Consider the following 56,756-nt stretch of genomic DNA (forward strand, 5'->3'; position numbering starts at 1 on the left):
CTCCCAATAAGCTCTTAATTGTCAACACATGTTTTCACTGCCAATGTGGAGAGCAGGTTGAAAGAATAGCGATGCACAAACCCTTCTCCCTGAGCTATGCAATGATTCTATTGAGGGCTGCAGTATCTAAAAACCAAGGGTACACCATTAAATTTCTCACCAAATTTATTTATTTATTCTTTGTGTCTTTCTAGTTAAAAAAAGGCATGATGGGGCTATCAAAGTGGTTATTTTACGTGTGCATGACTATAGTAGTACATATTCGCTGGTTGAAAGATGTATAGTAAGATAAAAGTTAAATAATTGTAACTATTCATAATTATAGTAGAAGTTGTATGGTCGTATAATAGTTATAAATATCAATAGTTCAATACAATGATCCCACAAGATTTATGGGGAGAAATATGCAATTCATAAGCAACAATTTTTTATTTTTTTATTTTTTATTTTTTGCCATTTATTTTACATTAACAAATACATATTTTTAATTATCCAAAAAGAAGTAAATAAATTTTTATTTTGTGACAAAATAAGTGACTAGTTAATTTATGAATAAGTACAAGAACAAATAAAAATTAGAATATCAGCACAAGAGCACATATATTCAAACAAAAAATATTCAATCATATCACATGGTACAACATCTAAAAGCCATCTAAAAGCCATGGGTTCAAATTTTAATTCCATTTATTTATCCTTCATTTAATTAAAAATATTTTACATGTTAAATCTCAACTAAAAAAATAATAATAAACTCACATGTAAAGAAAATTTTAATAAATAAATTCAACTTTTCTATATTAATCTTAAGAGAAAATTATATTTTATCCCTCCAAAGTTTAAGATGATTTGCAATTCGACCTCCAAAATTTTAAATTTTTGCAATTCGATTAATATTATCTCAAAATTTTCATATTGCCCTTAAGTTTTATTTTTTATTTTTATTTTTTATAAAAAAAAATTTAAGGGTGTAAAAATGGTCAGATGGCTAAAGGAGTACCTAGGGCCACCCTCAATATTTTTTTTAATTTTTTTATAAAATAATTAAAAAATTAAAAATTAAGGACAATATAAAAAGTTTTGAATAGGATTTGTCAAATTGTAAAAATTTGAAACTTTGAGAGAATGATTGCCAAAATTAAAACTTTAGAGATTGAATTGCAAATCGTCCCAAACTTTGAAAGGATAAAATATAATTTTCCCTAATCTTAAACTTCTAAAATAAATAATGATTCAAAAAGTTGAATTCACCGATTTGCCCTCATAAGCATAAAAGCATTAACGGATCAACTTTGACACAACGTGGAGATTGGAGTACCAAATGGTCAACCACATCATGACCAACAATTCCTCACCAACACATGCCCTACAATTATTGCGTACATTTTTTATTTGATAGCTTCCAACATTTTGGCGATATTTTTACTCTCTTTTTTATCGTAATGAATCTGTTTTTCTTAAATCGTAATGAATAGTCTCATGATCATCCAGCTAGCGGTGGTATCATATGTGCATGCTTTTGGTTCGAGAAGGTGACTCGAACAAATTTAACAACAAAAACCAAAGTTTGTCTGATTTACGTACGACGTCTTATGTTCTTAAGACATCAATCTTAATTAACGATACTTTCAACCATAAAAAAACAGAGAACTTTTATTTCATTTACGTGACCAAATGCAAGAAGAATACAAACTGCTCATAATAGTTGAGCTCATTGACTGCATAACATGTCTGAAGCCACAACAATTAAACAAGAGACAAAGATTCTGTAATGGAGTCTGGAGATCATGAATATGAAGAAGATCATCATCAACTGCCAACTTGTTTGCTGGTGACTGCTTTAATTAAATCTCATAATAGTAAATCGATTGAAATAATACAAAATTACAAACATATCTAGTAAAGCTCAGGAGGAATAGACTAAAAACAATAATATGGGAGGATTGGCCAAAACGAAAATAAAAATTACAAACAAAAAGGGAATAGAGAGCGGCCATAATAATACGATAAAAACTAAAAAGTCTTGCAAGGTCAAGAAAAAAAAAAAAAAAAAAAAAGAAGGAAAAAGCTCAGTCAGGATAGCACCATCAAAAACCTACCCTTTGTGGTGGAAGTCATGGAGGTGGAGTATCCTCCCACAGCTCTCAGAAAGAGAGAGGAATGGCTCCATGGGAGAGAGAATCTTGAGCAGCAAAGAGCAGGAGAAGAAGAAGAATGTTGAGAAAGAAAGAAATGACATTAAGGTGCATGCGGGCTTGAGGTGATGTAAATGTGCAAGAAGAGATTTTTGGTGAAGAGATGGATGCACGGTGGGGACTGGGAGGTATATATATATAAATAATATATAATATATGTGGTGAAAAAAAAAGAGAGGGAAATAAATGGGAATCAGAAAGGACTGACATTCCAAATACGTGCTAAAAGGAAGAAAACAGTCTCTCTCTCTTCTTCTTCTTCAGAGGGTTTGCCATTATTATCACAAGAATAGGGAGATTGATTTGAGAGAAGGGGGGGTGGGGAAGTACAGGGAAAGCAGTGTTGGTAATGTGACTTAACCATCTGTGTCTGCCTTCGAGCATCTTTTACCCTCTCGGTTACGTTAATTCAAAAGAATAAGAAGAAGCATGGGGACTCGGGATTTCAAGGTTTTTAGATAAAGGGCTTTTTTTTTTTTTTTTTTTTAATTTTTTTTAATTTTTTATGACGTTGTATAAGTATGTCAACGTTAATGTTTTATGTATTGATGAGTTTTATGTTATATATATACACAACAAAAATTATATTTAGCTCTTAAGTTTTTATTTGATTTGGATTTACTCCCTAAATTTTTAATTTCAAGAATGAAGTTTTTAAATTTTGTTTGAATTTTAAATTTGTCCTTGTCAAAGTTAACGTTTTTCATTTGTCACTTGTGTCTCATTTGTCTCTCATTTGTCACGTATACCAAAGTTCATGTCAACACCCAATATCAATATCAACATCAACGTCAAAGTTAAAAGTTTTCCCTCTAATACTACATATACAAAAGATTAAGATGAAGAAGAAGATGATTTTTGTTCTTAGAGTTGGATTTTTTTTTCTTCTTCTAAGGATGACATGGTGTGCTTAATTAAATGACATAGGATCGATTGATATTTTGGAGGCATGCTAGGTCTGAAGCTTTGGTAGAAATCCAAGCTAGGCATTCTGAAATTAGCTTGGGATCTAGTGACAAACCTATTTGGATTGCCTCAAGGAGAGGTCCCTATGTTAGTTCTGATACATGGGAGACTTTAAGGGAGAAAAAAGAGTAGATTGAGTGGTGGAAGCTAGACTGGTTTTCCCTTGCCATTCTTAAACAAGCTTTTATCTTGTGGCTTGTCATAAAAGAAAGGCTGGTTACAGGAGATAGGTTGCTAAATTGGGGTTATAAAAGAGATGTCCAATGCTCTTTTTGCAGAAATCAATTAGAGAGTCGTGATCATTTATTGTTTGAATGCAGTTTATGCTATATAAAATCCGGAGGTTTTGTATGCTCAGATGTAGAGTGGCTAACCCTCCTATTATATGGAAGGATATTCTACAATTGGGATACAGTAATTGGGGGATGTAAAACTCTTGAAGCTTTGCTTTATCGTCTAATTTTGGGTTATGTTGTGTATAATATATGGTGCACTCAAAATGAACTCAAGGATGCAAGTCATCCAAGCAAAGAGGAGCAGATTTTGAAGAAGATTTTGTAGGGAGTTCAAATCAGAACAGTTGGGAAATGAAGGTTTCCAAAAACATATGACATATGACACTATTAATTTTGAAGGAGAATTAAGTGACAAATGAACCTATTTAAAATTTAATCAAAACTTAAAGACCATATTATTGAAATTAGAAATGTAAGAACTAAATTCAAATCAATTTTTTTTTTTTTTTGTTGCTAAAAAACAAAATTGCAGTCCTAAAAGAATTAGAGAACGAGCTGTCTTTTTCTTTGCCATCTTGCTTGCTTTATTGTTTGTTTTTTTCCTTTTTATCTCGAGGGTATACAATAGTCCTTACAAATTTGTCTCTTTATCATCCTCATGCTCTGTTCAATTTCTTTAAACGTGCGTACTCCATAAATTTCCTTGAAGTGTATACTGTTTCCAAGTCAAAAGATTTTCTGTGAAAGCATTAATTAGAGCTGATCATGTAGTAAATATGGACAAGTCAAATTAGAAATTTGTTTGTTTTTAATTTTTACTAAAAGGTCAAAATATTGGATTGAGATTCAAGAATTCTTTTTAAATTTGAAATTCTAAAATTCATTAATTTCAATCGTTTATTTTATTTAAGTGTTTAAAATATAACAAAATCTTTTATAGTCTATTTTGGACTAGAAAATATCCAGTTCGTGACTAGCCACAAATGAGACATTTGTCTCACTAACAAAAAATAATAATAAAATATTATTTCATATTAAAAAATATATATATAATAAAATAATAAAAAAATAAGGGATGGTTGGCCACCCCATTGGAGATGGCCGGACCACCCCAGTTGGGGGTTGGAGTGGTTTCGGCTACCCCAACCACCCCCGTTGGGCCTGGGGTGGCTGAAGCCACCCCAGATCGGCCGTCTAGGGTGGCCGAAGCCACCCCAGCCCCCAACTAGGGTGGTTGGCTACCACTTCTTATTATTTTATTATTTTATTTTATATTTTTTTAATATAAAATAATATTTTATTAATATTTTTTATTTTATTATTAGGATAAGTGTCTTATTTGTGGCTCTAGGATTTCTAAGAAGAAATCTTAGCCATGCACGGGATATTCTCCAGTCCAAAATAGACTGGAGATGATCATATTCCGTCTAAAATAAACCATATTTCAGCATTTAATGAGAAAGTTACCCTAAAGGAATTTAACAAAACATGTTTCGTCATTAAATGCTGAAACAAGACTTATTTTAAATGTTTAAATGAAATGAACGGCTGAGATTATGAATTTAAGAATTTCAAATTTCAAGAAAATTCTATGAGATCTCAATCCTAAAGGGACAGAAATTTCCTCCAAACTAGTCTGAAAGAAATAGCATCCGATTTATTTAAAATAGTGTCAAGTGTCTATAAATATTTAAAACATTAATTTAAGTTATTAATGACCTTAAGGATTTAATGTACATTTTAAATATTTATAGACATTTGACACTATTTTAAATGGGTTGAAGAATATTTTCTCTAAACTAATTTGAAAAAAATTTGTCCATTCCAAAATATGAACAAATAAATTTTAATATAATAAAACACTTACAAAAATTACGTCACTCTATATCACTTTTTCAATTACCAAACAAAACACTTTTATCAATATAAAAAAAATAATAAAAAAATAAAAACTCATTGGACTTTCAGTTGATTGGTCGAGCAGTTGATTGGTCTACTCATCAATCTTTGCAAACCCCCTGCCCCTACTCTTTACCCGGCGAAAAAACAAAAGACGTAGGCAATGGCCATGCATGGCTGCATTTCATGCACCCATGCATCTCCAATATGTGGGAAAGAGGAATGATCAAATGCACCCATGGACATGGACATAACGAAGAATTCTCAAACATGTGAGTCTGGGAACTGGGAACTGGGAACTGGGAACAGAACACATTACAATTATTTACACACACGATGTCCGATGCTGGATAGACTGCAAAAACAAGATCTTTTGACGCTTTTTTAGAGGGTGAGAAAAAACATACAACAGCTTTGCGAGTAAAGTTCCTATTCTCTCTTTTCTTACCAGCTAGGGTTCCTATCTTCTTGCTGTGTTGTTGCTTCACATGTGGACGAAGGAGACACAGAACTACGTAGCAATTATTCCATATGCTTCCACTCTCCCCCTAAGAGAGTGCCCTCCACTTGAGATCACGTGTATTGAAGGTATCTACCTCAACAATTAAGATTATTTCCAATTTATTTGAATACTCAGTTAAGAAGTTGGTTTACATGCTATTATTTTAATAACAGTATTATTACGATTAAAATTGAATTTTAAAATTGATTTATTTTTACAAGCTTTTAATAAGAGAAAAAATGAAAAAAAAAAATTTTAAAAATTTAATCTTGACTGTTGATTAAACTACACAATACATGCTGTTATTAAAATAACAGCATGTAAGCCGAATCCCTCAGTTAATTATATTGAAAGAATATTTTTGTCCATTCAAAATGTTAAAAGACAAAAATACTTTTCCAATATAACTAAGTATTATCCAACTTAAATAAACTAAAAAAGATAATGTTCCTTGCCTCAAAGGGTCATTCATTCTGATTGTTTAAATGATCATTACTTATAAAATAGATAAAAATTTTGAATTTACTTAGTTTTGGAGGTTACGACCCTCTCAATGTAACTATTAAAAAATCAATTTGACAGAATCTCACCGCCAAATAAAAGTTTCATCTCCCATAAGAATGTTTCACTTAAAAAATATAATTCTTCATTCATTCGTTCATTTCCAAACTATTTTTTTTTAAAAAAAAAAAAAAAAAAAAAAAAAAAAGAACTGGATAGTTCTTTTTTTTTTTTTTTTTTTTTCCTGCATCAAAATTAAAGAGTGTATTAAATAAAAAGGGAAATGGCGCGCGTGAGAAAAGAGATGGACAGGGATGTTGAAGAGTATGTCAGGTTTTAATCAATCATCACGACATTGGTGATGGGACAAGACATGGTCAATCCATCAGTCTCTGAGGTGCTGCTGCTGCTGCTACTGCTCCTGCTCTCCATGCTGCTCTGTTCCACACTTAATTTCTACGTAATCTTTGAACACATGCCGGTGTATGAATGAATGCTGCGAAATACGTCTGCAACCATGTATGTGTCTTTTCTCATCTCCATCTCTCATATCTTTTTTAAGCCTTGATTTTGCATAGGTGTGTGAATGTCCTGTGGACCCTACCCTCTACCCCTCTACGTACCCTATATATCTGTTTCTTTCTTCCCTGCGGGCTCCACCACGGAGCACCTGTTCATTCAATGTCCCTCTCCTTTTGCATGTTCAACCCACGTGACTCATCATCCACATCAATCCCAGCTTTTTTTTTTTTTTTTAACACATCATATTTCTCTTTTCTCTCTTTGCTATATTAAAATTTTGTAAAAAGAAAAATGAGAATAAATAAAGAATTTGTATTTTATAAAAAATAAAAATAATATTTTAATTGTATAAAGAAAAATAGGAGTAAAAAATACTATTGTATGCATAGTGAAACCGCCTTATGGCTTGGGGTAAGGTGGTCCCCAAAAAAATTTAAAAATTTCTTAAAAACGTATATATTTTTATAAAATATACCTCTAAAAATTAATTTCTTCCCCTCAATTTTTATTTTTTTTATTTCTTTAAAGTTTCACTCCCCAAACTAAAAGTTTTAGTTCCACCCCTATTGTATGGTGTGTTTGGATTGAAAAACTACGCTTTAATGCTCGAGTTTACCAAACTTTTTAGATTTAAAATTTTCATCTATTTTTTTCTTAATTTTCTCAAACAAATAACATTATGACCTTGTTTGGTTCGCGGAATGTCTAGTCCATTGAAAAATGATTAGTTACTACTAGGAATAGAAGAGTGTAGAATAGATTAGCTATTCATATTCTTTTGTTTGGTACAATTCAATATGTTGGTGAATGTAATCATATTGTGATCAAATTTCTTAAAATACCCTTATAATACAAATATAATTTATATTATTAAGGACTTTCATTTTTTTTTTTTTAAAGAAAAAAAAAAACATAAACAACTTTACTATAATTTTTTTTTTAAATTATGTCATGCATGTGGCCTTTTTTTTTTTTTTTTTTTTTGCAATTATGCTACAAAATTATTTATATAAAAAAATATATAGTTGGAGAAAACATAATCAAACTCAATCTTGAAATCAAAAAAATATAGTTGGAGAATGTACAGAGAATCCAAAGAAATCAAAAAACAGATTAAAATATATTTGTATTTTATAAAAACCTTGCAGATTCTGTTTCTCCGTCAAAGAAAAAAAAAAAATAAAAAATTTTAAAATTTTAAAATTTAAAAAAAAAAAAAAAAAACTGAGAAAAGGTACAGAGATGAGAGACGGAGAAACAGAATAAAAAATAAAAAGTTCAGAAATAAAAAATAAAAATAAAAAAACAGAGAGACCATAGAGAAGAAAATTAGAGAGAAACAGTACAAAGAATCAAAAGAAATAAAAAAAATAATTAAAAAAAAAAATCGTTTATACTTGTAGAAAAACTGTACTAGAAGAATCAAAGAGAAAAGAGAAAGAGAGAGAACGGAATATAAAAACGGAGAAAAGAGAGATAGAGAGATAGAGAGATAGAGATAGAGAAAGAGAGAGTGAATGAAATATAGAAGAATTAGAGAGAGAAAACAAAATTTAATCTCACAAGTGGGGTTTTTTGTGGCAATTTACACAATTAATTTAATCTTACAATAAAGGATTAGTTAATGAGTGGCTTAGCTAACCATGTGTATATAAGATTAGTAATCCAATGAGAATATACTAATTTCAGGAATAGAGTGTTACTAAACAAACGACTGGCTATACCTAGTGTTAGCTAGTTTAATCTAAGGGTTTATTCCGCAAACCAAATGGGGCCTATGTCTTTTTTATTGAAATAAGAAAAACGTGGGTACCAACCCTGCCTTATGGCTTGGAAATAGGCTATTTCGACTGAGTAATGATATAAGGAGGCCTTATGTGTTTTTTAAAATCACCATTGAATTTGAGATAATTATTATTAAATTTTGATATATTGATGATTTTAAAAGTTACATCACATTTGGGATGACTAAGAATCCTCCTTATATCATTACTCGTTTCGATTACCAGCCTGAGGGGGTCATTAACGAGAATTTTATTACCTAGCCCGAGCCAAATTCCGCCATCACATGCTGGTAGTCAGAATTTCGGGCCGTGGTGGGAGTCGTGTTATTGGGGTAAGCAATTTTTTTTAACAGCTGATTGGGTTGGGCCATAACTTCCTGAAATGTTTTTTTTTTTTTTAAATTATTATTTTTTATTATTTATTTTATTTTTATGCTTTTGTTAGGGTTTAAAACTGAATGGGCCAAAAAAAAACTGGGCTGCCTTCTCATTTTATCAGTCTCTGTCAATGCAGATTGAATTAACATATTACAACTCACTCAAAAACCCACCGTACGAGTATGATATTAACCGTACACTAGAAATAAATGAATAAGAGAAAAATATAAAAAAATCTCCCAGTCATTTATAATATAGCTTCCAAATATTCAAAAAGTATTAAAATAGCCTTTCAAACTATCAAATTGTATCAAAAAGACCACTTATTTTTTTTATATTCCTATAATACTCATATTCTTTTAACAAATAAAATAATAAAGTAATTGTAAAAAAAACCAAACAATTTTTTTTTTTTTTTAAAAAAAAAACCAATGGATGAATAAATTAAAAAAATTATTTTTTGAAATAAATAAATAATTAGTCACTATAGTTGGCTTAAATTACAATTGCTTCATGTGGTATTAAAGTAATATCATTTTGGTAGTTTGATGAGCTACTTTAGTACTTTTTTTTTTTTTTTTTTTGGAATATCTTAAGAACCGTACCTTTGATTTTACTTTAATACGATATGAAGCAATTTGTAATTTATGCAAACTGCAGTGACTAATTATTTATTTATTCCAAAAAACTTTTTTTTTTTTTTTTTTGTATTTATTCATCCATTGGTTTTTTTTAAAAAAAAAAAAAATTTTTGTTTAGTTTTTAGTTTTTTTTTTTTTTAATATTGTTTGGTTTTTCTTTTTTACAATTATTTTATTATTTTATTTGTTAAAAGAATGGGGGTATTATAGGAATATAAAAAATTAATTGTCTTTTTTATATAATTTGGCAGTTTGAGGGGCTACTTTAGTACATTTTGAACATTAAGAGACTATATGGCAAACGGTTGGTAGTTTGAGGGGTTTTTTTTTATATTTTTCCCAATGAACAATTTATCTATTTAGTTAAATATTTGAGAGCTTTCTCTTGGAAGAAAAAAAGAAAAAAAAAAAGAAATCAAGTCTCACTTTAATTGGTTGATGAACATGTGTATAATTTTCGATGATTTTCTTCCACTGCTATTGAGCCCAGAGGACCATTATCAACAGTTGAGGTGCAGTTTGTAGATCAAAGGTATAAAGGCACACCTTGATCACAACTTATTCCTCTTTTAATCGAGAATCATTATTGGTTTAAAAAGTTAGTTTTAAAATTGAAAAAAACTTACTCAAACCAAAGTGTTTAATAATAAACTTGGCTCGCCTAATAGCTTGAGTTTACATATGAATTTTTCCTTGGTGAGCCGAACTGAGCTCGGCTTTGGAAACTCTTCACGGGTTGAAGTTGAGCTTGAGCTTGTGATGAGCATAAATGAGCCAAGCTTGCAGAGGCACTATTTGTTCGAACTCATTAATAGTGTTAGAAAACCTAACATAGTTGCTATATATTGATCCATCTTGAGTTGTATAAGTACTTTTACTTATATTTGCTAATGTGCCGCCTGTGGCACCTATGTTATTTGATGCACTAGTGTGTATTTAAAATACAATTAGAACATAATGTTTATATTTACTTAATTGAAATCTATTCATCATATTTGAAGTGTTATGTGAGGGTTTCCCTTTAAAAGAACAAAAATATTCTCTGATATAGTAGTGTTAGGTGCAAAATAGATATTTTTACTTATGCCCTTATTGTACAAGAGTTGGCGTCATAGTTAGGACGGTAAATGAGTCAAGAGCTGGCGTCATAGTTAAACTCTTCACGGGCTGAAGTTGAGCTTGAACTTGTGATGAGCATAAATGAGCCAAGCTTGCACTATTTGTTCGAGCTTGACTCATTTTAAAAAATTAATTTTTTTAAAAAATTAATTTTGAAATTAAATTAATATAAAATTATTATGTTGACGTGGAAAAATGCACCGTTTCAATGAGACTAACAACTGTTAATTATTTTGAAAAAAAATATAAAGGTAAGGATTTTATTAGCATTTCGATTGACCGAGGAAGTAAAAATTCTTAAAAAAAAAAAAAAAAAGGAGCTTTTTAGTTTTGGAGGGTTGACACAAGAACTTATAATATATTTACCTTTTTTTAAAAAAAATAAAAAAAGCCGGAGGGTTAGCTAAAGTTATCAGAAGAAATATGTATTAAATTAGGAAACATAAATCTAATCTAACTAAACTCCACTTTTATGGATAAGTAAATTAGGTATTCACTAGGTGGACTCGTTCACATTTCCTTGGAATAGAATATATACTTCAAATTCTTTGTTTGTTTTTGTGTTTTTTTATTTTTATTTTTAACATTATCTATCTTTACCCTATAATTTTCACCATTATATATACTTACGATGTGTGAACGATTTGAAAGTCATATATCTCATTGAGATTCCTGGTATATTAGACATTAAACAATCAACATGGTGACATCATATTCCAGCACAAATGTAACGTTGGTAGCGATGATGACGATGGTGCTGATGATATATTTGTCCATGTGTGTGACGTTTGATAATGTTGCAGCAACATCGATAGATTCATTTCTCCAACGCAAGCGAGTAAGAGTGACAATAAATAATGCACTAGGAAACACCACACAACTTCATGCTGCCTGTAAGTCAGGGGATGACAATCTTGGTCAACACAATATCAGCACAGGTGCCAACTACAGCTTCTCATTTAGACCAAATGTATTTGGGGCGACACTATTCACGTGTCAATTTTCGTGGGATACTGTTAAACCTTTCTCGTTTCAGATCTACAACGATGACAGGGATCATCACATTTGCAGGGCTTGCGTTTGGCATATTTTGAGTGATGGCCCTTGTGAATATAACTATACATCCAAGAATTATGATGTGTGCTTTAAATGGATCTGATTGATTGCAAGAGCTCCGGCTGGCACGGGTGTAAATCATACTACATCAATCTATCAATATTCTAACGAATGTTGTAGTTTGCCATATATATATATATATATATTGCGGAGACTGTTTGGAAATCATTCAGATTTCTCTTATAAATATTTTTCTTTTTGTTGTTTGGATTTGTGTGGAAAGCCCACACAAAGCCCATAATTAAACCAAATGTCACTTACAACAGAATAAGAGTGGGCAGGAGAACAACTACTAAGCTTTAACTGTACGCTACAACAATGAAAGTAACCATACAGAGAATTACATATGGCTGACTTCTTTCTTCACCTGAGTGTCATCGGAACCACTTCATTGCTTAAGTGAATAACAACTAGGTGAATGAAATAAATTGATGGATTATGTATCCCATTCAAGGACAAAAAAAAAAAAAAAAAGGTCCTAGTGGTATTATCATCCATCTCTCACATAATTTTTTTTTTTTTTTTTGAACTGTGTTGAGGAAAATTTCTTCAATTTAATTTAATAAATTAAAATTTATTTTTAAAATATATCCCATACACATTTAATTATCATATAATTTTTAACCGATGCTCTATGCTTATGACAAAAACAAGAACACTGATCGATGCCACTGACAGAAGGATCTTCCTTCCTTGGAACAGGACCTTAGGGTTAGTTTAGTTTAGGATTTAAAAAAAAAATAAATAAATAAAAAATAAATAAAACTGGTCTGGCAGGTCGACCACACGAACAGTAATCGGGTCTTAATCGGGACTAATTAAGACCCGAACCCGATAAGGTCAAATCCAATACCTATTTTTTCATGTTGGGTTCGCGGGTCGTGGCAAAATTGCTAGCCCTACCAGCCACCCCATATTTTTTAATTATTTTTTTATTTTACATTAATTTTTTAAAAATTAAATAATATTTTATTATTTTATATTCAGTGGGATACGTTGCGAGTTTTAGACGGTTGGATGAAATTAGACGGTCTAGATTGACAAAAAAACTTGGTGGACAATTCTTCGGCTACTGCTGGAGATCCTGATCCATGTTCAACCCACTTGACTCATGATCCACATCAATTCCAGCATTTTTTTTTTTTAATTTTTTAATTTTTTAACTCTAATTTTTAAATTGGTCAGATTTTTTAATGCCTATTTCTTCCTGGAAATATGGAAGAACAAAAATCTCAGAAAAGTTGAAAAAAATAAAAAAAATAAAAATCAAATGCATCGAAATATTATGTTGCAGTGCTATTCAATGCATTGGGTAGTACTTTAATTTTCTATAGCTTTTTTATTTATTATTTAACACATAATATTTCTCTTTCCTCTCTTCGCTTTTTATTGGGGACTATATTAAAATTTTCTAAAAAGAAAAATGAGAATAAATAAAGAACTTGTATTTTATAAAAAATAATAATAATATTTTAATTGTATAAAGAAAAATAGAAGAAAAAAAAAAAACTATTGTACGCATAGTGAAACCACCTTATGGCTTGGGGTAAGGTGGTTCCCAAAAAAATTTAAAAATTTCTTAAAAAAGTATATATTTTTATAAAATATACCTCTAAAAATTAATTTTTTCCCCTCAAATTTTTATTTTTTAATTTTTTTTTAAAGTTTCGCTCACCAAACTAAAAGTTCTAGTTCCACCCCTATTATATGACGTGTTTGGATTGAAAAACTACGCTTTAATGCTCAAGTTTACCAAAATTTTTAGATTTAAAATTTTCATCTATTTTTTTTCTTAATTTTCTCAAACAAATATATATATATATATATATATATATATATAAAACCAATGGACAAATAAATTAAAAAAAAAAAGGTTTTTTGGAATAAATAAATAATTAGTCACTATAGTTGGCCTAAATTACAAATTGTTTCATGTCGTATTAAAGTAAAATCAATTTGGTATTTTGATGGGCTACTTTAGTACCTTTTTTTTTTTTTTGGAATATCTCAAGAACCGTACCTTTGATTTTACTTTAATATGATATGAACCAATTTGTAATTTAGGCAAACTACAGTGACTAATGATTTATTTATTCCAAAAAACATTTTTTTTTTATATATTTATTCATCCATTGGTTTTTCTTTTTCTTTTTTTTAAATTATTTAATTATTGTATTTGTTAAAAGAATGGTGGTATTATAGGAATATAAAAAATAAGTGGCTTTTTTTTATACAATTTGGTAGTTTGGGAGGCTATTTTAGTACCTTTTGAACCTTGAAGGCTATGTTGCAAATGACTCGTAGTTTGGAGGGCATTTTTATATTTTTTTCCAATAAACAATTTATCTATTTAGTTAAATATTTGAGAGCTTTCTCTTGAAAGAAAAAAAGAAAAAAAAAAAAAGAAATCAAGTCTCACTTTAATTGGTTGATGAACATGCATGTGTATAATTTTCAATGATTTTCTTCCACTTAGTATGCTATTGAGCCCAGAGGACCATTATCAACAGTTGAGGTGCAGTTTGTAGAACAAAGGTATAAAGGCACACCTTGATCACAACTTATTCCTCTTTTAATCGAGAATCATTATTGGTTTAAAAAGTTAGTTTTAAAATTGAAAAAAACTTACTCGAACTAAGTGTTTAATAATAAACTTGGCTCACCTAATAGCTTGAGTTTACATAAGGATTTTTCCTTGGTGAGTCGAATTGAGCTCGACTTTGGAAACTCTTCACGGGCTGAAGTTAAGCTCGAGCTTGTGATGAGCGTAAATGAACCAAGTTACCGTCCTAACTATGACGCCAGCTCTTGTACAATAAGGGCATAAGTAAAAATATTTATTTTGCACCTAACACTACTATATCAGAGAATATTTTTGTTCTTTTAAAGGAAAACCCTCACATAACACTTCAAATATGCTGAATAGATTTCAATTAAGTAAATATAAACATTATGTTCTTACATTTTAAATACACACTAGTTCATCAAATAACATAGGTGCCACAGGCGGCACATTAGCAAATATAAGTAAAAGTAGTTATACAACTCAAGAATCAAGATAGATCAATATAAAGCAAAAGGGAATAGACTGAGCGTGGTAGTTTATTGCAAAAAGGAGGCACACGTTAGCCTCAACCAGAATAACACGTGGAGATATATGGGTGGTGAAACTCTTCCTCAATACCTGTAATTTTGTGGGGTTACCACATTTACATGGGCGGATAAGTGAGTCTACAGTATGAACACGTATAAGAATTAATGAGTTTATAAAAGGGATTTATGACGTATGTTTATAGTAACTATGTTAGGTTTTCTTAAAAAAAGAAAGATATAGACATATAATAGGAAAATATAGCGATAAGTTAAACACTGAAAGGACATTTGAGTGCATTATCTTCCATATATCATATAAATAGTTATATAATTTCCATATTATTCACACAATGCATTGCTTTAGGGGAATCCAATCCCTTGGCTGATAAGGGACCCCAACCCCACGTTTTCACTTTGCTAGCAGTACGGTGGACTCAAACCACTAGAGTGGAGATTTCACCCACCTATATATTATAATATTTCAGCACTAAGAACTTCAACCACCAGTCTGGAAACTATAACCTACTTTTTTTTATTATCTTTCACCACTTGGACTCCAATCACCAGTCATGGGACTAGAACCCCAAATCCATTAACTTCTTTTATTATTTGTTTTTGAGCAATAAAAATAAAAAAAAACAATAATCAATATTGTGTTTTTAAAAAAAAATTAAGGGAAACTTCACAAAAACTCTTATGAACTTTTACGCGTTTTGAGAAGATTTTTTTAAAGTTCATAAACTCTCAATTTCACCCATTGTATTTCTAATTTGATGAAATCTACCCCACTCCGTTTCTTTTAAGCGTTAACTCTTAACTGAAGCTATGAAAAATACAAAAATACCCTTGAATTTTTGTTTTTTGTTTTTTTAAATAATTGGGTCACACGGTTGGGTCATGGCTAGACCCCCGTAGGTTTGTTGATCCACGGTTGGGTCGCGGTCAAATCTGCATGGGTCTGCTGACCCACTGCTGGATCACGACTAAACCTGTGTGGGTCTGTTGACCCATGGCTGGGTCGCGGCTAGATCCGCTTGGGTTTGTTAACCTACTGCTTGGTTGCAGCGAGACCCAATCGTTGGTCTGCTAGCCCATGACTAGGTCACGACTAGACTCGTTGTGGGTCACTTGTGACCTAGCGCAAGTCACTTTTTTTAAAAAAAAAAAAAAAATTAATTAATTAATTAATTTGAAATTAAGGATAAATTTAAAATTTTATAAAAATTTTAGGTGTATAAAGGTCATTTCATTCCTTTTAACATCTGTTTAGCACCAAACCCTAACGGAGGGGGGTAGATTGCATGGAATTAGTCTATTAGATGTTTTAGGGATTTTTTTTTTTTAAAAAAAAAACTTTGAGAGGGTGAGGTGGGGAAGGGTCTTTTCAAAACACGTGGAAGTTCAAAAGGCTTTTGTAAAATTTTTCCAAAAATTTATCTTTGATCATAAAGTTCATTAACAACATAAGAAACATTATCTAAACATAGTGTCTTATCTTTGATCAAAAATTTACTTATACATATTTATAAACAATATCATTGTCAGTAAGTCGTTATACTTACAATTCACATTTATAAAATAACACAAAAAATAATATATATATATATATATATATATACTTATTAAATCCAGTATCATGTCTTAGTAAGTAATTAATACTTACAAACTTCACAGTTAAGTAGAAAATGACTTTTCACTAATGTTCACTTCAATTAAATCATAAAAGTAACATATAAAGAACTTATTTAAACTTTTTAGCTATTTGGGAACCTTAACGACATAATCAAAACTAACATACTAAAATTTATGAAATCTAATTAATAACACAAGTAAACCTACCGAAAAATTTATGAAAATTCACTTCGTGGTCCCCAAGGGGTAGCTTAATAGGCTGGGGACCACGCCTTATGAAGCGGAGGTCACTAGTTCGAATCCCCCCTCCCCCTCTTGTGTGGACATGTCAAAAAAAAAAAAAAAAAAAAAAAAAACTTCTTTCCTCACTTTCTCTCTTTTTTCTTCTTTGTTTGTGAGTGTGTGTGAGTGAAAGTGAAAGTAAGATTGAAATGAAACTGACTTTGTTTTGAGTTTCTTTTATAAGGAAATGGAGGGCTATGAACTTTCCTCTCAAACTTTGATCAAGGGTGAGGGTTAAGTCCCAAGTCCTTAAGACATGAAGAATAATCCTAAAAGTCATCATCACCTTTTTTGATTCCATATCTTATCCATTTACTTTCAAACTATATTTGGTGATGGACTAATTTACACTAAAGGGTGAAGCCAAGTTCCATAAATGCTGAACATTCAGTCAACCCAGGCCAAGATGAGGTGGAAGTCCAAGATGGTCATTTTGGTTTTTGACCTAGGTTTTACCTCCTCGAAGTTTTAAGAAAAAATGTCACTTTGTTCCTTAAATGCCTCCAAAATGTGACCCAAATAATTTCTAAATTTTTTTGGCATGCTTAGAACACCTATAATAATTTAATGATAATGTTTCATCACTATTATCATCATATTTTACAATTAATTCAAGGGGTTGAATTTCCTAGGCATTACACTAACCACGATGTTGTGGAGTTCCTCAAGAATCACATTGCATCTAGACAATGATATACATTCACGGGCAGAGCCACTTTAAGGCTTGGGGAGGCTTGGGCGCCCTAAGCCATATGGTGGTCCCAAAAAAATAATTTTTTTTAAAAAAATTATATATATTTTTTATAAAATATACCCTTAAAAATTAAATTTTGCCCCCCACCAAAGAATAAATTATAGTTCCGTCCTTGTATACAGTTGACTAAGTTAAGATAATATCCTCCCTAGGGAATTCTTGTCATCATAACTTAGAAGCTAAGGGAAGAACGAAAAATTATTACTATCTGGTACGAGATACCTAGGCGGCATTAATAATGAAAATAGTTCTAGCCTAGTTATAGTAACTAATATTCATTCGCTATTGAGGGTAGGGGTGGGCGCGCACGGGTCGAGTATAAGGGTTTTTTGGAACCCACCCAGTGGGGGTTAGGTTACAAAAATTGCTTGTGAGACCCGGTTAAATTAATTCAAGTCCGTTCGAGTTTCGGGTATGCGGGGCCGGTTAGATACCGGATATTTCCGTTGTGGTTTTGGGTTTGTGGATTGTGGGTCATGGAAAATGCTAACTCTCTTCAGTCTCAGGTGTAAGAAACATTTTGCAACAAAGAGTATTTTGTCAAACACCTTGCTACATATTCTGCAAAGAGTTTGATGTGTTGTGCTTTTGGCTAAATGTTTTCTGCATCCTTCCTTGGCTCGGTGATGGGCTATTGGCTCATGTGAAGCAACTTAAAATCATCCGATTAAAACATTTAAATAAAACTCCAAACTTCAGAACCCTAGCTTGAACCAAAACCCTAGTTTTTACAAAAATCTTCATTTTTTTCAAAATATTTTTATTCTAACTAAATTTGGGAAGCATAATAACATACTATGCATCTTTTCCAATTGCCATGCAAGCCCAAACTTACACTTCTATCGTAATATCACCACAAACCCTAGTTTATCAACTTCTATCATAACACAAACACTTTTGTTATCTCTAAAATATTCTCGGAATCTCAGTATTTACTTATTGTAGCTAAGTATGTATATCTATACTTGCTCATTCCAATGATACTAAAATCAGTAGTTATGGATATATAGAGGCGATCAAGACATCTTGCTCAATTTAAATGCAACTCAAATAAAGTCAAATCGCGTCAAACTCAACCGTTTTGGGCATAGCCTTGGTGTGTATTTTATGCATATCTTTATTTACATTTTAATTCCTAAGTGCTACAAATAGAGTAAGTAGTAGAGATAGTTAAGAAATCTTTACCAAACCTTACGCTGGGAATTCCTCGCATAAATGCGTCTGAGCTCTTCTAGAAATGCTTTTCATAACATTCTTTGAAGCAGGGCCCTATATCACTTGAAAGCTCTAAGCAATCAAATAAGCATCGCGTAGATTGGATAGTAAATTTTGGGTGATATTCATTCAAGCAATCAACATGAGAAAACCATATACAAGCTTTCAATGCAATGGGTTTATGTTTAAATGTTTCGTCACAAATTTTAATTTTATTTTCAAGGCATGTGTGTATTGTTTCTTGAACTTCATCAAGTTCAAAGGAGTGAGTATAGAGGATGGGCAATGGAGAGGGAGAAAAAGAGATAGGTGCAAGAACGTTGTGTTGAACTTTATCAAGATCAGAGAAATACGAAAATTGGATGGGAGGTGAAGATGTATAGAAAGAGATATTGGCATGGTCATTAGCTTGCACGGTTAGGAAAGGTAGGATAAGCGATTCCATCAACACTACAACAAATTTTTTAATACATTTGTAAGCCATGGATTTTGTTCCACTTTAGCAACTTTTTATTTTGATGTATAATCAAAGCGATGATTAGGGCTTAGCCCTTGTATATATATATATATATATATATATATATATATATATATATATATATTCAACAAAATTAATTTATTCTTAAAATAATTTGGCTCAGATAAGTATTTCTAATAGTTGTGACTTTTGGGTTAATTAAAATGTGAAGAGCCTATTGAAGGGCCAAAATACATTAAATCAAAGCACATATTTCAAAGGTTGAAAGGATAATTTCATTTTATAACCTAGCTAAGGAAGATCCCGGTAAAAGAAGCATCTCGACAGAATCAAAAGGTTATTGTATTCAACAGAAGAAAAAAAAAAAAAAAAAAAAACTTTTACTCAATATGAATGGGTAGAATTAATGCGATTTAAATAAAACAATAATTTAATAATATCATAATGAAATATAATTCCTTATGATGTTTCATTATGGATTGTGACTTTTGGAATGGAATTCTTCACATGTTCATACAAATAACAAGTTAGATGACTTTAATGATAGCATTTTAATTTTGAAAACTCATAATCCTAAATAAGGATATTGCTTAAAAAGAGAGAGAAATAGAAAACCACTTGATTTATGATCAATCTGATCATTTTAGCAAAAGTTGCAATTTGTAAAGAGCTTTCATCAAAGAGTTTACATCGAAAGGCTTTTCTAATACACCAAGATGATTACTATTACATCCACAATGATAACAATATCAATGCTAACTAAGAAACGGCATAACATAGAGATAATTATCAAAAGTCTCGGTCTCAAACTATTCATCTATCAAAGGGTTACCATAAAATTGATAATACTCTCAAAGATACTCTAAAAACTTATCATTCAAAGGATTTTCAAAATCATGCCACACTTCATCACTTAAGAATTGAATCAGTCCAACTCTTCAAAGATCAACTTACTAATGCGATCAAAAGCTGGCCTCATGTGTAAGTCCACTTCATAGTGAGTACAGATACATAAGAAATTCATGTTATTATGTTTGTGAACTCAATTTGTACATATAGACCATTTAAACCACATGCAATAATATGCAACATTATTCCGTAAGATTTATAAGTCATGTGAATGCAATATAAATATAAGATATATGATAATCAAGTGATAATTCATGTGAATGTACTATAGATGAAAGTCATTGCCGCATCTCATCCATCAAAAGCAGCTTGACCAGGATTGACCTCGGGTGATCCACACCACTAATGACTTTCGTCTATAGTGACCACCAATCAAATATGGCTGTCGGTCATGCTATAAACCATTGGTACGAAGGCAATTGAAAACTGTAAACTATGGATCAAAGTGCATATAACCCATATAATGGTAAGCCCATAGTTGTTATGTGTACATGAAACACCATGTCAAAGGATGCAATTTAACCATTGCATTTTACATGGATGCATACTTTTATAAACAAACTATAATTAAGTGGAAAAATAAAGGCAATAATGGAAATAAAAGAAAATAGAGACAGACTTTATCTGCTTCGGTATATGACCTACGTCCACATGATAACGTTTTAAGAGCTATATTTTGCTTTTATTCGATCACTTGATAAATTTACAATACAAAGGATCCTATTTATAAGGAGGTGGGGAAAATATAAAATAGTATGAGAGATAAAATCAAATTAGATTTAAATGTAATTACAATCATTGATGAAATCAAATCCCATAATATAAAATAAAATTTCGTAATATCTTATGACATCCCTTTCAAACTCAAGGTAAAAGATTATGGAAACTTGAGTTTGATTTTTCTTATTCTTCTTCCTCTTCTCTCTCTCTCTCTTTTCTTTTCTTTTTTTTTTTTTTTTGGGCGATGGCAACGGTTGACGATGGTGATCGGAGATGCTCCTTAAATAACAATAAGCCAAAAGAAGGCCAGCTATGGGCTAAAATGAAAGTCAACAAAGGGCTAAAAATGAGGCCAACTAAATAATGGGCCAAAAATAATATGGATAAAGTGGATAACTTGACCTCTTTTTTTTTATTTTTATTTTGATTTTTTTTTTGTAGAGTCATTTGGACTCACCCTTGCAGAGTAAGGCTTTTATAGCAAAGGGTGTGGCCCTAGAAAGAATTTGCATCTAACAAGTCTCGAACTTGAGATCTAAGGGGTAATATTCTCTAAGATCACAATTCTCAACCAGTAGACCAAACCCCTTGGGATTCCTTTTTTTTTTTTTTTTACATAGAGAAATTTCTCTTTCCCACAGCAACAGTACGAAGAGTAAAGTTGAGGAAACTTGGAGAAAATCTCAATGATATTTCACCTGAATGGGGCAACAAGCTGTGCGACTATGCATTTTATTATTATTATTTTATTTCACAAGCTTTTGTCTCTGAATCTTTTGTGCCAACTTTCAACTGCATCCATGCACTATTCTTCAAAATACACTAAATAGAGGAAATGAAGGTGATTTGAAATGAAGATAATTCTTTTTTCCTACTTGAAGGCTTTTGCAAGCAACTTTTTATCGAGATTCATGTACTCCTGCTGCAAACCGACATGGAACCATTTCTCAAATCCCCAAAATTCTGGAAAGAAATTCACCGATGGAGATTCCATATTCTTTTTAAATTTATAAATTTCAGTCGTTCATTTTATCCAAGCGTTTAAAATAAGTCATGTTTCAGTATTTAATGAGTAAGCTACCCTCAAAGAATTTAATAAGCGATGTTTCTTTATTAAATGTTAAAATATAGCTTATTTTAGACGTTTAGATGAAATGAACGATTGAGATTTATGAATTTGAGAATCTCAAATTTAAAGAAAATTTTAGGGTGTCTCAATCCGAAATTCACAGGACCATTTGGATCGAATATTGTGAAAGAAAAGATAATTAAATAGAGAAATAAAAGGTAATAATTTTATATGGTTCGGTTTATGACCTTCGTCTATATGATCAAGTTCTTTTTCTTTTTTCTTTTTTTTTTTTTTTTTTAAAAAGAGGAAAAATCATTCCGGTCTCATTAATTGAAGAATGATCACGAGCATAAAGCTTTTAGATCGCAGAATATAAAGCTCTGAGAAAATCATAGCCGAAGTTACAAGGTTACAACATCATAGATACATACATAACAATCTTACATTTAAAACCTATTTATGACATCAACACCCGCTAATCTATGACTAGTTGTAACAACATGTCTGCTCCAAACAGACTCAATCCGATACATAGGTAACAACATTCTCCTACTGAAACTCATTCTCCTAAACTCGCAAGCCAGAAATTATAATCAAGTTCTAAAGACAGCAATTGATTATTATTATTATTATTATTATTATTTTTTGACATGTCGGCACAAAAGGGAAAAAAAAGATTCGAACTAATGGTATCTACTTTATTATGCGTGGTTCTAGTCGATTGAACTATCTCTGGGGGACAACAATTAGTTATAATTAACGTTGAAATCAAATCCCATAATATAAAATCAAATCTTGTAATATGTTCTAACAATGCATCATTCCACTTTCAAATGACCATTTACACTAAAAGAACTCACTACGCAAAATATATTTCTTGCGAGTTGTAAACATTCATATTTAATTACATAAAAGACTCATGATTATAAAAGAATTATTACAATATTCGTGTGAGGGTCATAAGGCTTTCTCCGAATAAACTCGAAATCTATGAAATGATCTAATATCCGTGCGTGCTTAATCTAATCTAAAGGTAGCTCTTAAACCTAATCTGGAGACGCCGATTGTTTGAGTAGATCACCAAATATTCGGTGTTTGGCAGAAACTTCCATATTTTGAAAAGTCATGGATGAATAATAGATTTACAAATTTACTGTACGGAAGCATACAACTAAAGAAAGAATGGAGCAGAGTCGCCGACTGTCGATATCAGATAGATGGGAGAGGATATGAAGTGCAAAAAAAGAATGGAGCAGAGGTGCGCCAAGGAAGAGACAAAGCGCTGGTAATTTTTGGGTATTGCAGTAGAGAGATGGCCCTCCTCTCCTCTACGCCTTCCCTCTCCTTCGCCTCTCCCTCTCACCCCCCAAACTCAAACTGGGGGATCTTCTCCTTCACTTTCCACACCACCCAATTCGCTCGCCGCCAACGCCCAATCGCCTCCTCTCACCTCTCCTCCACCCTCGACATGAATCCCATCGACAAGTCCTTCTTGAATTTAGCTGAGGCCTTCTCCGAAGAAGAGCTCTGGGCCGCGGCGTGCCTCCGCGTCCGCTCCTTCTACGAGTTCCGTCCCAGTGCCTACGGCATCCGTGTGAGTCCTAGACTTTCATTTCACTTGTTTTGTTTTTTGGGATACCGGGGTTATTCAGAAGAAAATTGACTTTTGAGATGTGGGTTTTCTCTGTTTTGGTGTCATAGTCAACCTTTGAGTTTAATCGGTAGTTTTAGCAAATTAGCAATTGAATGGAACCAGAGCTTTTTGGGTGTCTAATATGTTGTTACGGAAATTTGGGTTGCATTGGTTGAGAAGTTAAGTTAGTTAATTTCTTGAGTTTATGCTCAGTTTTTAATGTGATTGCTAGTCCCCTTGTCTTTATGAATTGAAAAAGAGAGTGAAATCATTATAATGGAACCAACCAATTGGAACGAAATCCTCGTGAAAAAAGCTTGTTAAGTTTCAATTAAGTTGCTTTAAGATAGTTGTCATTCGGTCCCAAAAGAAGAAGGCGCTGTGCTAGTGAATCTTCCATGGTTTTTGGAGTTGTGATTGCTTTCCACCTGTCTCTTACCAAATCTGAAATGATTATGAATATTCTCTTTCGTCTGTTTATGAAGCTTATGATACTACAATCTCCTTTTCATTGATAGCATGTTTGGTTTTAAGCAGTTTGCTGCCTCAAGTCACAATGAGATAAATAGTGCACATTTTGGAGTCACTTTCTTTTGCGTTTTTATTCTTCTTTTACTGGAAACAGTATTATACTTAAATGGCACTTTTTCCTTGTCAAGTTCTATTAGGATCATAGAAGGTACTTGGCTGAGCGTGAGTTTGAAGCACTAAAAGAACGTGTAGCTGGGAAAAGAGAGGGCTTCAGAAGAGTTTCTTGCATAAATGCTACTCTTCCATTGTCACAGATATCAAACTTTGCAGATGATCTATGCTCTGAATGCAAGGTTTGGTTGCCTTTTCCTTTGAATGACCTGGCAAGAGCTTTGACTTTTTCAATTGTTTCTCTTGGGTTTTTGTTGGATTTGTGTGCCCCATGTAGGGCATCTATACAAAAAATACTTAGCAACATCTGTGTCTGAAGTAAAGCTTTTCAGCTTAGTGGACTCTAATGAGCTAGGTTTTGGATTGATTGGCTGTTTTCTGTCTTTGTCTGTGTACGATGGCAGATACTCTGTAATTTGGTTGTTCCAGAGACAAACAAACACATTCTAAGGCTTGTATTTTGTAGTTTAGAATTATTCAAAATAATATGTGAATCATATATGAAAATGGTTGGTTAATGCTGGAATCTGCAAATAATTCAGATTTAAGTGACAATGCTGCATTAATTTAACTTCCAACTTCTGTCCTCCAAGTATGCCTTAATTTGGATTTTATGCAGTGCTAGACAGGGACACGGGCCCTCTTTAACTCCCTCTCTTGCTCTCTCTCTCTCTCTCTCTCTCTCTCACACACACACACACACACACACACATCTTTGAATCTTCACAGGCATTAAGCACCTCCTTAGATCTGAAAGCCTTGTTGTTTCACTTGTAATTAGCTTTGGACATAATGTTTCCTTGTAAATAGCATTTAATATTTTACTTAGGCAAAAGTATTGGTTTCTGACAATCTTAAATTAATAACTTTTATAAATTAATCACCGTTCATTTACCATAAAAAAAAAAAGAAAAAAAAAAGAATCCAATACACAAAACTCCTCTTGCATAATCAACATATAATGAATTCACACATGATTCATAAACATTAAGATCAAAAGAGGAATTATGCACACAAATAGGACCCTCCTTTTTTTATTTATTAAAAAGTGAAAATATAAAGACATGAAAAGCACCCTACGGCAACCCCCACCCATACAAAGGAAAATAGTTGCCTCTCTCCACTTGGTGCCACCCTCTTCTCTTGTCACCTGCCATCCCCCTGCCCCATTGTAATCTTCCTCCCCCATCCATACAAAGGAAAATAGTTGCCTCCCTCCACTTGGTGCCACCCTCTCCTCTTGTTACCTGCCATCCCCCTGCCCCATTGTAATCTTCCTCCACTCCTAACTCTTCATGATTACCCTCGTCCCTTTACATTGTAGCTCCCCAACAACTTCCCCCTCCCTTTCATTCATATTCACATAAATGAGAATTATGTAAACAATACAATAATCTTGGAGTTAGAAATAGATTTTGGAATAACAAGAAATACTAATGGAGATAGAACTGCAATAAACGCAAAGAGGAGGCATACAGATGGATAGGGTATTAGTACATCTACTGTGACTGCGCGTCCCGGTGTTGCATCGCCTCCATCCACTTGTTCCCCACCACCCACCACCCCCTTCCTCCCAACCCATCTGGGCGACTGTAGGCTCTCCTCACCCATTTTTGGATTTTTTTTTTTCTTTTTAAATTATTGGTAGCAATATTTGGTGTTAAGAAATTTTGAGTGGCTTCCAATTGCAATGGAAAAATATTTTTACCAACCAAACAACAGAAAACATTTTCGATATTACTTTGAAGGCCTGAACCAGACAATGGATCAATATAATTTTTGTGGAAGTTGTTTTGTGAATGAAAGCATTTTCTATCTGAAATTATTTTACGTCGAAACAAATAAATTTCTTAGGAGATTTAGTATTTGATTTGATTTTGTATTCAATTATTTCAGTGTACTCCTATATATTAGAAATTTTCATTTAATGCTATGCATTTGTGTCTCTGTGTTTTAGGATCATCACTACTAAATTTCCTCTGTTTCCTATTGTTACAATGTCATTAGATACTGTGAAATTAAGAGGAGTTATGCATAAGTGTCACCATGTAAAATTATTGTTATTCAATGTTTCATTTAATCTTTTGTAGTTTTCTGACAATGGAGAAGATCGAGTAGTAGTTGGGACTCTTGACCTTAACCAGTGCATTAGTCTCCCAGATGAGATAATAGGAATGAAGCCAGAGGTATTTGATCCGATTTCAGCTCTAACTTTCTGGATAGTATGAACATGTGTTGTCATTTCTGGTAAAACTACATGCACTGTGTCATAACTGCCTTGTTTGAAATTAAGTTGGAGTATGGCATGAAATCATAATCTAGTGTAGCTCCTATGCCATGAGATTAATAAACTGCAGAATGAGAAAGAAAAGAATGCAATGTAGCTAAGTTTATGCCAAAGATTTAAGAGTAGGAAACTATAATTTCTGTCAGTAGCTTCATGAAGATTATATATACTATCAATTTTATGTGTCTGTTTGTATTCTCTTCAATTATGTGGAGTTGAGTTGCATTTCACATAATGATGCTGGCTGATCATGGTACCTTCATATAGTTGGTTAATTGTGAACATTATACTTCCAAGGATACAAAGTCCATGGGTAATTGCTTTCAGTATTTTGATATTTTTATTTTGTCCCACTCCTTTAGTTTTTAATCTAGGGATTGGTGGGCTCTAACCCTGTTTGATCTTCTTGAAGAATACCGCCTACATATCCAATAATATTCTGCAATCCAGCTTCCATGCACATATATTTATCCAAATGCGTAAAGGAAATAACAGGCAATATATATAGTTTTAGGGTTTATAGTGATGCCATGGTCATACCTGTTATCTCATAGAAAAACATTGTTTACTTCTTAATATGTCTTACCAATGAGCTATAGCTCAAATGGTACCTCCTCCCTTTGTAGCAAGGTGGAGGGCGAGGTCTTCAAGTTCCACCGAGTGCGTGTATAACTTTCCAATAAAAAAAAAACTTTCAATATATCTGATTTGGCTTCTAGTTTTTGAAAGAGACTGTTAACAACCTTTGAGGTGGTTGGACTTTGTGTGCTGATTGGGCCATGCGTCACATGCAAGCCTCACCGGTTGTCACATGAAATGTGGAACTGGTGGGGTGTGGACCAATCAAAAGCGTGTCCTCATTCTTAGAACACACAGCAATAAGATAAAATGAGTTTTCCTAATTCATTTGAACAGGGGATTGGAGCTGATTTTTTAAGGGCATATCTAAGCAATGTATGTGTTGCCAAGGAGTTGCACAGAAATGGTTTAGGTTATTGGGTCGTTGCCAAGTCAAAGATAATTGCTCAAGATTGGGGTAAGAACCTACCTCTTATATTTACTTTTACTATCATTGTGGTCACTGCATTAGTATAGCACCATACATGCATGCTCTTTGTGTCTTCGAAACCATACTCCTCTGTGTTAACTTATTTCATAGCTGCCGATATCTATATTGTACTTCATATTTACCCATCTGAAATTTTCATTGTACTCTATAAAACTAGTAGATACTGAATCAATAGTCTTTCCCATCTTGATATACATTTTTCCTATATTATGATGTTTATCCTTCACTTTGGTAGTACTTGTGAATGAAACAGCTTACTATCCGGAGGAACATAAGAAAAACTTTGAACATTATGTAAAGTTCTTTGAGAAATGCTATTGGGACCAAATCTTTTACTAAAAGATGGGTACCAAAATGACGTGGAGCTTATTCATTGGTACTCAGTAGCATTTTTCTTAATTAATTGTTTGGGAAGACTTCACTTTGGCCCCCTACACTTTCACCCGATTTTACAAACCCCCTCTGAACTTTTAAATCTCTCATTTTGGACTCCTGAACTTTCAATTACTTTCAATGTGAACCCCTCCGTCAGATTTTAAACGTTACACGATGTTTATACCCTTGACTTTTGTATAAAATTTTAACTTCTAAAACGTTTTTTTTTTTTTTTTTATTTTTAAAAAAATGAAAATTAAGGACATTTTGGTCTTTTTTTGTATTTTTAACGGTTAAAATTAACAGAAGGGTTCTAATTGAAAGTAATTGAAAGTTTAGGGGTCCAAAATGAGAGATTTAGAAATTCAGGGGGGTTTGTAAAATCGGGTGAAAGTTCAGGGGGCCAAAGTGAAGTTTCCCCTAATTGTTTTGATCATCTTCAATGAACAGCTCCACATCCTCTTGGTATCCATTTCTTGGTAAAAAATTTAGTACCCCTAGCATTTCTCAAGTTCTTATTCTTCCTATACAAAGTTTCTCACAGGAGTAGGGGAATATTATGCAACTGACTAATCTGATTTTGGGTGAATTATTTCCTATCATTTGTTCTTATGTAAATGAAAATTTATTTTGTATATTAGTTCTTATGGAATGAGTATTTATCTCATATCTTGTGCAAGCTAAAAATGGGAAAATACATAAAAATTCTGTTAAGCATGCATAATTGTTTCGTTGGGGGTTGGGGTTATTAATAAAATGGTAAAACACTATTACTCTTTTTACAGCTGACTCCATTGATCTTGTTAGTTACTACCAAGTTTAGATCAACTGTAGTTTGATTTTGTTTTTTTTTGAAGTGGAGCGAAGGTACCCCCGCCTAAAGGGGCATACCCAAAAAAAAAAAATCTTTGTTAGAAATGTTAGATCAGTTTAAATTCTTCAACCTCTGTCTCGCATGTGTGTGCATCCTCAATTTTAAGGTTTTTTAATTTTTATTTTTAATTTCAATTTCATTGGTTATGTTTTTCTTTCCTTTTTATTTTTCCTTTTCTGGCTCTCGACATAGTACATTGAATTAGTCCTCTTTTTGTTGATTTCTTTTTTATCAATTGTTAACTGTGAAAGTGTTGAAAAGGATCAAGTTAAGGTACTAATTCAATTGGTTTTCTGGAATTTATTCAGGCATAACTGATCTGTATGTCCATGTAGCTGTTGACAATGAAGCAGCAAAGAACTTATATATGAAAAGTGGTTTTGTATATGAAAATGATGAGCCTGCCTGGCAAGCTAGATTTCTAGATAGGCCTCGAAGACTTCTTCTGTGGACTGGTCTCCCTGGTATGGAGCTATGACCTTGTTTGTAGAATCTCAATGGTTGTTTCTTTTCTCTTTTCTTTTCCTTTATATTTTTAACTGTAAAGTGAACTTTAAATGATGTTTGGTCTGAAAAATTGATTACATTTCCATAAAATATGAACTCTGGAGTCTCGATGTAAGTAGTAGATGAAAAGCCTGCCCATTTCTCCTTCTGATAGAAGGGACTGATATATAGTGTGATGAAATTGGAAAATTATGAGTGATATCCTCCAGTGTGTTTATCTGAGCTAAGTAATATTAACCTGCTAAAAATCAACATTTCCTATGAAATGTAACATTAGCAAGTAAATATTCGTGTTCTACCGGTTAATGCTATGGTTTGTATGAAGGTGCTTTTTGCTAGGGATTTGAGAAGCTCTAGCCTTGGATCACCTAACCATCATTCATTTTAGCTTTGTTCATTAGGTTTGTTAGATTCAAAAACCTGGCTATGCAAACATGGGGGAGTGGAAAAATGGAGAAAGAGGTTAACTATCTACATTTATATGTTTGCAAAATAGTTATATTCACTTTTTTTTTTTCCTGCCTGCTACACTGTCATTTGTTGTTGCACCACCAAGACTGAACATCTGCCATTGAAATCTGTTGAGGCAAGCATGTCTCCCAAAACCCCTAGCTCTGGGAATTCACTCCATTCATCGAAACCAGTTGTAAGAGGGCTCTCCACGTTGTATCTTCTTCCAACTATGAAAAGGTCATAGTCATCTACTATTTCTCTCAATTTCATTGCGGTCTCGGGTCCATCACTTACCATCTCCTCGATGTAAACTACATATTCTTCACCTGTAGAAGTGCTATACTTGAGGTCCTTGAGTACCTCTGAGTCCAGCATTTTATCCCAATCAGTAATGCCTTCTTCACCCTCAGGAATCAACCGTATCACAGTTAGACAAATGTTAGAGTCCTTCGCCATGCGTTTAGCCAAAGTCACTGCCTCTCTATCATCACGGCCTCCCAAGAAGACCATGGCAACGTTATACGACTCTAGCGTGGCAGTTGTTGAGCGCTTTAACTGGCCGCGGTTAACAAGGATTGCCACAGAGCAAGGTGCTCTCTCAATGACACTACAATTTAGGATCCTTAGCGTATTGTCTTCCAATTCAATAGACCCATCAATGGAGTATTTTCGATGGAATGGGAGGACTATAAGAGATGTAACTTTGTCCAATGCAAGCATGCAGATGTCCTCATACATTAGCTTGGATGGGGAGATGGCTGTGAAGGCATTCACAGTTACACTATCAGGATTATTTCGCTGAAAATGAGTGAATGAAAGAATGACATCTTCAGAGTAGGAGCGGTTTGAAAGAGTTTTCTTCTGCATTTGGTGGGAAATGAAAACCGGGGAGGCTCTACCAACTAGCTCAATGAGGTGAAGAGCATAAACAACAAGGGGGCTTTCCCTTGTTGGTGATACATTCTCAAGTAGGTTGATGATGGCAGGTATGTGTTCTGGTCTTTGGATGCAAGCAAGTATCTTTAGCTCTGTATTTGGTTTCTGATCAACTAAGTTTCTTCTCTGATAACCAGCATATTTTCTTGAAGGATCGTATAAGCGCGAGATCAGAATTGGCACAATGATGGCAATTACAAGAATTGTGTACATTGCAACAGAGAAAATCTCCGAGGTTATGTTCTACATTTAGTTAGGGAAATATTAGAGTTTGATGACAGCATAAAAGAGAAACAAGAAAAATGGGATTTAACGTACCTTGTTGGCTCTGTAAATGCTATAGTAGGCCATTTCACAAACGCCTTTACAACTCATAATGAGAGCTAGTGTGGTTGCATCCTTGATTGGCATCTTGCAATACAGTGCAGGCCCCATACAGGCTCCAAACTTGGCAATGACAATGATAATTGTAATGATTAAATTGGGCATTACCAACTGATCGCCATTAAAGTTGATGTCTGATAGATTTGCCTTCATCATGGTTATGGTTACAAAGAGTGGTAAAAGCACCCCGGAGACCATGCAATCCAGCTTTTGGACTAGAGTTGATCCCAGTGGCGGTCCGTCTGGTACGGCCAAACCCAAAATGAAAGGCCCAAACACCACCGACAAGTCAAACTGATTAGATGCCAAAGCAACACTCAACACTACTATAATAATGCTAAAAATATAGAGGTCCTTCACAGGCCTGCCTTCAGGGGTTTGTCTCACCATCCAAAACATAGTCGGCCGGGCAATAAATACGACAACTATGACATACCCTACAACCATCCCAATATCCTTCAAAGCCCTATATTTGTCAAAATAGGCAATTTTGGCCAATGAGAAACCATAAACAAGAAACCCGCTTAGCAGGTCACAAACCACTGCCGTAGATAGTCCAAGTCTACCAAGTTCAGAATTTATAATATTGAGGTCACTTAGAAGGCAAGCAATGACCGGAAACGGAGTCGAAGCTTGTATCGCCGCTGCCATGATGATTTTCAGTCTCTCTACGCTATTTAGAGCATAAAGATCGCTGAGGACCTTTTGCATTCCCATAGCAAGTAGGAAAGGCACTAACAGGGTCAAAGCACCAATACACATGGCCTTCCTTCCTGTTCTAAATATCATGCTCAAGTCCATTTTCACTCCACCTAGAAATAGGAAGAGTGTGTAGCCTAACGAAGCTAGGATACCAATAAGGTCTTGGCTTAAAACGGGGAACAAGTATTCACGATAAGTGTCTATGCTCCCAAGTAACTGAGGACCCAATACTAGGCCTGCCTGGTTCATGCATAAAATCACATATATTAGTACAATTCTTCAAACCAAACAATCTCATCTTTAAAATTGCAACAAAAATAGGTTCTTGGAGCAACAAGATGGTTACTACTTCTTTTTCAATAACCAAACGATAGAATCACAGCCAAATTAGTATAAAAATATGCATAAATTCTAAATATCATGACACACATTACGAAGTCTTTTCAGATTGTCGACTATTAACATTTAGAGAAATGCTACTTTCTATACAATTAAACCTATCTCACATTGGCTAACATGTCATGTTTTAAATTACTTTTTATATTAAACACTTAAAAAAAATTAAAAATAAAAATAAAAAACAACAACAACAACAACAAAGGGGAAACTTTACTTTGTACCCCAGAATTACCACTCGTTTTGACATGCCCCCATCTCCCAAATTTCAAAACCTCTCAATTTGGACTCCTTAACTTTCAATTGCAGTCAATTTGAACCCCTCTGTCAATTTTTGCTGTTAAAACCCTTAAAAAGACAGTTACACTTCAATTTTCTTTTTATTAAAAAAGAAAAAATTGAAAAAAATGAAAAAAAAAAAATTGAAAAAAAGGGTCGCAAGGTGGCCCCACCGTTGGTCACTTTGTGATTATATATATATATAATTTGAAATTAAGGATAAATTTAAAATTTTTATAAAAAATTCAAGGGTATAAACATCATTGTCTAACTTTTAACGTTTAAAATATGACAGAGAGGTTCAAATTGATTGCAATTGAAAGTTCAGGGGTCCAAATTGAGAGATTTTAAAGTTTGTGAGACATGTTAAAACGGGTGGTAATTTAGAGACCCAAAGTGAAGTTTCCCAAAAAAAAAAAGATAAAAAAAAAAAAAGCTACTTTAAAGCATGTCACGTCCTATAAGTCAATATGAAAAGCATGTCACGTCCGCCGGTCAATATAAAATATGTATAATAAATATGTGGGAAAAGTAGCATTATTCTAACATTCATGGAGCCTTTGATAGACACCGTTTATCATCGTAAAATAACTAGATATTTCTGAAGCATATATTTCTTAAAGTCTTGTAGAGTTGTATGGGTTTATATATTTTTTTTAATTTTTTAATTTTTAATTTTTTAATTTTTTTTCATATTTTCTTGCTTCGTGGATTGTAATGGCGCCAAATGCTCTTTTTCTTTTTCTTTTTTTTTTAAAAAAGAAAAGAAAAGAAAAGAAAAGAAATTGTAACAATACGAAATCATAAAACCCACACCATTTTTATACGCCGATCAATTCACTAAGGCTTTTATTTTTATGCACGAGTATTAAGGACCTTTTAAACACAACTAATTTTTTTAGACTCATAGATTATGTTTGGTTTTCTTCCAAAATCAGAAAAGGTGAAAACAATAAGTATGCATATTTCCTTCAACTATCATCTCATTGTTAATGTTTTCCTGCTCTATCAATTGTGTCAATGTTTCCCTAAATAATAAATAATTATCAATATACCCACTAATGACAAAAATACCAAAAAAAAAAAAAAAAACCCCAAAATGGTGGATCGACCACCCACCGTCTGATTAGCCAAGCAATTCACAAACAATGGATGGGTGTAGCTTGCCACTTCCAAGAAAGTCTCTATGAGGGCGTTTGTCCAAACAAGTCTTCAGCTGCCAACCCACTTACTCTATAGACTTTTTTTACATTTACTGATTGAATTGTTAGCAATTCGAGTAAAGAATCTAGACCCCTTTATCAAACCCTTTTTGTGGAAGAAACAAAGAAATATATGTAACGAATGAGAATAGGAAAATCAAGCGTTTAACCTACCAACAATTCAGAGACAATCTTGGGCACCCCAAATCTATTGAGAACAAAATGGAAAACTTGGGTGGTGCTGAAAATGGTAAGCATCTGCACTTCCAGAAGTGGCATGGAAAAGTTTGTCAGATGTAAACTGGCATTCGTCGCCCACACACCATTTGAATTGACTTGGGGTGGGAGGGAAATGCAAATTTCTCTTGTGTCCCCATTCATGATTGAATTCAGTTCCGACACAGAAACAGAGCCAGAAACAGAGCAAACTAATGTTCAAAGAATATTGAAGTAATTCAGCCGCAATAACTTTATAGAGAGAGAGAAATCCGCCGCCCCCTTCGCCGGTAAATATGATGCAGCGTTAGTTTACACAACAACTGTGCCGACCAATGACGCCCTCCACAACTATTAACAGTTTCAATGCCGTTTTCCGACAGTGGGACAGATGGGTTGTGGTTCATTCCTTTCATATTTATTTCCGAATCCATGGGAGCTTAGAAGATGGTTGTAACCGTTGTTTGTTTGTCTGTTTCACTTCAATTCATGTGATATTCATAAATGTTATTTTTATGTTTGCATGATTTATTACGTATCTAATATTAATTATAAAAGCTACATCAATTTTATATAAAAACAAGAATAATTACTCATTTTATCCGGTAGGTTTCTCCAACGAGTAATGTTAAGTACCATTTTCTTATCTTCATAAAATCTTCTTAAAGCTGATGTGACTTTTAAAATTACCATTGGATCAAAATTCAAGTATGATTAATCTAAAATTTAATGGTGATTTTAAAAGCCACATCAACTTTAGGAAGATAAAAAGATAATACCTAACATTACTCTTTTCCAACTGTCCACCATCGTATTTTTGCCATCTTAGCATTTATTATATCATATTTACATTTAACAACTCGTCTAAAATGTGAAAAATATTTTGAAAATATCACGTGAAAAATACTAAAATATTGATATGGAAAATCCTAAAACAATGGTAGAGATTTGAGGAAACAAACTTTGTTACTTGTTACAATATCCTAGAATTCAAAGGGATCCAGATCCATGAATTCATGGGTGTTAATTACCTTCTTTAACTAATTGGGAGCGATTCCCTTCCCATTTTTAAACTTTCCTATTTCCTACCATTTTTATGTGGATGTAACAAGTGTCCAAAAAAAAATATATATTAATCACACAATAAAAAGAGAATACTAGGGGGCAAAAATATATGATTTTCTATCATTTTATCAACATTAAATATTACAATCAGAGCATTTACTAAGAGTCTTTACATTAACTGAAATTATATTATATATATCATTGTTACAAAAGATCCAAACTAAACCTTAATATACAAACGCGCTTCAAAACTCGTCTACAACATACTATGAGCAACCAACCTAATCTCACAATAACTTCTCAAGCGTCCATTGGATTGATATCATTACATCAAACGGCCGCATTTGCCTCGAGGTACATCTCGAATCTGAAATTTAAAGGTAGTCTAACTATAAAAATAACACATATTTCATAAGTAAAAAAGATACAAGTGTAAGTTTACGACTTAATGAGTAAGTACCACATGAAAATAAATCAAGCAATGAGATTTCACAACATCATGCCATTAGGGGATTTTCACAAATGTTTGTTAGAGAATGACCAGTGAGTGTTTGATAAAGTAAGGCATGACTCATGACATTTTTATGTTGAGGCATAAATACGTTTGAATTTGAGAAAAACAGTGTTTCATATATCGTTCATCTAATATTATCACATCATAATAGCATACCCATATATAAATCCTCATACGATAAAGGTTATTATAACATATCGGTACCCGTGCGGCCGTGCCACAAGGTAACATGTTTATTTGTAACATAACCCTTGTAAAATTGAGGTTAGCAAAACATACCAGGTCCTCAATATAAATGATTTGTAACAAACTGTTACCCTGCCACGAGGTAGCATAAACATATCATTACCATCCCTTTAGCCAAATGAGGGGAAGCCGAACCACCTTCAAGGCCATGGGTGGTTCGACCACCTCCTTTGACTGGCCGGGTTAAGAGATGATTCAGCACCCATTTCAGCCATATTTGGGGATGGTTCGGCCACTACTAAATGACTATTTTTCTTTTTTCTTTTGTTTTTTGGAGGCCCCCAAATGGCACCCCTTTTTCTGAGCACTTATTATTATTATTATTATTAAGGGTATTTTGTTATTTTGAGTACAGTATAAAATTTTAGTAGTTTGAAAGAACATTGATGCAATCTTTAGCTTGAAAAGACGTTGCAAATTAAGGGTTAATTTGACGGGAAATATGTTTTTTTTTTTTTTTTGCTAGTTAAAAATCATGTGTATCTCACATTTTATTAAAAAAAAAAAAAACATTATTTTTAGGGTATATATCTTATAAATTCCTAAGTTAACACGATAAAATAGAAAACTCTCTAAACTTTCTTCTTCTTTTTTTATTTTTTTTATTTTTTTTATTTTTATTTTTATTTTTACTCTCTAGGTTAATCGAAAAGGCAAATTAACCCTCACTATTATATTTTTTCCCAAATGTTTAACGCCCGTCAGTCCCAACTAAACGTATCGTTTTTGTAACGTCCCCGATGGGCAAATCAATTAACTGGTAATTGACCCCATAGTTTGTCTCCCATCCCTATCCCTCACGAGACAAGACTCAGAGATCACAACTTCTCATAAGCAAGCGACCTCAGCGAAAGACTTTCTAAACTATAGGAATAGAGTGTAATAATGAAGCAATCACACATTCATACACCAGATTAAACATAATTCCTCATAATATAAAAGTAGTCGCTAAATGTATCGGTTATCAAACCATCATCAAAATAAAAGATTACATTTTATAACATAATTGTCTTACAAAAGATCAACAGATCAAATCCTAAGTTTAAGTAATGCTAAAGAGATAATAATCTAGATCATCTTTGCCTAGGTGGTTCCTTCGTCATTCCACATGGACTTTAACCAAATTGAGTCCATATCCTCAAAAATAGCTCGGATCAGGTCTTGCGTAATCACCCATGTCTGGTCCGAATGCATCCTCGTCAAAGCTAGCTAAACCGCGCAATTATTCGTAATGGAAGGGAAAAAACATAAAATAAATGGAGTAAGTCTAAAGACTTAGTGAATGTTAACGCAAATAGTACCCATGTCAGTTTAATAATGAACTCTATTTTTATAAGGTAAACAACAATTTAATCATGACAGTTTTTCATAGACGTGATATAGATATATGATATATGTATATGATTTAGAGTAACAGTGATAGTTCAACAGTATGGTCTACTCGAGATATTATCCATTTTCAGCAGGGTTGTCGTTGTCCCTAGGGACCTATAATACAACACCGGTATCCCGGATATTATACGCTACCGTCCATAACACTAGCAGTCTGACCAAGTTCGACCTCGGATGGCTCACGCTCTAATGATGTACATTCTATAGTGACTGCCTGTTAAGGCTGCGCTGGTCACGAAACAACCATTGGATCTAAGGCCCATATAACACACACATTTGACCATAAAACTAACAATTATAGTAAGTCCATGACCATTATATCGCACGTACCGGTGTACCATGTCATACGATGCAATTTATCTTATCGGTATTTTACATGCATGCTTTTACAAGCCTTATTTTCATTAACATATTAAGTACCACGTTTTTCACAAAAATGTAGAGTTTATGTGCAACAAGTATATATATCGTGAGAGTTGTAAATATTCATGTTTTGGTACACAAAATAGCCATGCTCATGTGGAAAAATAAATGGCAAGCATTATGTGAGTTAAAACTCACTTGAGTCGAACAAAATCTCCGAATATTCTTCCAAACGATCTGGGTTCTCCAAATCTGTGGAAAAACTTCCATTAGTCCTAAGTCTAACTTAAAACAATCCTAAAACATGAAAACATGAGCTATTGGACGGTTTGGTCAAAATGGCGTTTCCCCTGAAATGCTTCTGACCGTACGTCTGGGCTCGAGGCCGTATGTCCGCCCAGAAAATTTCAGGTATAACTTTATTTGTTCTAAATGTCCACCTATCCTTCCAAACTGGTTCTAAATCCATCTAAACGGATTTCTAAGGCCTCCTATCTCCAAATAAGGTCTCCATGCAATAGAAAACATGTTCGATTATAATGAAATGCTAAACCCAACTTTAAACAAGATCAAAGGCATAATCTAGGTAAAGTTTCAAACCAACAACTAAGCTAATCTAGAAAGCAAAAAGAGTAATAACGACTTAACAACAAGAGTGGCTTAGAAGGTTACCTCCTTAAAGCCAAGCCTTCAAGAAATCACCTCTCCTTCTTCACAAGACACACAACCTCACAAGAACACACTAAAAAAAAAGGGTTTTAGGGAGCTTGGGCGAAGATAAGGGGGGTATTTATAGGTGAGAAAAAGCAGAGGGCGCTACCAACTATTCTAAAAAGTAGCGGAAGTCTAGTATTATTGGGGCGTACATCCGGTACTATCTACATAGCAGTCCAAAGGCTGTAGCGTACGTTCATGTATTATCCAGAAGTTTTCCTAAAAGCAGCATACGTCCGCTGGTCCCCAGGCGTACGTCTGGTCAGAAAGTTCAAAATTCTCAAAATGCCCCTTTAGTTGTCCTTAGTGACCCAAAACCCAATTTAACCATCTAACTAAGCTACTTAAGCTTAGTTAATTATTTGAGTCACTATAGTTATACCACGTCAGCATAATAATTTTTTATTAATTCAATTTAAAAATTAAATGTAGAAAAAACAAATTTAAGGGGTGGTCGGAAAGCCACCCCATAGGGGTTATGGGGTGGCTTTCCGGCCATCCCATAGGGGTTGGGGGTGGCTTTCTGACCACCCGTAACCCCTTCGGGGGTGGCCACAAGCCACCCCATAGGGGTTAGGGGTGGTTTTCCGGCCACCCCTTCCTAATTTTTTATTTTATTTTTTATATATATTTTTAAATTAAATTAATAAAAAATTAATATGCTGACGTGGCAAAATAGTGCGTTTAGTTGGGACTCATGGGCATTAAACATTTGAGCGAAAATGTAACGTTAAGGGTTAATTTGCCTTTTCAATTGACCTAGCGAGTAAAAATTTGAAAAATTTTTCTGTTTTGGCATGTTGATTTATAAGAGCATTCCCATTGTGCTCTTTAAATTTGGCTTTTTTTTTTTTTAAAAAAAAAAACTCACAAAAAGAACCGTTTAACAATCTCTTTACTCTATTTCAAATTTAACTTTGATTAACAAGGTTCTACAAATACCAAGTGCCAAAAAGTGAAAGTTATTTAATGAGTTTGATATTTAATTCATTTTAAAAGCGACTCTTCAAATTTAAAAAAATGATTTTTTTTTTTTTTTTTTAATTTAACTTTTATTTAAATAGCGAAAACTAATAAATTTACCCTTATTTTTATATAACAAGTTGGAAAAAGTTATGCCCAACGTGAGAACGAATAAATGTTTTTATTTTTGAAAAGTATTATGAAAGCATCTGATCTATCATCTATCAGAGGCAGCTTGAAGTTGGTTTCAACTTTCTTCAAGTTTGATATCTTCTGCTGAATCTCAAATTTGCAAAAAGCAATGAGACAGAGACAGAAAAATCCCACCGTTCCACCACCCAATCCACGCACAAGTCAAAACCCAAAACTTCCAACATCAGAGTACCACAAACCCGATCTCTTTTCCTCATCCAAGACGGTGTTTGCAATCTGCTTGGCCTTCAGGGTGGCCAATGCTTTGTTGGTGCAGACCTATTTCAATCCAGATGAACACTGGCAGGCTCTCGAAGTCGCTCACCGCATTGCTTTCGGGTATCTTCAATTTGGGTCATTTCTTTTTGTTTGTTTGTTTATCTTGCTTTGGGAAGCAGTGGAATATGGTTTCAAAACAGCATAGTAATAATGGGTTTGTGTTTGTTTTGGTTCATGAAAATGGAAGGTATGGGCATTTGACGTGGGAGTGGGAGAAGGGGATCCGTAGCTATTTGCATCCGATGCTGTTTGCTGTTCTCTATAAAGTTCTTGCCCTTTTGGGTCTTGATACACCATGGTTAATGGTAATCATGTATGGTTTTATATATATATATATATAGCGATTTCCGTTTTGTGCATTTCACATGATGGGTGAAATTAGATTTAAGTGTGACTGGCATGGACAGGAACTGTGAGGAAATTGATTTGGTTCTGGGACTTTTGTTCTTCCCTGCTATTTCATTCTTATGCCACCTCCCAAAACTGCATTAACAGGAGAAGGTGTTTTTGATAGGCTTGATGCTATTTGAAAGTGTAGAAATTTACTTACTGATGAAATCAAACATTGATTAATGTCACCTGCCTTTGGGAGCGGTCTAACGTGCATAATAGTACTGGGCCTAGCGCCAAGCATGTGTCAGAATAATCAATAAAAGCTTAAAGGATTTGTGTTCAATGTATGAAAAGAATGAAATAATGATTTCCTAACATGGAGGGGGTTTCAGAAAAGCATATTCTACCGGTTTATTTCAGTTGGAAAGTCATTTCTTCAATACTGCTACTTTTCACTTGGACAAAGTTTGATTCCACATGTATTTAAGAACGAATTTGAAAATTAATAGAACGAGTTCTATTTTGGAATCCAAGTGATGCATTTTAAAGCAATCTTCTAATGAAATTATCTATAAAAAGTGAGTGATTCCAATCATAACCTTCTTTCAGCAACTTAATTGGCTTATTCTCCTATGAAGCATGAGGGATATGAATACCTATCATTTCATCCAATACATATATTAGTGCCATGTAAATAATTGCAATCTATGCTAATTTTTGGAAATGTATAGGTCTCCTTTTTGGTCTTAGAGATATAGGATTGAATTTTACATTTTTTTGTTTCTATTATGGAAGTTTGAGTATTATTATTATTATTATTATTATTTAATTTCCTTTGAATATTAATAAAATTAGTAGTGAAAGCATGTGGCCCAAAAATAATTCCACATTCATTTATTTAGAAACATTATGTATTTATTTATTTTTGCTTGGATTACCTCCATAAATGCATTAAATCTTGAAGTTTGTGTTTGTTGTCTTTTAAAGATACTTATTTCCTATATTCCATGCTTGATAGACAAGGGCTCCACGGCTGTTACAGTCCATATTTTCTGCAGTTGGCGATTTGTATTTGTTCAAACTGTCAGATGTCCTCTTTGGTGACTGTGTTGCGAAATGGGCAGTATCCTTCTTATTTGCATTCGTTACAGGATGAGAGCTCTCATTCCATTTTTATTATATACGAGTACTATTATACAGATTAAGAAATTTATGATGGAATGCATACTTAACCTTATTGCAGCTCTTTTCACAATTGGCAAATTGGTTTATGATATTTTGTTTCCCTCGTACGTTGTCAAACAATTTGGAGACTGTTCTTACACTTGTTAGCCTATACCACTGGCCTTGTATGAGAGTTTCTTCCACCAAAGTTCCCTTGGTTTCAAGGAAGTGGAGTTTGGCAGCAGCAGCATTGGCTTGTGCTATTCGACCAACTAGCGCTATTATATGGGTGTATGTCGGCCTACTTGAACTGTTTGTGACTCATGATAGACTGAAATTCATTTTTCTAGAGGTGGCCCCCATTGGGTAGGTATTAATGCAGTTTTCTTTGTTTGTTATCGCAATTTTATGATCATTTCTTTTGTGCCTTAATTTGCATGAATTCATTTGGCTAGTTTATTCTTTTCTCTGTCCATGCTTTTAGAAAATATCTTTAACAATCTCTACTAATCATTTTATTTTTTCCTTTCTTGATTTACAATGATCTAACAGTTAGTAAAAATTGTCAAACAATAAGTTGATATTTGAAGTGTTTTCCAATATTTAATGCAGCTGTGATGAGATTCTTATGGTTGATTGATGCCAACATTTGATCACCAAAAAAAAAAATTAAAAAAAGAAAGATTAAAAAGGCCACTAGCCAGGATTGGGAAATTCACATTTTATAAGGCAGAAGAGAATGAAATGCCTCTTCACTCCCATTGTGCTAATTGTACGTGCACTCAAAGATAAATGTTCTTTCAAAGAAGTCTGAATTCTTTAGTACTAGTAAATGGATTTTTTTATGCACATGATGAAGCTGATAGTAATGTTGGTGTGAAATTCCTTGTAAGAGATGCCATGGAGCCTGTTTTGGGAGATTGCAGCCTGTAACTGTGCATACTAAACGTTGGTGGATCTAACTTAAAACCTTATGTTGAGGAGGCAGAGGACAAATGCTTAGTAAAAGACACTAAAGGCAGATATCTCATTTCTATCTGAAGTCCACAATGATTTTGTGAAAACATTTTAGCATAAAATATGCAGGATAGGTTAGTATTGTAAGCCCCTTCACAACAAACATGGAAAAAATCCATATTAGTTCCCTTCTCTCTCTCTCTCTCTCTCTCTCTCTCTCTCTTTCTTTCTTTCTTTTGTTTTTGCTATTTGTGGACGATTGTATCATTGTTTCCCTTATAGTTTGACTTATGGTATCAGGGTCCTGGTGCTTGGACTAACATGTTTATTGGATCGTTTGGTGTATGGCTCGTGGGTCTTAGTACCTCTTAATTTTTTCAAGTTCAATTTTCTTTCCTCTGGGGGAGATTATTATGGCACTCACAAGTGGCACTGGTACTTCACTCAGGGATTTCCTGTCATGCTCTTCTCATTCTTACCATTTTCCATAGCTGGAATCATATGGTCCAAACAATGGAAGCTGTCTGGCCTTATTGCGTGGGTTTTAGGACTTTACAGTGTACTAGGTCACAAAGAGTTCAGGTAGTGTGTCTGAGATTATTTATTTTGCACATATATAAAACTTAAAATACATTTTTGGAACCTTGACTCTTCTTCTTAAATGATTAGTTAAATTATGAGTTACAGGTTTGTCCTGCCTGTGCTCCCGATAGCTTTGATATTCTCTGGATATGCATTAGCTAAGATGAAGGCACCTGGTGCCCCAGATACTAAAAAGAAAGGATCTTTGCGCTCCCATGTCAAAGGTTCTTTTAAAATGCGACTTTCCATCTTGTTCTTGCTTGCCACCAATATACCAATGGCCCTCTATATGAGTTTGGTTCATCAGGTACACTGTTTTCCTCTTCAATGAACCCAAGTAAATCACTTCTTTGTTCTTATAATGTTCCTTGGAGAGGTGATAGGCAAGACACTTAATCTTTTTGTGTCTTTTATTTTGTATAAATATAGTTAAAGTAGTATAGGAGGGCAGAAAAATCATCTGCAAATGTTCGATTGGAATTACAGTTGTTATGATGATACTTACGTGCAAGCGTCCTATACAGAGAGGAACTGAGGATGTGATGATATTTTTATCCAAAGAAGCTCGCAATGAGAAAGTTCAAAGCATCCTTTTTCTAATGCCATGCCATGCCACACCTTACTACTCGAGTTTGCATCGCAACCTACCAATGCGTTTTCTCGACTGCTCACCGAGGTCTGGACTTCTTGGCAACTTGGCTGAAATAATTTTTCTTGTGTCCAGGCTATCTCTAATCGAACGTGTTTTATGATTCTTATTCTTTGATGTTTTGTTCAACAGTGAGGAAAACGGAATTCCAGATGAATCTGACCGTTTTATGATGGACCCCGTCAGTTTTGCATCAGAATTTGCAAGAAATTGGTCAATACCTAGTCATGTTGTGTTATTTGATTCAGAAGAGAGATTATTGAGGGGTTTTCTAATCTCACATTCTTTCAGAGAGGTAAATTCTAAGTCTCTATTAATCTTATGTTCTTATTATATCTCCTGTTGCTTTTTAGCACTAGTCCTTTTTTTGGGGGGCTAAATCTAGATTATAATGGCAGATAAGAAGGTTTTTCCATTCTCACTTCAAAGTGGACCGTGATCTTCAAGCATCAGTTGTGGTATATGTTTGGACAGGCCACTGACATTTGTCTTCTATGACATTTGTCTTTTTAGTCTAGTTCTTTGCACTCTGATTTTTTCTTTTCTTTTCTTTTTTTGTCTTTTCCTTACGAAGATATCTTTTCATATATCATGTTACAAACAACCTTGATGATAGTAGTGCTACAGTTAGCAGGAATACTTATGGACAATTATTAATTTTCTAATCTGAATTATTTAGATGTTATATTTGTGTGTGTGTACCCCCTTTTACAAGTCTTTCTTAGCTTGATGGTCGCGTCCCTTTCTTTGTCCCTCCATTCTTAGGGTAGCAAGTGGTGGAGCTGGGAATTTAATTTTTAAGAGGCTGATCTAAAATGTAATAATAAAATAACTTTTTAATTCTCTTTATATACTATGTTCTGTTGTATACAAAGTATATGATAAATACGATAATAGAACAAAAGAAAAAACTAAGTAAAGAAAGAAGCACTAGTAATTGAATGATAAAAGAAATAGAAAAATGCATAATGCTAAATGTTAATATAAAAGACACTTCATTATTAATTGTAACTTAGTGTCACTTTTCCTCTTTTTGAAAGTAAAGGTCTTGCTTTGAGCATGGAGCTCATAACAGTTCTTCTTCGTTTGTTAAAAAAAAGAAAGAAAGAAAGAAAGAAAGGATAAATGCAATTTTGGTCCATGTAGTTTGGGGTTTTGACAAATAGTTCATTGAGTTTTAAAAATTGATTGATTGCTCACTTTTTGAGCAAAAACGAAACCAAATTAGTTCATGTCGTTAGAAAAGTTGACGTAATTCGTTAATGAGCCATATCGGCACCAAATAGAGTGTCACACGTGTCACTTACAATAGAAAAAAAATTACTTAAAAAATATTAAATATGAAATATAAAAAATATATATTTATATAAAATTGAAAAAAAAAAAAAAAAAGAAAGAAAGAGGAAAACAGTGTAGTATGACAAATAATCAAAGACTCTGAAAAAAAACCATTAACTAAGCACTCCCTCTACCTCTACGCTTCCCAATGCCACCCTCCATGCCGGCTCATGTTCCTCACTTGCCTATGCGTGGCCTCCACGCGCTCCCCGCACACGTTCATTGCCGCCATTTTTTCAGTTCTAGAGTTGAGCTTCTCCCTATGTTGATCCGGTTGGGCTTCAAACTAACCACACCCCAGAAAGAGATTATGCTTTCGTTGTGTTTTCTCTTCTTAGTTTCTCTAGTTTCATTGGAAACTAGTCAATGGCTAAGTTACATGGGATTCTCTTGCTCTCAATGGTTTTATCCATCATATTGAGTTGCATCCTTCTCTGGTTGTATTCTCACTCAACTTTTACCTATCTAGTTTTCATCCAGTGCAGTGAAATGCTAATTGTCTGTTTAATTTAAGTGTTGCGGTTGAGTTGCTTACATTTAGTTTTCTTTTTTTTTTTTTTTATGTTGTTGTTTGTAGTTCTTTCTCATGTAAAAAAAAAAAAAAAAAAAATCCTAGACCTATTTGAGTCATGCCTCCATGTAAGGCTCGCTATAGACATACAATGGCACTGCCACAGTTATCATTGAATGAAATCAAGCACTTGCGACACCTATTATGGGCACTGGGTTTAGCCACACTTCGCCCATGACTAAGTCCAAAAGCTTATCTATCCAGCTGAAATTGCCAGGTCTTAAACCAAACTCAAGCCACTTGTGGTTGGCAGTTCAGAAAAGACACATACAGAGGGGGAAAAGACGTGCGAGGAAAATATATTGTATTTTGAAACACAAGATTCATGAATGAAAAAGGCTGAACATGTCAAGATTCAGCCTCCCTAACACACATAATACAAACAGGTCACTTGTGAACAAAGAAGCCTCACTAGTTTCTTTATCTGAAATAGGGTTAATCCTGTCTTCCTTTGGAAAATGAAAATGACATGACATTACAGAAGGGGAAACAAGATGGGGAGACAGGAATTGAAGAGAAGCCCACCAACCTAACACTAGGTTGTCCTGTCCTGAAAATTTACATTCGTATTCATGCTTCAAAAACTTTGCATTCTGTTCTCTTAGAATTTTCCTCCTGCATACCTAACAGAGTTGAACATAGTAGGACCCTTGACAATAAAAAAGTGATGGTGTTACAGAAGATGTTACATAAATCAGTTCATGCATGCATATCCAACAACTAGCCATTGATCTATTGGTAAAATGTAAGCTCAGGTCAGGAATCTTTACTGAACTCTAAGAGGTTATCATTGTTCTTTCAAACTTCTTCAATTGGATATTGGGATTCAACGAATAGACCATATTTAGGAAAGTAAAATGTTACGGTTCTTCTTGGTGTTCTTCTAATCCTATGTAAGTATTGGTTTCTAAAATAAATGAAGAACCGCTGAGGTAATTTTTTATTTTATTTTTATAAAGCAATATTCATGTAAGATCAAGAGAACATAAGGAAGAATCGTAGCATTTCTCTTTAGAAAATTTGCTTTGCCAACTTTATGGTGATTTCCGTTAGAGACAAGTGTTGCCTTCTTGAATGGTAAGTTCAATTTAAAGCTCATTTATTTCGGCGTAAAATGTTTTATGTTAAAAAATTTTCAATTAAAATCATGTTTCAGAAGCCGAAAACATTTTACAGGGTTTGGCTCATACGGAAAATTAGAAAATATTAATCTCATATATTTTCAGTCAATCATATTAACTTTTAAAAATCTACTTTCATTCACAACATATAAATATCTATATCAAAAAAAAAACTAAAAGAAATTGATCAAGGGTCGGTTGAATCGCGGATAAAGGATTAATCCCAATCCACAATAGCTCCTCTTTTCAGGCATGACAGCTGCCCATCATCCATGTTTTATGCTCATCAACACCTCTCAACAGCAGCCCTTTCCTCCCATGACTTGTACGGACTGACACCCATGTTTTATGTAAAGAGTAGAAACTCAAGTCTTTTCCTTCTTTGTAGTTACATTCTAAATTCTTTTATCTTTTACATCAGCATTGTGAGATAATTATAGGATAAAAATATAATTTCTAGTATTACTATTTCATATAATCTGAGGAGCTGCAAGAAAGATAGAGATAGGTGGCGAGAATAGAAAGCCTTCGAAAAGGAGATTGAAATCCAGTGCAATTATCTGACCATATTTCTTAGAATTTAGACAAGTAATTGTGAGAGGGTCCTTGTGGGCCCATCTATCCCAACAGGTGTTTGAGATGCCGAGACCTCCTCGAACAAGGAGCTTCATGAGATGCCATCTCACAATTCTCTGCCATCTTTTCTGCTTGTAAAATTGTCGTATATTGTTACTTTTCCTTCCCCCAACCCCCGAAGGTTAAAGTATTGTCCCCAGTAAGAGACACTCATCTATAAAATCTCTAAGGTCACCATGGTCTCCTGAAAATTCTCTGTATTCATGGGAAGAGCTTGCTTCTTCAGTGGCAACAGAAACTTCCAAAAGCAGAAGACAATGCGTTGGAGACGTAGAAAGAAGTTCAAGGTTGCTAGAAATTCAGCACAATTACGACAGAGAAGTCATCTTGATACTTTGCGAGGTATCATTCCTGGGTGCGAGCAGGTGGATGCTGCAACTTTGTTCTTGAAGACAATGGAGCATATAATAAAACTAGAATTGCAACTTCATATCCTTAGATGCCTCACCAATCTCTAGCTAGCTAGTGTTTCATGGCATATCTAAGTAAGTTTATCAATAATTAAACATGCTTTAAGCCTCTATATATGTTTTCATTATCTATCTTTTGCTTGCTTTTTTTAAATACAGTTAACACAGTTGGTACTAAATGTGAAATTGTGTGAGCAGCCAAACATTACATGCTTATAATGTAATAGAGTTTGTCCTTGGTTGAATAATATGTATACGTTGTTTAGGATTCATATATAGGATCTCTTTATATATATTTAAGTTGTATAATTTCCTTATCAGATGATATCATAATCTACTCATGTAATCATGCTAGAATCTTATCATTATCATGTAGCCACGTCCAAGCTTAGGCTAGCTTTTCCATCTCTAGTTGAGTTGTGAATGGGAAGGCATGACTGTCGATGCCTCACCTTGGGACTTCTCACTTAGTGATTCCGCGACTACGTTGGCTTTATTGTTGTTGTATACAACAAAACCTTTTGACTTTGTAAGAAGAGTGAGGACAGGTGCTTCAGCTCTTGAAAGCTTCTTTTTTTATAATATCTCCTGTCATTGAACATAGTTTGTTACAAGAGAATGGCAAACAATCTGGTGCACAAAAACGGGCTCGCCACATGGCAAACAATCAAGCAACACCACCCGGGATCACCTATAGGAAACTTCACATTAAAAGGGTCACCATTATTAGAAAATATGTGTTACGCTATTTCTCTCAGAGCTCTCTCTATTTAGTTTTATTCTCAAAGCCATTTAATGGAGTAAGCATCGGAGGCTTTCTGGTTTATGAGTCTCGAGGCCCGACATCTTTTTGATGACTTTGAAGGAGCCCCATCATTCGGTCTAGCCTTGCAAAAATATTCTTCAACCGTTTAAATCCTAGTACTCATGCTGGTATTTGTTCACAATAATCCCGGTACTCAAATTTTAACCTATACTACTGTGTAAACATAGGGATCGTAAAGCAACCTAAATAATTATTGATATATATAGTTCCCAAATGGTAGCTCAATCGGTTGGAGATCGCTTTATGAAGTGGAGATTACTAGTTTGAATCTCCATCCTCTAAAAGTTTTTTTTGATGATATATCAACTTTAATTTTCAACTGAATATTCATGAGCAGAACAAGGTACGATTGTGTTATCATAATTACCCAAGTACACAAGTACACGTACAACACGTCAAAGGTAGAGTTAACATTAACTTTTGTAAAATTGAAGCTCATATTTTGTGAACGACGTCGACAGCATCAGCATATGATTGATTGTCGTGGCCCATGTCTTGTAACGCTCATAATCTTCCGCCATATCTAGCTTGAACGCGCCCCTACTTGTTGTTAGCACGATGAGATAACACGTGTTGGCGTCTTGATCAGCTTCTGAATCTTTATACAGCTCAGCATGCAGGTCCAACACAATACCTTAAATAACCAATTTCCATATTCATTAATCAATATGATTCTTTATTTTTTGTAATCTATATAAAGCATAGGATTTATACCATTTCCATTGAAAATGATCAAATTATCAAAAAGATGAAATGAATAGAGAGGGAAAGTAAAAGAAAGAGACATACTTTCTTTCTTACTTTTCCACAGATTGTGCTTTGTTATTTGAAGAATAACCTGTAAATTAGTTGAAACAAGAATTAAAGAGTTGAATGAAATAGAGCCTGCTCTCTAGCTAGACTTCCTCTAATTTCTCAATAACATATCCTGCCCACAAGAACTGTATATTGGTTGAGTAAGGAGTCGAACAACTGATCTCGTGATATTAATCAAATGAGTCAGTCAATCATTAGAGCTAGCTAACTGTCATGGGCCAATTGAGTTTATGGTTAATTCTTCTAAGCTTTATATTTATGCCCCACAAAATTTACAGCTAATTTACATGTTGACACAATATTAGCATACGATCGAGTGATACCTTGGCTTCGCTGTTGAGGGCGACTGACACAGTTTTCACCGAGTACTTCCCTGTTTACACATTATTCAAATACACAAATAAATTTGGAATAAAACATATGAGAAAGAACTTCTTGAGGGTTGAAAAACAAATACGCATGATTCAATAATGACTTTAGATGTACGTTATATACCTTCTGGTGTTTCTACAGTGAGATCGGCACCCTTTGCAAGGATCTTTTTATACTTCTCAAAATTGAAGTCTAAATCATTGGTGTCCTCAATAGGGAGTACAGGTGCACTCCCATTTAATCTCTTCTTGCATCCTGATCTTGCTTTCAGTGTGGCAGCTCCTTTTAATGCTGCAAAATGAGGCATTTTGGACATTTTAACAAAAAAGGGGCCGAAACATGAGATATTGACGTTGTAAATTTATAAAATTCGAGGTTATGATTACAAAATCGTTTATATTTCGGGGGGATCAAGTGTAAGTGAAGTTTTCTATCCTTCTAACCCATTAATTTAGCTAACAAATACAAGAGAATTAAAAGGATAGTTTTAATTTACATGTTGCAGCTGCAGCTGTGAGTGTTAAGATGTCACTTGCATTTGTACCACTCATGGCTGAACCTATCAAACTGCCGAGCTGCTCCCTTTTCGCCCCCATGGCTTCGGCGACCTTTGCACACTCTGCTGCAACCAGAGCAGCCGCAGAGGCCACTGCGGCTTCCTTGGCAGTGCTTGACTCGTCCTTTCCGGAGTTTTCGGCGGCGATGGCGGCGAGTGCTGCTGCCACGCCAGCCACTGATATTGCTGCATGCACTTCAGCTCTTCGTAGCCTCCCCTCTTCTTTGCGCCTTTGTTTTATTTCTTTCAACCATTTCTTCATTGACACATTCTTGAATGGAAGTATATTCTTCCATGGCAACTGCATAAAATTTTTTAGTTTATTCGTAGTCTTGTAGACAAATATGCTTTTAACACTTGACTTAAGCCGATAAGAATTAGCAAAGTTAATCATTTAATTAATTGTACTTTAACACTCTCACGCTCAAAAGTGGTTCAAACTCAGAAGTTTGAGAGCATGTTAAATTATCAATTTTTTTAAAAGTTTAAGCTGATAAAAAATAATAAATTTAATCAATACTTTAATATATAAAACGAAAAATGTTTATAATTAAAAGAAAATAAAACTCAAGTATTATTGAATTGCTTACCCATTTCTTCTGGAAATAGCTATTGTAGTTTAATTCAGGGTGCATTGCTTGCTGCATCCATATCAAAGACTGCAAAGAGAGGTGAAAAAAGAAAAAAGAAAAAGAAAAAGAAAAAAACTCAATTATTTATGCATACGTACGTAAGTGATGACGTAGAATATATTTCCATATAATTGTGATCGTAATCAAATCCGATACCTTCACATCATCGGATTTCCATGGTGGTAGAGGCTTAAAATCTGTATCATCCATCCTAACGTTCTTGTCCATCTTCTGCAAGTTCAAAATATATATGGTATATAATTCATGATTTCCTTTAGATCTAATAAAAGAGAAAATTAATCTATTTATTTCCCTTTATGATGAATATTTCACTCACCATGAAAGGAGATATGGCGTTGCTCTCGAATTGCTTGATTGAGTTATCAAGAATAACGAGTGGTCCTCCTTCTAGCTCTGGCTGCAAGGCTTGTACGGCAAAGTCGCACCATGCATGCGACAGAAAATCCATACTCTCGGGATGTGCATTCGAAGGCGTTTGATTCAAATTTGAAGCCATGAAATTTCTTAGAAATTGGAATATAGTCAATAACAAGTGCTACTATCTAATTCAAATATATATACACATACACTAGAAATGGTGAATCACCATCTTGTCAATGCTTTAATGTGGGTTCTCCATACCCATATAAATAGTGGTAGTAAGGAGTTGTATATGATTAATTAATTAATCTAGATGGGGCACGACTAGACAAGGGAACTTTACTCGCCAAATCATTATAGTTGGTTGGATCACCATAAAGTAGGTATAGATGTGATGTAGGAGAATCATCAGCTGAATTGTCGGATATTGAATTAATGGCACTAGAATATCTTGACAAAGAAGATCGAAGATTGCTATGCTTACAAACAAATTTGAACTTATCTTATATCCAATTATGTTATGCTACATCAGTTTGTAAAAAATTTTCCGTAAAATTTATTTGTAAGCCTAGCCTTCCTCAAGAAAATCAGCACCAGAATGACAATAATCAAGCATAAGATTTGAGGATTATTTTTAGAATAATATCTTTTTGCTTTGTCTCCAAGTTTCAGGGTCTTTATTTTTTTTAATCTAAATATTTTGCTTGAAAAATACTGAACTTAGCCTATAAATATGGTCTGTATTATTTTTCAATTCAGTTTTAAAGTTTTAAAGTAATTGTTAAATTATTAAATTTACCTCTTCCTATAAGCTTAACCTTTTGGAATAACTAGTAATTTAGCTTAAAGTATCAAATAAAAATTTCAGAGTTTTATTTTTTTTTGGGGGGGGGGCGGGGGGCAGCTAGGGTCTTTCTCCTCTCTAATAGTTATTTTCTCTCCTCCGGGTTCCCTCTATAGCTTTCAATTTTAAATTTCTGCTTACTATCATACGTTGTCAGAACAATCTTAATCCTAGTCCTAGTCCAGCTTAGTATCAAGATGTCTAGAGTTGAGGCCATAAAGAATAGTGGGTAGCTAGGGGATGATACAACTTGCTCCTGTGTTCCCTTGTATACCCAAAACTTTATCAGAAAAGGTGTTGGACAGGTGATATTACAGTTGGAAATAGAATTCTATTCTCTAGAGTACCCTAAAGATTCAGGCCGGGAGAGAACACATGGAAGCCACTAGAAAGAGTATCGAACCTCGTGGGACAAAATCTTATAAAATAAGACCAAGGAGGCCCTATCCCTTTTGCATCTTTAAATGAAAACCATAGACTCAGGCTAAGCATGAAGGGTTTTTGAGATGACAAAAATGGTGGGATTAGTTTTGCTGGAGCTGTCGAGGGCCACCACATTATTAGCACCCCTAACAAGTTACAAGAGGGCTAGAAAATGAAGAGTGGCATCGATCATCACCGAGCATGCACTTGGGCCAACATTGATAAAAAGGAAGGAGACATGTATGATTGATGTGAACATTGATAGAAAAGGAAGGAGACATGCATCATTGAGATTAAGTATTCTTTCAATTATAATAAACTCATAATTGTGATTAACTTGTTGAATAATCTACACCAAGATTAGCTTTTCTGTATAAAAAAAAGGGTTGTGAAAATTAGTTACTTCTGAGAAATGGCCATGGGGTCTCCTTGATGTTATTTTGTTGGAAATTATGTGGATCTCTGCAAATTTGTTTAAAGTTGTACTCATTACGCTCATGACATATATGAAAAATACAATATTTGCTTGCTATACTTTAATCGTGGGTGATGATCAGCAGCTAGGACCACCAAAAAAGAGGCTAGAGACTAGAGAGCTAGGAATGTTAGCTGAGATTTCAAGACGAGGTGTTAGAATAACTAAAGAATATAAACTTGAATACTATATTTCTTCTCTATACCGTAACTGTGTATAAGAATGAACTATTTACAGTTGAATAAATTGAGTTAGTTAAGTTTCTAAGGGGTAGCTCAATTGGCTGGGGACTACGTCTCATGAAGCAGAAGTCACTAGTTCGAAAAATTATTCTATTTTCCGAGTCAATGGTGAAACAAAAAAAAAAAAGGAAAAAAAAAATCATTACGCCCTTTTACTTTAGCTCAGACTTAATTGTACCTGGGAGACTTTGAAGTCTACAACAACATGCAACTTCAAGGAAGACGACGTTACATGAGTAATTCAGAAAAATCTATACCGTGCGACTCCGTGATTTACTAGAGCGGGTGGTCACGGCGCCAGCCCAATTAAAATTAGAGCCTATAAATCATAATTCAAGTTTGTATTATATATTGACATACTAAAATCAAAATAAACTAACATATAATGTTTAAAATAGAAATACAATCAGTAGTCACGCAAATATAATAATACATTTTGAATATATTATAACATTCCCCTCAAACTCAAGGTGCTAATGTAGATGTTAACGGGATTCGAAACAAGACCATAGAAACATCCCGGTGAATGCGCTTTGGTGAAGACATCAACCATCTGACAAGCAGATGCAATTAATAGGATAAAGGCGGAGAGTTCCCTACAAGAGATGGTAGCGCACAAAATGGTAGCCAATCTCAATGTGTTTGGCGCGTTCATGAAATACATCATCATGTGCAATCTAAACCGTACTCTAATTGTTGTAGAGTATAGGAGAGTTATATGTTTGAGGAACACGTATATTCTATAAGAGCCAACGTAGCCAGAGTAGCTCAAAGGTCGTGTCAACAAGGGCACAATACTTACCTTCAGTGCTATAGTAGGCAATAATAGACTATTTCTTGCTAGATCAATAGATGAGGGAGTCACCCAATAAAAAACAATACCCCATGGTGGAATGGTGGTCAGTGGGATCACTTGTCTAATTAACACCCAAATGTATATGTAAGTCTAAAGATGTGAAAAGAGAAATGCAAATTGTGAAACAATGGAGCTGAATTTGGCAAACCAAGTACGCGGTGCCTATTTCATCCCAAACAACGCATGGCAGAGCCGACAAACTTTATGTGGAGGAGTGTACCAAGGAGGAAGCTACATATAAACTTCTTCATTAAAATCACAATTGAGAAATGCATCTTTCACATCCATCTGAAATAGATTCCAACGACGTACAAAGACAATTGTAAGGAGCGATCAAATAGAGGTAAGCTAAGCCACCAATGCAAAAGTCCTTATAAGTAATTCTACACACTTGATTTAACTCCTTAGCTACAAGATGTGGCTTGTATTGCTCACATTACTCATCATATTTGGTAGTAATCTTATAGACCAATTGCACCCCACAACATTTTTTTTCTGAAGGTAAATTCACTAAGTCCCAAGTGTGAGTTTTGATAAGAACATTAATTTCTTCAAACATAGCTTTCTATCAAAGAAGGTCAGTACGAGTCTCATGGCAGGAGTAAGGTTCGTGTAAAGTAGCAATAGCAAAATAACAATGATAACCATGAATATGAGTAATAAGGAGGAGAGAGGTCTTCATGAGAGGTAGTAGGTGGTGTTAGTGAAGTCTCTGCAGTTCAAGAATATTCCTTAGATGATTCCTTGAATAATCCAGCAAAGTGAAGATATTAAGGATCTCGTAAATGAAGAAGATAGAGATGCTACTGATTGTCTTGCCAAAGTGAGCAGTGATACTTTACTATCCAAATACAATGAACAGCTTCAGCCAGCAATTCCTAGTCTTGTGCTACGTTTGCCTTATTGGGATTTATTTAAATCCCTTTACTTGTATAAACTAGGAGTAATATTCTTTCCATACAGACTTTTATGTTAGTTGTACATGTTAGGGGTATGATCTTTTTTTTTCCTTTGTTGATCCATGTAATTAGTGTTTTTCCTTTATTTGATCTCTGTAAACAAACTACAAATAGAAATACAATTGCTCTGTTTTGGCATCAAGTAACCAAAAATAGTTTTCCCACTTTCCATTTCATGGTATCAGAGCCTCAATAGGCTAACGCCTCTTTTCTTCTCTGCAAATTCAATTCAATTCTCACATGCTTCCATCTCTATGGCTTCCTCAAGTTCTAGCTCCAACCCTACCTTTACTCTTCCAACTCTACAGTTCAATGGAGTCAAACTTGAAGGCCCCAATTACTCAGTGTGGCTTTCTCAGGTTTTACCTGTTCTAAAATGTCATGATCTTATAGGCCTTGCTGATGGATTTGAGCCATGCCCTCAGAAGATCTTGAAAGATAAGAGTGGTAAGGAGGTTCCAAATCCAGAATACACAATCTGGAATAAAAAGGACCAATTTTTGCTAAGTTGGATCAACATCACTCTCTCTGAGAAAGTGCTTTCCACAATTTATGGATTGCACTCTTCAAAGCAATTCTGGACAACCTTGGCCAGTCAATTTGCTTCACAATCTCGTTCCCATATCTCTCACTTGATGCACCAAATTCAAAGCTTGCAGCAGGGATCCAAAACCTGCACAAAATACCTTCAATTTGCTAAGACTTTTGCTAATTAGTTGGCTATGGCAGGTAAGCCACTTGATGATGAAGATCTCATTTCATTCATCATCAGTGGACTCAATTCCTCATTCAACACCTTTGTTACATTATTCTCTTTTGCTATTAGAGAAAAGGCACTAACCTTTGAAGATTTTCAAGATGAACTCTTAAGCCATGAGATGTTACTCAACCAGCAGCAAGCAGCCATACCTGATGCAAACAGTTTTGCACTTTTCACTTAGAGACAAAGCAATAGGAATTTTACTCCTAACTTTGCTCGCAAAGGCAAAAATCACAAATCTCCAAAAGCCAGCATTACACCAAATTTTCTCCAAAGACAGGAAATTCAAAACCTGCAACTACAGGGCTTCTGGGATCACAACCTGCACTATCTACTGGATTTCAAGCACAACAGCAAATGAATCGTCCAAATCAGTCAGCTCCAACCAATGCCTTTCGTGCTCCTTGCCAAATATGTGGAAAGAGCAGTCATCAAGCTCTTGACTGTTTCCACAGAATGGACTATGGATATCAGGGTAGGCACCCTTTCACTCAATTGGCAGCCATGGTTGCCCAAGCAAATGTAGAAATTGAAGAACAACAATGGTATACCGACAGTGGTGCCAATGCACATATTACAAATGAGCTCAAAACTTGCAACTCCAACAGCCTTTCCAGGGTACAGATGCAGTAGCTGTGGGTAATGGAGGAGGTCATACCATTGAAAACATTGGTTATGTTACCTTACACTCACCTATTTCAAATTTTCATCTTAGAAAAGTCCTTCATTGTCCAAAAGCTACTACTAATCTTTTATCCATCCAAAGGTTTTATCTTGACAATAATTGCTATTTTATACTCACACACTCTCATTTTTTTGCGAAGGATATGCAGACCCATACACTGCTGCTGGAAGGCATTAGTGAGAACAAACTTTATCCATTAAAGTTTCAACGAAATTCTCTTAAGAATAACTGCCAATTTACTGCTTTGTTTGGAATAAGGACCAATCTCTTCGGTTGGCATTCTAGATTAGGCCATTCATCTCATGTCATTGTATCTCGTATTATTCAAAAACATCATTTGCCCATTGAAAGTGGTGATTTCAACAATAAAGCTATTTGTGACTCTTGTCAATTAAGTAAAATCACATGTTTACCCTTTTCTGCTTCAAATAGAAACTCCACTCATCCCCTTGAACTTATCCATAGTGATGT

At 34.0% G+C, this 56,756-nt stretch overlaps 4 protein-coding genes across 6 annotated transcripts; 2 read left to right on the forward strand and 2 right to left on the reverse strand.

Annotated features, from left to right (window-relative positions):
* The first annotated feature begins 23,094 nt into the window (after positions 1-23,094).
* Positions 23,095-29,623, forward strand: LOC132190328 (GCN5-related N-acetyltransferase 7, chloroplastic). 2 transcript variants are annotated; one of them, XM_059605282.1, is made up of 5 exons: positions 23,100-23,608; positions 24,316-24,471; positions 26,380-26,475; positions 27,492-27,612; positions 29,203-29,623. In XM_059605282.1, the coding sequence occupies exons 1-5, from the start codon at positions 23,144-23,146 to the stop codon at positions 29,370-29,372; spliced, it is 1,008 nt and encodes a 335-aa protein (XP_059461265.1). In that variant the 5' UTR covers positions 23,100-23,143; the 3' UTR covers positions 29,373-29,623. The 2 variants fall into 2 exon arrangements, with proteins under 2 accessions (XP_059461266.1, XP_059461265.1); XM_059605283.1 differs by lacking the exon at positions 24,316-24,471 and having other exon boundaries at positions 23,095-23,608.
* A 95-nt stretch (positions 29,624-29,718) lies between these two features.
* On the reverse strand, positions 29,719-34,403 carry LOC132190982 (cation/H(+) antiporter 4-like). The gene is made up of 4 exons (XM_059606005.1): positions 34,286-34,403; positions 33,928-34,181; positions 31,109-32,116; positions 29,719-31,033 (listed from the first exon to the last, which is right to left on the reverse strand). Exons 1-4 carry the CDS (start codon positions 34,401-34,403, stop codon positions 29,927-29,929), a joined length of 2,487 nt encoding a protein of 828 aa, XP_059461988.1. The 3' UTR covers positions 29,719-29,926.
* A 4,997-nt stretch (positions 34,404-39,400) lies between these two features.
* Positions 39,401-44,069, forward strand: LOC132190336 (mannosyltransferase APTG1). Of its 2 annotated transcripts, XM_059605292.1 has the most exons (9): positions 39,401-39,757; positions 39,885-40,002; positions 41,049-41,153; positions 41,274-41,560; positions 42,452-42,733; positions 42,839-43,040; positions 43,258-43,409; positions 43,515-43,677; positions 43,781-44,069. In XM_059605292.1, the coding sequence occupies exons 1-9, from the start codon at positions 39,528-39,530 to the stop codon at positions 43,862-43,864; spliced, it is 1,623 nt and encodes a 540-aa protein (XP_059461275.1). In that variant the 5' UTR covers positions 39,401-39,527; the 3' UTR covers positions 43,865-44,069. The 2 variants fall into 2 exon arrangements, with proteins under 2 accessions (XP_059461275.1, XP_059461276.1); XM_059605293.1 differs by lacking the exon at positions 41,049-41,153.
* A 4,582-nt stretch (positions 44,070-48,651) lies between these two features.
* On the reverse strand, positions 48,652-51,263 carry LOC132190456 (VAN3-binding protein). Its single transcript, XM_059605444.1, has 8 exons — positions 50,998-51,263; positions 50,817-50,891; positions 50,619-50,687; positions 49,969-50,329; positions 49,596-49,763; positions 49,424-49,473; positions 49,074-49,122; positions 48,652-48,918 (listed from the first exon to the last, which is right to left on the reverse strand). The coding sequence occupies exons 1-8, from the start codon at positions 51,175-51,177 to the stop codon at positions 48,698-48,700; spliced, it is 1,173 nt and encodes a 390-aa protein (XP_059461427.1). The 5' UTR covers positions 51,178-51,263; the 3' UTR covers positions 48,652-48,697.
* Positions 51,264-56,756: the final 5,493 nt, after the last annotated feature.

This window comes from Corylus avellana, chromosome ca8 (genome assembly GCF_901000735.1).
Source record: "Corylus avellana chromosome ca8, CavTom2PMs-1.0".
Classification (NCBI taxonomy): domain Eukaryota; kingdom Viridiplantae; phylum Streptophyta; class Magnoliopsida; order Fagales; family Betulaceae; genus Corylus; species Corylus avellana.

What these genes read in the sequence shown, in the direction of transcription:
- LOC132190328 (XM_059605282.1), top strand. Translation starts at nt 23,144, where the DNA reads ATGAATAATAGATTTACAAATTTACTGTACGGAAGCATACAACTAAAG. An exon ending in CCAGTGCCTACGGCATCCGT is followed by an intron (nt 23,609 to 24,315) that starts GTGAGTCCTAGA and finishes AAGTTCTATTAG; the next exon opens with GATCATAGAAGGTACTTGGC. An exon ending in TAATAGGAATGAAGCCAGAG is followed by an intron (nt 26,476 to 27,491) that starts GTATTTGATCCG and finishes TCATTTGAACAG; the next exon opens with GGGATTGGAGCTGATTTTTT.
- LOC132190982 (XM_059606005.1), bottom strand. Translation starts at nt 34,403, where the DNA reads ATGGATTCGGAAATAAATATGAAAGGAATGAACCACAACCCATCTGTC. An exon ending in TTGGTCGGCACAGTTGTTGT is followed by an intron (nt 34,182 to 34,285) that starts GTAAACTAACGC and finishes TTTGAACATTAG; the next exon opens with TTTGCTCTGTTTCTGGCTCT. An exon ending in AGATTGTCTCTGAATTGTTG is followed by an intron (nt 32,117 to 33,927) that starts GTAGGTTAAACG and finishes TGCATGAACCAG; the next exon opens with GCAGGCCTAGTATTGGGTCC.
- LOC132190336 (XM_059605292.1), top strand. Translation starts at nt 39,528, where the DNA reads ATGAGACAGAGACAGAAAAATCCCACCGTTCCACCACCCAATCCACGC. An exon ending in TTTCTCGACTGCTCACCGAG is followed by an intron (nt 43,410 to 43,514) that starts GTCTGGACTTCT and finishes TTTGTTCAACAG; the next exon opens with TGAGGAAAACGGAATTCCAG. An exon ending in TCTCACATTCTTTCAGAGAG is followed by an intron (nt 43,678 to 43,780) that starts GTAAATTCTAAG and finishes TTATAATGGCAG; the next exon opens with ATAAGAAGGTTTTTCCATTC.
- LOC132190456 (XM_059605444.1), bottom strand. Translation starts at nt 51,177, where the DNA reads ATGGCTTCAAATTTGAATCAAACGCCTTCGAATGCACATCCCGAGAGT. An exon ending in GGAAATCCGATGATGTGAAG is followed by an intron (nt 50,688 to 50,816) that starts GTATCGGATTTG and finishes CTCTCTTTGCAG; the next exon opens with TCTTTGATATGGATGCAGCA. An exon ending in GCTATTTCCAGAAGAAATGG is followed by an intron (nt 50,330 to 50,618) that starts GTAAGCAATTCA and finishes AATTTTATGCAG; the next exon opens with TTGCCATGGAAGAATATACT.